We start from the raw sequence: 72089 nt of genomic DNA on the forward strand, positions 1-72089 counted from the left end.
AATGTTTCTACAGTATCCAAGTACAATATGATTAGAGTACAATTAACATTAGAGAAAGAGAGAGATTGCTTTTTTATTAAGCCAAAATTGACTGCTCCACAGCGTATCTGACACCTCATTTCATATCAGACATAATATTTCTTGTATTTGCACTGAGCACTGAGCATAAATCGAGCAGTGCAGCATCGTCTGCAGGGATATGGGTCAGTTTGAAGGTAATTTACACGAAGGGCCAACTTCATCTTCATCACTATGTTTGATTTAATCTGCCAGGAGCAGCAGAAAGGTGGGGTTTACTGCAGCAGGTAGTGTCAGGTAAGATGTAAGATATCTCATTCATTTGCAAATCTTGAATAGCTCACTGTGTTACACCCTTCAGGCCTTTCAAACAGGACCACCTTTTTCTAACATTTGGTGTTTTTGGGTATGTGCTGGGATAAGGGCGTACATCACAAGAGCCTAATACTTTCTCCCTCACTAACACTGTATGCCAACACGTCCCACAAAAATCATTTTATAACTCATTTGCTGTTTGCTTGGTTGATCCAGACTCCCTGTTTGGTTGAACCTGCTGCTGACACCAACACGACCCCTCCACTGAAACCAAACCGTCCTGTCAGCCCCGAGGAAAGGGATGACTTAACCTGTCCCACTGCATCCTTTAAATGACTTCTGTCTTCTTTTGTCCAAGCACACACACACACACACACACACACACACACACACACACACACACACACACTCATGTCTATGCACAAATGCACACACATGTTTGGATTTAAGGACCAAGAAGAGTCAGTATTGTAAGCACAGGGAGAAAAATCAAACAGAAATATTGTTGTTATTATTATTATATGTTGTTTATATGACATGAACAAAATAACGTTAGAAAATGCTTCAAACAAAATAATAGTCCAACAAATAATATAATTTAATAATAACAATATCAAACAACACATCAAATAACACAAAAAGTTGGAATGAAATTTCTCTAAATAAATACCACATGGAAAATCTGTGTTTAGATTTGTGTGCTTACACACAACAACAGTAACTTACACAGCTCAAGCCACGTGCAGCGGAATACATGACACAGTGACACACAGTCAGGATAATGTCACAACAACAACAACAACAACAACAACAACAACGATAAAGCACAAACATGCATGTTGCAGTGTGTCAGTAGCATCCCTCCGTCTGTACAGAGACTGTGCTAATCAGATTAGCCGGGTTAGAGGGTCTAGAAGGTGGAGGAGGGGTGTGTGTGTGTGTGTGTGTGTGTGTGTGTGTGTGTGTGTGTGTGTGCTTGCCCAACAAGAGAGCAGATGCAGTGGACCAACAGCAAGGCTCAGACCGTCTGTTTCTCTGATTTCTGTCTCTCTGTCTGAGGGCCTGTCTGTCTGTTTGAGACTGCTGGGCTTTAGGACAACACAGAGGTACAAGAAACTGTGGCAACTTAAAGGGTAACTCCACCCAAATTACAAAATGACATATTTTTCATTTACTTCTTGTGATATCTGAGCCTTGGCCATAGTTTTGGTTTTATCCACAGAGGATCTGCCTCTGAGATTTCTGCCTCCACCTCAACACAATGACGAGAAATTCATTTGTTTTGCTCTCAGCATTGATGCCATTAAACAAACAGTCCCAGTGAAAACAGCTGACTGTGAGGTTTGTGGACACATAAGATCTAATAACAGTGAATCAACATAATCAGATACCACTTAGTGTTTTTTGGAGTCTGTGTTGAATGGCACTTTGACAGGTATTCACGCAGGTTGTTTCAGTTTCAGTTCTGGACATTCAACCACTCTGATATGTCATCCTTCATTTCTTCTCATTATTCTTAGAACAATGAACTCCAGGGTCATCAAAAAATTGACGTTTTCTGAACTGAATGAAAACCAGAGTCTTTCTCTAACCTGTACCAAGTGTTTTAGTAGACTGGTGCACCCAGAACACAAACCTCTGACTCTGATGCCAAAGTCCTGTACTTCTCCTCGTTTTATTGTAAAACATTGACAGTGAAAGCAATCCTGGGAGCAGTTACGCTTCCTCCAAAGCGATTTTAATAGAATATCTTTTTTTTCCTTGAACAACAGGCACAGATTCAGCTTTTTGTTGAAAGAACATCTCTGAGAAAAAAGACAAATACGTCAGATAATTTCCAGAAACTGGAAATAACTTTCTAAGTTGACAGGATGACAGATTACGTAAACTGTCCAATAAGCTCGCTGCTTTTAAGTCACAGGACTGTAATTAACAAACCCTGGTTGTAATTTTTGTAGTTACAACCTAAATTGGCCAAATGAATCCCAACTTGGCTCAAAACAAAGAAAACAAACTGAAGGGTGGCATACATCTTACAGCTCTCTGGACATGATCAGCTTTCAAAGTGGCCTTGATGTCATGGGTACTTTGAATGGCTTAAAAAAACCCTGAAAACGTCATATTACTTGAGCTGGTCTGGTAGAGGCAGCGGCCAGCTAACCCACAATTTCCATCTCCAGCACAGTGTTGTTTAGATGTCATCCCTCCCTCTCCTCCACCTGAGTCACTCCCTCTCACCACAGGCTTTGTCTCAGTCTGGTTTGCCCGCTCTGCCTCTGTCTGTCTCCTCCACACGTCTCCACGGCCTGATCCGCCTCGGCCTCTCCGCACCACAATGTTTAGACAAACCGAAAGAGACAGAGACACAGTGACTGTGGAGGAGAGCGGCGCTGAAATTTCCGCCTCCTCTTTCTGTGTAACTTACCCTGATGTTTGTCTTAGGGGCTTTAAAGGCTGGATCCATAAATCCCTGAGGAGTAAACAGACCATGGACGCAGCGTATGAAGAAGAAAATCATGAAAATAAAGACATCTTCACTTTCACTTTTTTTCCCACTCATTAGTGCAACATTAAGCTGTAAATGCCAGCAATTCAAAATTCCTTACATGTTGTATGGAAGCACGTCAAGTTGCCTTGAAGTTGAAAGGTGCATTATAAATAAACTGGCTCAGCCTTTCCTAAACAAGAGAAGAGATTTGTGCAGCATTTTTTTTTAATGTAACTACAAATAAAGAAGAATTTCTGAACCACATAAATCCCTCAACTAGGGTTAGAGTTTTAATGTAGCGCTTTCAGGCTGTCCTCATCAGAGAAACGACAGCTTTGGTCTATAGTTCAAACCCTTTTCTCCATCAACACTCCACAACACTTTGTGGCTGCGTGAATAATGACTGTTGTCCCTGGGTGAGGTAGCAAGACGTTGTAGCACAGTGAAACATTTCAAGGAATATGTTGTGGGTGCGAAGCCTCTAGCTTTACCACAGTTTATGTCCAGTCTCCTACCAGCAGTCAGTGTTAGATCCTCTTAATCAAGACCCAAAGTTTTCCTAACCTCACTGACCCTCGTTAAAATATCATTCATTTACAGGCCGAATTTCTGATAATGTTATTTTTAAGCTGAAAGACATGCTGCTTTGGCATTTTGCCTTTTTTGGATATGCAGATAGAGCAGAGACACAGAGCAGGTAAAATGCAACAGTTATGCAGCGTGCACTGGTAGTTTTTCAAGTATTCTAAGGCCCTACAGTATGTTTCTTTTTTAGACAACCAGGACCTGCAGTCTTACACGGCAATAGGGTTAGAAAAATGCCCCCAAAAAGATTTCCCACCCGCTTGTCATTTTTTCCAGAATTTGTAGAGCCATACCTCAAACATTTGTTGCCCGGAAACCTCTGGATTATGCTGCTCAGGAAAAAAAAGGAAACAGAGGGCCTTTATTTTTGGCAGGCAACGTGGAAGTCTGGCTTCTTAAAGTAGAAGCAGCGGTGGTGGTGGCAGTGGAGGCGTCCGTCCTGGGGTGGTGGATACTGTTTTAGGTCACAGCAACTCCCTGTCTGTCTGAAGCATCTCCATCATCCATCCATCCATCCATCCATCCATCCATCCATCCATCCATCCATCCATCCATCCATCCATCCATCCATCCATCCATCCATCCACTACAGCCTCTAAAACTGCTCATTATGCACTTGTGGCCCCTCCTCTAACTCCCTGTACATCAATATGGGTGTTTGTTTTTTTGGGGGGGGGATAGAGTGCTCTTTAAATAGATATTCAGCTATGAATAGTGTGTGTGTGTGTGTGTGTGTGTGTGTGTGTGTGTGTGTGTGTGTGTGTGTGTGTGTGTGTGTGTGTGTGTGTGTGTGTGTGTGTGTGTGAAGGTGCATTTGTGCATGTGTTTACAGTGCAAAGTGCAACCCCACCACCCCACCTCTGCACAGACAAGAATAAAACCTCCACGTGCAGCTCCTATCACAGCTCTGGACTCTCTCCAGCTCATTTTCTCTCTCTGGAATCGACTGTTTGACGTCCAAGTTCGTACTCTCCTCGGCTTCAGGTTTTCAATAGCCTGACTCTCCGGGCGTGACAGAGACATTCCCTCTCAGACACACTTCAAAGGAAATGTCAGGTGATATTCACGATGACACATATTGATTCTCTGTCTTTCATTTGAGGGGAAAATCACTCGCGTGGATTAGACTTCCCGTTTGTCCCTGACCTGAGGACACTTGGCCAGTGTCTCAGTCGAGGCATGAGGAGAATCTTTGAGCGTTTGGCTGCCGTCTGATGGTGTGGGGGGGTGACCCACTTTGGGGTTTTGGGGTCAAATAAAACGTGTGTTTTTCACTTATCACAGGGAGATGTGTAGCTTTTGCCATGGATACCGAGAAAAAAAACACTCCAAGACATGTTTTTTATTGTTGCGACCCAGCGTCTTCCAGTGACAGAGTGGAACAATGAGGAGATAGAAACAAAACAGTGCAGCGCAGTGCAGTCGTGGTCAACCAGTGGCGTTTCCAACCACATTTCTGACACACCCTCAATTTAGTCTCGCTTTTTGCTGTGGGTCCCTCCAGACAGACTACTCTTGACAAACAGCAGGAAACAAAAGCAGTCATTTAACCCCTAAAACTAGGGAACATGAAGAACAGTTTAAGTTCAAGAACAAATAGGACTGGGCCACACTGGGCCCTTGACGAAAGGATGATTTAGTGGCAGAGAGAAGGGATGTAGCTGTCAGTGCATCAAGAGATTCTCCAGACAGGAGCCAACAGTGTGCCCTGGCTGGTGCTCCATGCAGCTCGTGATATGATCAAAGGGGATGGCCGAACACTATCAATGTTCTTATCATCATGCATGCCACTTTTCAAGGGACAGATAAGATGGAACAATTGTTGCATGCTGTTGTGTTTGTGCAGAGGAGACAATAGCCAACAACAGGCTGCTGTGGAAAATAATCCCGTCAGGTAGACACTTTTTAAGATTTGGAACATTTTTGCAGTGGCAGACAAACGGTCAGATGCAACCTTATGTATCTGCTTGTTTGTTTAAAGAAAATTCCAAAACTTTTCCAAGAACTGCTGATTTTTTATGGTTTTCCACTCCCAAGTATGTCTATAATATTTAAATCTAAAATGTGAAACAAATTGACACAGAGATTTAATCCCAAATGCTGAAACCCTGTTGGCATGGGCAGCAAATCAGTTTAACTTCAGCTTTGATGGAGGGGTGTGCTTTGCTTGCCGTCAGACTCTTTAAAGTAAACACTGCCACCCACTCAGGAAGTTATCCTACAGTGAGGTGTACTGTAGCTGTAGCTGTAAAGCAAATGTGTCATGCGCCATGCCTGTGTAAAAAAAAAGAAAATACTGTGGGCATTCCTCCTCATCAGTCATGTTATTCTTGGCCCTGGGAGTGCATTCTAACACCTGGCGAGGACCCTCTGCAAACCGCTTTCTGTCGTACCAGAACAGTCACCTTCTATATGGCACTAACTGCCAGACAAGGAAAACATGTGATGGTCCTTCATATAAAAACACACACTTGTAGCTACACAGACAACTTAAGAGTTAAATCAAAACATGCTTTCAGCTATGTGAGCTGGTCAAGACACGCAGATTAGGTCAGGATATGACCAGAAGTTACTTACTGCCTTCAAAATAAAAGAGGCAAAACTTGTTGAAGTGACTGGAGAGTACAGATCACCCAATATATCATACTCACTGTAAATCTTACATAGAATGGAGTGAAGCTAAAAGTATGAAATAGATTAACACAGATACCTGAGCAAATTTCACAGGAACGGCAACACACACAAACAAAATCACGATTAAAAAAAAGAAATACAAACTCTAGGTGTGTTTGGAAATGCAAAAAAGAACTTACATACTTACATAAGAAATGTTATGCTGTATATACTGTACTGCACTGCTACATTATACATTACATTAACAAAACAAGCAGAAGAACTTGAATTTTTGTCATTGTCAGCTACTTAAGTGTTCTCATCATTTTTATTGGTATACATTTTCAGCACAAATGTAAAGGAATAATTCATATACCATATTTTTCTTTTTTCCTTTTTTTTTTTTTTTTTTTTTTTAGCTTTTTAGTTTAGTGTTTTAGCTCTTCATACAATCATAAGGAGATTGCTTCCCTTCATAGTCACAGTGTTATTTGATCAGTGTCATTAAGATCAGAGTAACCAGAACTGGAATAGCGCTTGATTGAGGTGAGAAGTGCACAATATAAACTAAGACAATAAACCTCTTAAAACTTGTGACAAAGTGCAGGATTCACTTTAGTTGACTGCACTTAAGTCATGAAAATTTCCTCTGCTAGGCAACTCAAATGACTAAAAACAAATATCAAACAGTGAACGAGGGACTTTTAAGTTCACTTGCAGTCTGGGGCTCTAGTTGTTTACTTGCTTTGCTCAGTTGTCCGGCTTTGGTCATATTTAGTATAAATGCAATATTGAAAATTCACATTACAAGTATGCAGTTTCATCAAACGTTATTAACATTTGACTGATAATCTTTTCCTTTAACTCGACTTCATATTTTATCTTGCTTAATGTCACACAAAAGTACCACTTCGTAAACATGGCTTTATTTTGAAAAATAAGATCGGAAGTTATGCGTTTCACCTCTGCTAACTTGATAACATTAGAGTCGGCTGAGGCGGACCCGAGTCGCAGCGCTCAGATCAAACAGCGTTCAGACGCAGAGACACACAGAGGAGAGCACACAACACACAGCACACAGCTTCCTCCTCCTCTTCCTCCGGATCGCCTCCTCATCATTATGGATTTTCCTAGGGCTCGTGCCCTGCTCTCCGCCGGATAAACTTTGGACTTACTCGTATCATGGGAATATACCGTCTGTGCGCTCGGCCCCGTGGATCCATACAGTCTTGATGGAAACCATGTCACCGCAGCAGGGGACCATGGGACAGAACAGGTCCGACTCTCTGACGGGAGAGAGCAAGACGCCCCCCGACAACAAGAAGGTACCAGTGACGCTTCTCTGTAGGACTTTTTGGTGCTGATGTGGTGGTGATGGTTGTGGATACGCTTTGCGTTTTTGCGCGCTGAGCTGCCGATGCGCTCATTGAGCATAAATGAGCAGTTTATATTCTAATTACCCTGTCAGGAAATGTGAAACACACATCACAGTCCTGTACCATCCCTGCACTATCTGTCACTGTGGTGCGTCTGTTTTCAAGAGTGACTCTAAAGTAAAGACCGATTGTGTTTTCCAGTATGACTTTCTGCTTTGACTGCATTTCTTTCTTATTTATTCATTTTTGTTCTTAGGCTGTTGAATCATTTTTCTCATTGTTCGTGTAAGTCTGCAGTTGTGTTTCAGGTGGAGGTCAGTTTTGGACTGATTAGTGGTTAAACTGATAATGGTGTGAGCTCCGGTTGTCACTAAGCGCGTGGTTCTATTTTAAATAACAGTTATTGACACATTTCTTCTTTGTTTTCGCTGTCTGAAAAATCTCACAAAGGCTCATCAAGGAGGGCAGTTTTCAAGAATTTCAGGAAAAAGTTGACCGTCCTGGGTTTTGATATTTTGGAAAAATGTAATCAAATGCTGACTAAATTAAACAACCCTTTAACTAAGAAAAACGCCCCGAATCCCTAAATTACTTCTATATTTTACTGGTCTCCAGTTCGTCTGTGTTGTCCTGAATAAAGCAGTGTATGAATAAGCCCAGGAACCAAATAACAGAGCAGGATAATGTGCTGATAGAGTATTTTAATCAGACAGACAGGAGTCACCACGCAAACACAGAAGAATGATTCCTTCACTGCGGAGCCATCAGTTCTGGCTACTCTGAACTCCTCATTAGTGGAAACAGTAAAAACACACAAAACACATCATTCGAAGTTTGATTCCTTATCTCCGACTTTCCCGTAAATACAGTGCACATTGTTACAGTTGTTTATTGCAGTTTTCTCATCCCAAGTTTGGTTTTTCTGATTTGTAAGTGGTGAATCTCCAGCAGCTCAGTTAAATTGTAGTAAACAGCGCCCCCATCCAGCACGTGTTAAAAAGGTGTAACTGCATCTTTCAGCAGGCGGGATGTGAGTGGTCGTCTTGGATCTGCCAAAACGCTGCTAAAAGCAAGAGTTTGGTGAAAGAAGTCTAAAGTTTGAAATTAAGGGTAGCTTATAACCTTCAATATTACCCGCTATCGTCTTGCCGTTATCTGTAAAAAGAAGGCTGGTGTTGGAGTTTTCAGATTCAGTCTGTAAACTCAGCTACAGATGAATCAAAATCAAAATCATGCCTTATGGTCTGCAGTTACTGTACAATAAGCACAGTAGTTCCAAGCTCTCTTATGATGTTATCCTCCAATTTCTTCAACCCAGTGCAGTACTTTTTGGCACCAGAATACACTTACTTAATGTTTTTCTAAGTATGTCACCACCTCTGCAGCCCCAGCTTGATGTTCATGAAATTTTGCCTCATGAATCTACAGATATTGTTGCTGTAGCCCTTTTTTAATGAGCAGTTGCGGCTCTTTGGCCTGGTTTGGGAGGCATTGTGCTGTGTTTAGCTTTGGTAAGTTCAGCTGTGAGAAACGAGCTGTCATACAGAGAAACTGGAGCTTTGCTTTACCGTCACTGACTGAGAAAGTCTGCATGAATGCAGTTTCTGCATGCCTCCAGTCACTCAGGAGTTATTTGCGTTGAGATGTTTGCATCAAAATGTTGAGAGTTCATCCTGAGCTGTACTTGACATACATATCAGGTACATGCTTATTGTGTACTGTAATTTACTGTGTTTATACTGCTGTTCGCTGAAATAATAACACTGCTGTTTAGTTAGTGCCTACAGTCCATGCTTCCTGTTTCTTTTCTGTGGCCCGTCAGCATAGTTTGAAATATCAGGGCTTGTCATTGTTGTTTCATCATGCCAAGTGGAGTGTTTTCATGTCAGTACTTCATGTGTCAGCCAATCACTTCATGCCTGCAGGAAGAAGATGCATGTAAACTTACAAATGTTACTGTTACTGTCAAGCCTGATTTCACTGAAAATGTGTGTTAATGTGTCAGAAAAACAAAAGTGCATGTCTTATGGAATTTGCATGAAAGATGGCAGCAAACTCAACTGGGTCAGTTTCTTACATGAAAGTAATGGAAACCTTACCCCAATCCAAACCGTCATATTTTACACAAACCATAAACGCAGTTAAACAGACCAAAAATGTAATGAAAATGTCGAGACATTTTCAGTGCTATGTGGCAACTCTGAAAAAATCAGGACAAGGTTGCAACGAGGGAAATGTCTTTTTGTGAGCCAGGACAGCAGCTCATTTCAGGCGTCTGACGTCTGAAATGTAAAGTGGATACAGCTTTCTTTTCTCCACGCACTCAGTCGAGTGTCTTATGATGCACTTCCTGTCACATTCTTTGCTGCACTGTAGTAACTTTGGCCTGGATGACTAACATAAGTCTAATTCTTCCTTCTATAGATCTAGAGCAGAGGAATCTTACCCATAAGTCCCTGCAAATGACTTTAGGAAGCAAAGACTTTTTTCAAGCCTGACCCTGGTTGAATGAGTGTTGTGTGTGTTTAGGGGCAGCTGCAGCATGCTTACAGCTCACATGGTTTGGGTATGTTTTAAATAAATTAAGTTTCATTGAAATAGCTGTGTTAGCCACAGGCATGCCTGTCATACTTCTGGGAGGGAGCTTACAATTTATCACGGTACCATGAAAATATATGAGGGATCATCAACATTGTGCAACTGCTAGACAACATTTCTCTACTTCAGTCCTGTTTTGACTTACTCTTCAGTTAGTGGCCATCTTCAGCTGTTTAGCTGGCTTCCTCTCTTCCCTCTTTACTGTGGTTACTTCTCCTTTTTCTTAAATTCTCTCTCTGTCTTTCTCTCTCTTGTGTCTGTTTCCCTGTCTGCCTGTATTTCCTGCTACAGCCAAATACCAGCCTGAAGCAGTGCTGACTCGAAGCTTTGCAACCATTTTGTCTCCCCCTCCATTAATATTACGTTTTTCACAAACCAAAAAGAATGGTGCCAACCATCACACCCAGTCACTGCTTGAACTGACCCCTCTCTCCTCTCTCCTCTCTCCTCTCTCCTCTCTCCTCTCTCCTCTCCTCTCTCCTCTCTCCTCTCTCCTCTCTCCTCTCTCCTCTCCTCTCTCCTCTCTCCTCTCTCCTCTCTCCTCTGACTGTGCAGAAGATGAAGACCTTGGCCCAGAGACGACAGTCAGCTCCCTCACTGGTCATCAGCAAAGCACTTACCAGATCCAGAAGCACATCCAGGTATGAGCAAACACACACACACACACACACACACACACACACACACACACACACACACACACACACACACACACACACACACACACACACACACACACACACCGGGGTTGGGGTGCTGACATCATTGTTGGCCTGTCTCTCAGTGGAACCACGATTTCTCTCAGTAGATGGTGTAACGGATGTAGCTGCTCCACTGGAACACAGCATAGTCCTTCTGTCCTGTGTGAGTTATGCTGCACGGTTTCTGAGCAAGTGCAGTTGTAAAATTTCTTCCTGTTTCTTCTTACTTCTGTATAAACGTTTGGTACTTTATTCATAGTTTTATGAATGTTAGTGAATCTTTTCTATCGTTTTATAGGCTGTGAAAAGTCTCTCCTGCTGGTCTGTATCCTCCTCCAGTATGGCAGACTTTTTGGAAGCACTTCTAATTAATAGCCATTAAAATAACAGCTTATTAATGATGACCGTTTTGGTTTATGCATACATTTACTCATTGATTAATTGTCTGAAGTCTCTCAGCCAGTCAGCCCCAGAAACACACAACTAGAAATTTAAGTGGATTAGGAATGAAAAAAGTGAAGCTGTGAGGCTGCAGGTTAACATCTCCACTCTGGACACACACAGAATGTGGATGAGGACAGTGAAAGTGCTCTCACTGGACTAACACACATGACAAAATATGAAAAGTTTCAAAGTGACTTTACAGAGCTGAGAGGTTGGCCCCCCAGACTCATTCATGGCTTACACAGGGTTTAAATGCTTAGTTCTCCCAGAGCTATCAGACATTTCATCACCCTCGTATCACACAAATCCCTTCCTCTTCCTTTAACAGGGTCGGAAATAAGCCATTACAAACCCCTTGGGGAGGGTATTTATTTACTAGAACCTTTGTCTCATATATCCTTGCCAATGCCAGATTTGGTAGGATTTTAGAAAAAAAAAAAAAACACTGAGGGAATTTCACGGCCCTTTCAGTCTTTGAAGAAAAGTGACTTGTCACAGAGAAACAGTTTGAAGTTTGAAGTTATAAAAAGGAAGAGCGTGAGGATTGCCTAATGAACGCTGTGGACTTCCATAAGGATACAGGCTGGAGAGCCTCAAAAGGCCTCAGAGCACTTTTAGGCTTAAAAAAATGTTTTGCCATCGGAATTTCTCCAATGAGCAAATGCCCTGGGATGAAACTTGACATGGTGCGACTGTCTATGTTTATAATGTGTGTGTGAGCTAGTGGCAGTTTATTAGTGTGAGCAGGGGGAGATCAGGCTGGGCGGCAGCACGCTGAAGTGTGAGACTGCACCATTTAGACCAGTGCTGAGGGAAACACTCCACACTGTTAAATGGGTCAGCGCTCTCGGGCAGTGTGCGTGTGTGTGCGTATGTGTGTGCTGGAGAAAGTGAGAAAGTCAACTCACATATTCAGCTCCTAGGCATACAGAAAGGGCAAGACCAATCTCTGTAAACAGATTCTGCATATGAATGCAGAATCTGCTGGCAAGGCACAAGGTTTTGGGATCGGAAGTGTTCTGGTTTCCATTTGTTGTCCCTTTATAGTCCAAATAGGATTGACCAATCATGTTTGAGTAGGCTTTAGTCCATGTGGAGTGCCAAAGAGGCAGAACACATTGTCCGAAATGCAAACCTGGAAACCATCAGCTATTGTCTGATCATGATTTAGTTTTTTAAAAATGTGTCTGCATTTATATGCAGATATCTGTTTATAGAGAGTGACCGAAATGTTGAGTAGTCGTCGAGTTTTCAAGTCAAGTCGCTGTTCAGGCTGTAAATAACGTCTGGCATACGGAAAAGGAACCCTTGACCCAGATATCCGTTGTCCATTTTCCAAAATCTGCTGGCTACACCAAAAGCCCCAAAACATTGGCCGTTGACCCCAGAAGCTAAATTGTCAGACGATAGCCAGTGGGCTGCGAGACTGGAGCAAGACAGACAAACTATTGAGTGAAAGTCGCTTCGTCTGACCAGTGTGAGAGTGTGTCTGCGTGAGTGTCTCAGGAGGTATGGAGCCAGGGCTTGACACTGTCAGCTGTCACCCTTAACCTCTGACCTCACATCAGGAGGTGTAGAGGCCAGTGGGGGTCACCTGGGGTCAACACCTCCCATGTCAGTGAGTGTGAGGTATTCATTAAGGTCTGGATGTGGATATGTGTGCGCAGGGGGTCTCACCAGGGGGGAGATGTGAAATTAAAGCGCTCAGGTGACTCACAGTAGGTCACTGTGTATTTCTTTCGACAGGTACTGTCACTGATTTTTATGTTTTGAAGAAAGATGACTGTAGTAATTGATCTTTTTCTGTTATGAATTCAGACTGTAAAAGCTTTTCAGACCATCTGCTTTGGGAACTGTATGAAAACTGTAACACCCTAAAGTCCTGTTAATACAGTTTTAATGTGTTCTGTGTATCAGTGCTGCCAACAATACTTGGCAGTGGTTTACTCACTCTTGCATCACCAATGTGGTCTTTATCCAAGTAAATCACTGGCTCAGGTGTTATTACAAAGGGAGGGAAGTAACGAACATTATATGAATCAATCAGTGTATCTGGGGGCAGGTTTACAAACCACAAACTGTCTCCAGCTCTGCTCTCCTTTTCAAGCCACTAGAGTTTTCCCTTTCAGCCCACTTCTGGTCATTTTCAGCGCAAATCTCTTTAAGGCAAACTGAGATAAAGCTTCATAATAAAGATCCCTTCTCATGAGAATAACACTCATGCGGTCAACCTGGTGAATCCTTTGTGACCAATACAAGGTAGCAATCAATTTTTCATCAGATTCAAAGCTCTGATTCTGATGATGTGCCTCTTTAAGCTCTGATTTGAGCTCTACTTTTTCCTTTCCATTATCTTTGATATGCCTCCTTCTGTCCCTCTGTCCTGCCTTTCCCATCAGGCCAAGAGGCGCTGAAAGGCTCTCTTGCCTTCAGCTCAGCCACTTACATCACCTCCACACACACACTCATCAGCTCATACACACACACACACACACACACCTCATCCAGAAGTATAACCTCATCCTTCAGCCTCCAGGCTTACAGTTCAGGGTATTATGGTTTCAGACTGGAGTATACGCCCCCTCCCCCTCAGGCAATGAAATCTAGACTACAGGGAGGAAGGTGGCTGTACCATAAAGCATAAAAACACATGATTGGCTGACACCCTGACCTCACACTCTCGCTCACCACAATGGGACACGCACACTTAAATCCAAAAACCACCTGAGTGTAAACACACACAGACACGTGCATGCAGACAGAGACACAAGGTACATACATACATTTCACTCATATTTTAATGCACACACACACACACACACACACACACACACACACACACACACACACACACACACACACACACACACACACACACACACACACACCACAATAACCTGTCTGTCCATTCTTCTTGCAGCCAGCAGACACACGTTCAGGATCAGGATAATACTCTGTTTACTTACTTAATTCTAATCTCAGTCTTAAACTCTGAGTCCTAACCTGCATTAAGCTATTAGAAAAAGAGGAAATGCTCCCAGTTTGGATGACTGTTGTTTGATTTTTCTGATTGTTTGAGGACATTTGCTGATCAAACTGACAGATAAAAGAACACACATGCAATCACACATAATGCAAAAGACATTTCCTGGTTTTAATAACGAGCCCTGCTAAAGATATCACGGCTAACAGCCCCCGGTCACTTCTCTTTCACTGACGGGGAAGAGTTTCAGTATTCTGACCTCATCCTGCGTGTGTGTGTCCCTGCATTTGTGTGTGTGCTTCCTCTGGCTATATAGAGAGTATTGTGTGTCAGCCAGAGATGACATTATATTTTGCCTATGAAAATGATCTGTTGCAGAAGGAGTCAGGTCAGGGTGAGGTATGTCAGGTGGAAACAGGAAAGAGACAGAGGGTGAAAAAGATGTGGTTTTAAAAGTCTGGCGGCCTGCTTGGTGTTTCTTTCCTCAGTGTTTCTGCGCTTCCATTGGTCTCCTGTCAACCACACAGCGTGGGCAGGACGATGGTTTCTTCTTTGGATTGTCCGTGAAAGAAGTTTGAGTTTCAGGAGGTGAAACTCTTCTTCCTAATTAGGCTGAGTGGGTAGTAGTCGTCTATGCTTGCTATCCACAAATCAATCGCCTACCTCAATTCTCAGTGATAATGAATCAAATTGTGCGTCATGCAAAATGCAGCGCTCACTTTGGTTTCCCACTTTGCAAACTTCACTCTTATTTAACCTAATTTCCAGTAGCTTGCTGCTGCTGGAAATTAGGTTAACCTTCTCAATGAACATGAAAGAGTGTGCTATTCTAAAAAAAATGGACCCACCCTCTGCAAAAAAGTCAGTCAGGTTAGTTCCCCGTGCATGAAGAATGAGGCATGGTTCATTCAAACATATAAATACAGAAAGATTGACTCAGTTGTAATTCAAGTGCGATTCAGAAATGCATCCCCTTTGTAACGTCTTTATTGTCATGTTTATGGTATTGTTTGTTGCAGCAGTGAACAAAAGCTGCCACTGTGCACTGGAGGTAGAGATGGAACAGACTGATGTAACACACACTGACTCTCTTTCTGTCACTCTCATGCATGCACTGAATCATCAATTGCTGCTTGTCTGGACAGGCTTTATCCTGGAGAAAGAGGTCACACTACTGGAGATGCCATCCTCCTTATGCAGAAACACAAACGTACAGCTCAGCATTCACATCTCTGACTCTCCTCTTTCAATCCTGGTCCCAGCTCGCATGTTCTGTTAGGAAAAAAGGAGAGAGGTGGAGGTTTCTTCCTGGTTCATATTAGATACTATAAGAACTTGTGTTGGTGTGTTGGTGCCCTGGAGTCAGGTTTATTACCAGACGCAAATCAGCTGCAGACAAACTGATGATAGAGATACAAAAAACACACATAAACACACAGAGTCCTTCTCAGGGTTAAAGCTGAGCAGATGGACAGAGTTATATAAGTGTGTGTCATTGCTGCCCTGAGGGAGTGAGTCTGCTCGGCCTGAATAGACCAACTGACAGCTGAGGTGACATTGCGTTAAGCTGCTGGGTGCATTAAGGTCTTGATATTTCTAGAAAAAAAAAACGATAAAGCTGAGGTTGAGAAAAAGAGAAAAAATAGTTGAATGAGTGATGCAGAACAGATAGAAATGGAATTGGGGAGAAAAGTGACATCATGGCCACCTCAGCAAGAGAAAGAAGTGAAGAAGAAAATTAGAGAGCGAGAGAAAGGAGAAAGAGAAAGCTGCAGCTGTTTGTCCAGCTGTTGTCCTCGGGGTGTGCACTTACAGGTGTGTGTGTGTGTGTGTGTGTGTGTGTGTGTGTGTGTGCGTGCGCGCGCGTGCGTGCGTGCATGTGTGTGTGTGTGTGTGTGTGTGTGTGTGTGTGATGTCAATCATGTTTCTGTCCATGTCCAGATGTGTGAACAACACCAGGTCTGTCAATCCACATGAATGATGCAGCTCCATCCAATCCAGTCCACTGATTCTGGATCATTGGTTGCATTTTAGTATTCTTGTAGCTCTGTAACTTTGCAGTTTTTGGTTTTAGATTGTAATTCTGTTTGTCTATATTATGATTTTACTCCTAATTGAGTTGTCTAAGGATGGACTCATTTGTGATTTTGGACTCTGTAAACCAAATAGACTTGTCAAAGGCCTACCGGTTTGATTCATGCTGATAAAATGGATCAACCTTTATATACAAATCATGCCCGATGCCTCTTAATTATTCATGCTGGGACATTAGTATGCTGTGTTGTGTGGCTCATTGTACACTGGCCCCTTATTGTGTTCCAAAAAGTCAACAGTTCTCCCCACAGTGCCGTGCCTCGACAAAGGTGGCCATGTATGTGCGGGCAGGCAGAGCACTCAATTTATCAACATCACATGATGCACAATGGAGCCGTTAGTTGCTCATCCATCAGATTCAAAGGACGGCCGGCTCAGTTGTCAATCTTACATTCAGGAGGGAGGGATGTGTGGTGAATACAGAAGATGTTGTCTTTTTGGGGGGCAGCGGGATGTGAAAGGGGCTTTACAGGAAGGTTTGTCCGTTTCTGTCGGTGTGTGTGTGCGTGTGTGTGGGCTGCTGACAGGAGCATTTCCCGGTTCTGCATAGACCATAAGAACAGAGGAGGATGTGTTGATAGACTCAATGGGAAGTTTTGGACTTTTGCTCTGTAACTGTGAACCTGAGAATCCTGCCAACGTCCCTCTGCAGTGGTCTTTTGCCCCTCTGCTGTCCTCCTGAGGTGGCATGCTGCATGACATTAAGAGAGCCATGTTGAGAGATCCAGTAGATGCTCAGCTTTAATCTCATTTTCAACTTTATGAAGTTCTTTTGATTAATTGGGCCCTATGCTAAGATTTGGCACCAAAAATGAAGATTTACCTGTTGTTGCCACTGTCTCCTTGACAAAGAAATAAAGGAGTGCTTAATTTCTAGCAGTGGAGTGGTGCATGAGTGACATACAGTGTAACAACAATAGCAGATTGTTGTGCAACTGTTGATTCTGTAATCGTTACAGCAACATGGTGTCATGGCCTTTATACAGTGAAGTGTCACCTACCAAAAAAAGTGATATAATCCTCTCACCCTGTCCCTCACTCATTTTTCACTCTTAGACAGTTCAGTGAGTTTTTGACTCTTCAAGGGCGACGTGTCCCACTGAGCATCAGCCCTTAATTGGCTACATTCATGGCTTTTAATTGAATTCATGCAGCTCCCTCTGGGTTTATTTCTGGATGACACACAAAGTCAGACAAAAGGGAAAGCTCTCCAGCATAGTTGTCTGTTCTTTGCTAATTAATTATGTAACCAATCACTTATGCAACATAGCTGGAAGGATTTTGGTGTATGAGAATCGAAGCATCTCTGTCTTCCCAGCGGGGCTTTCAACACTGCTGGGTGCTTTGTTGAAGGGGTTACCAACAGAGTTGTGTGTGTGCCCTGGTGGGTATCAAGGCTGTGCATGTGTAAGAGAAGGAAAAGTGTAGAAACTGCATTAAAAGAAGTGGGTGTGTACCTGCGTGAGAGAGCAGACCGCATGTGTGTATGTTTGTCTACAAAAAGGCAGAGACAGAGATAGAAAATGTGTATATGTGTGTGTAAGTGGAGATTTAGGTCTTTTATCTGCTGGTGAAAGGTAAACAGGAAAGGATGGAGCTCTCAAACTATTTCCTCTTCCTCCAAAAATTCCCCTCTGTTTTCATCTGTCCATCAGTAGCACAGATGGACAGCAGGGGAACAGATATAAGAGACCATTTGAATTAAATCAAAAGCAAGAAAGTGTCTTTATAGAAGCTTTCAAAACAGTTCAAAACAAAGTGCTTTAGTGAAAGGAGAAAAGAGGAAGAGGAAGCAAAAGCAACAGACAAGACAATGTAAAAAAACAAGACAAACAAAGTTTTTGGATGACTGGTTCATCATTTAACCACATGTGCGAGTAGGAACTCGCTGACAGGAGCTCCTCGTTCCATGTCAGCCTTTTGTGACCTTAAGTTAACAGAGCAATCTTTGTGCAGCTCCAAACATGCAAATAATCATACATGAATTACAAGACCATTGCACTGCAGGTCCACAAGTCCAATATTTATTTTACTGATGCTTGATTATGTGTGCGGTTGCCACTGTTAGGAATCAGTAACGGAAATGCAGGAAATAATGATGGAAATGTTCCACTTCAGGACGTTAATCACGCTACAAAAGCTGTTTGGACATTTAAGTCTTTTCACAGCGTTTTCCAAGTTCGGTTCACCATAACATGGGCCTCATGTTTTTAAGTTACATGCTTGCTGTTGCATCGTTGTTCCAACACTCTGGAGGGGTTTGGAAAATCCCTGGGTGCTAATAGAGCAGAGTAAAAACAGGGATAAATACAGAGTGTTCAAGGTGACGTGCATTCAGCTTTAGCTCATAACTCTACCTCGGCAGATTTAGCTTCTGAGTCTTGACCTGCAGACAATCTAAATCCTACCATTCGTTAATTTTTACTGCTGTTTTGCTAGTTTGCACTAGCTAGCTATTGAGCGAACTTCACTGATGCTTGTTGCATTTTCACACACAAGCTTTTTGACAAACTTGATTTGGGCTATTGGCTTGTATAGATGAGACTGACTTGAGCCCAACCACATCCAATGCTGGGCTTCGAAACTACCTCCAAACACATCCGGACCACAGCTTCTTCCTTTGAGAGTCAGTGGTGTATTTCATTCTTTGTCTCTGTGTTTGTCCCCCAGGGAAAGCTGCCTGACACCGGTCAGCCCAGAAACTTGTCCCCTCGTCCAGGCCTTCCTGGCTGAGTGTCCAGGCCGTGTGTTCCTGGGTCACGCCCAAACACAACTGAAGACGGGCCTGCAGACGCAGGACAGACACCTCTTCCTCTTCACCGACACGCTGCTCGTCGCCAAGGCCAAGTAAGTTTCCTGCTGTGTGTCTTATGAAATGACAGAGAGAATGAAGGAGTGTGTGTTTATGTGGTTGTGTGAGTGAGAGGGAGACGGAAAATGGAGACAGGGAGACATAAACAGGAAAAAATAGGCTGAAACAAATTTGAGAAAGCTTCTTTTGCAACAACAGTTATCTCTGGTTTGATTTATTTTCTGACTCATGTTTTTTAATTGTACACTCCAGGAAATATCAATCAAACTGGTGCTGGGTTGTTTTTTTCACTTTTCCTAAATTGTGTTGTTTTTGTTTTTGCTGTCAAAGGAATCTCAATCAAACTGCTGTTGGTTTCTTCATTTTAAGAAAGGCCCTTTTCTGTTACAAGTGAACGCTGCATGTTGTTTCTCTAAAGCTGATAGCAAAAAACAGTTTTTAGGCTACAGGATAGAGTTACATCCTTCTGCTATTTTCCCTCAATTCTCCCTCCTTCACCCCCTTCTTTCACTTCTCCCTCCCTCATTTTCTCCCTACTATATAATTATTTCCCAGCCAATTAAATCCATATGAAGCCTGGCTCAGATCAAAGCCACACTGGCCTGCCTTGGGCCTACAGTGTGGCTCCCTACCCACAAGCTGCACAAACTGCAACACACACACATTCAAAAATAGAAACTTAAAAGAGCACATTTCTGTTTTTGAAGTCCACACACAAACGCACATGCACTAACACACACATACAGCACAAACACATGCACAGATGGAAACAAGAGTTCAGCTCTGTGTACTTATATCTACTTACTGTACACACACACACACACACACACACACACACACACACACACACCCCTCAGTGCAGATGCAGCAGGACCTCTGTGGTCATGTGCCAGGGGGCGGAGCTGACCCTTCCAGCACTGAGAGTACACACTCTAATTGGCTATTACATCGTGGCTGAACACAGGGTGAGCTAGAGGAATGTGTTGGTATGTGTGTTCGGTGTGTGTGTGTGTGTGTGTGTGTGTGTGTGTGTGTGTGTGTGTGTGTGTGTGTGTGTGTGTCCTTCGTATCTGTGTAATGGCAGGGACAGTATATGTGCATGCCACATGCGTGCACTTGGAGTCTCTCCCTCTGTAATCACAGATGCAGTGGTGGATAAATACACTTCTACTGAGCGTGTCTGTCTTAAAATGCTGAAAATAGCTTGATCCTTTTAGAATTCTAATCTGTGTAAAGCATTTCTTGAGGGACTGCCATATGTCAGGCGTTTGTGGAAAAATGTTCTATGAAGAAAATTAAAAGTTAGTTTTCAGCAGTGGGCGATGTCAGTTCATTCCTCATGGAAGCCCTTGATATGAGACTTCCATGTTGTCATGCATTCTTTTACAAAGGAAACTTCTTGAGTTTCTCTCATGCAAAGGTTTCCCCCAATTTTAAGATTATCTGACTGACAAATTACAGCTTTGGAACGTCGGTCCGACAAAACAAACAATTTGGAAACATCATGTCAGGCAATGGGAAATTGTGAAGGCATTTTTCAGTGTTTTCTTTACAGACTAAGACAGATCGACAGTGAAAATAATTGTAAGTTGGAGCCCTAGTTTGGTTTCATGTATCTCACTATGTCTTCTGTAGGTCTCCTACTCATTTCAAGGTGAAATCCCAAGTCCGAGTGTGTGAGATGTGGATGGCCAGCTGCATAGAGGAGGTGTGTGAGGGAAGCACCAACTCCGAGAGGAGCTTCGTCATGGGCTGGCCCACCTGCAACTATGTGGCCACCTTCAGGTACATGCACTCACATCCACACATGCAGCACATAAGCAGGTTGTTCATGTCCGAGCAGAAGCTGAATTGTAGTTTTGTTTTTCAAAGACAACAGGAGCAAAGTCAATTCAGTGTCCCTTAATTTCTTCATATATAACTTCACTCTCAGTTTGCTTGCATTGTATGGCACTTATTCATACCAAGGACACTAAACATATTCCTAGAATGACTCACTTCAGTGTACTTCTCGAAGAGTACGCTATGTTCTGAGGTGCTAATGCAGGAGAGAAGGGAACTAAAAGCTGAACACGCAACCACAAAATCTCTAAACCCTTAAGCACGAAGGCAGTTCCCGGTCATAAAGCTGCTCAATCCAACCACAGTAGGGCCTGAACAGATACCCACACATGCACAGCGGGCACAAGCATGCAACACACATTCAGATACATTCACACGATGTGCTGAATATTCATTTTGTCAATGGCGTACACACATTGGTGCTCATTCATACACACACTCATTACATTTTCCATCATCAGGAATCCAGTCATAGCTTGGGGTGAAGTCTGCACTTTTAGCCAGCAGTTACATAACAGAGCAAAACAGACAGTTGCTTTGAACATGATTTCCGCTGATTATGTTTTATGACTCTCTTTACTCCTCTGCAGCTCCGAGGAGCACAAGGACAAGTGGTTGGCACTCATCAAAAGGTAAATGCTTTGTTGTACCCTGCAATGTTTTTTTAATTTTTTTTTTTTTTTTCATTATTTGGGTATTTTAGCTCATTGTTCGTCTTGTAATTCAATTTTCCTTATGTTGCAGCAAAGATTTGAATTGGATAGGACAGAGGTGATAGAAGCCAGCTCAACATGAGTAAACACAGTGTGAATAAATAGGAATTAACTGGCCTGATTGAAGTTATGAGATGAATTTATGTGATCTGAGCCACTATGACTGCACAGTCCAGCTAAAGCTTTAGTTATAGGAACTTAACTTATATTGAAATGCTGTTTTTATTTAATCACCGACCTCTTTCCTCTGTCCCAATACACAGTCGGATAATTGAGGGAAAAGAGAAGGATGATCCCAAGACTATCCCTCTGAAGATATTTGCAAAGGACATTGGAAACTGTGCATATGTAAGATTCATCTCTTTGCTCTGTGATTTTTGTTGCTTCTATCAGCACAAAGATGAATATTGTTTGATTGCACCCTTGTCTGTCTTTAAGTGGATAAATAATGACATCACTAGCCATGCCACCATTTATGTAACATACAAACAACCAGATATTTCCATGATGTTTCCAAAATGTTTCCACCAGGCCAAGACACTTGCGGTCAGCAACACTGACAGCACCACTGATGTCATCCGCATGGCTCTGCTGCAGTTTGGCATATCAGTGAGTAACCAGAGATCAGTGCTGATACTCAGCTCTATGTCCAGTGGTTATACTGTGATGTGATGTTACAAAGAGTCTCAGCCAATTCTGTGATGTTCGAAGTTGCCTCTGCTGTACCTGTCCAGGCCTGATGTTAGAAATAAGGTTTGTTAATCTGACGGCTGAGAGTATCAATGTTAGTCTGTCTAAACTAAGTATTGCTAGTGTGGAGCATGTAGGCAACATGATGGGATTTAAACCTTTTCCCAAAATATGTAATGTTTCAAGAAAGTTTCAAAAAACATTTTTAAAGAAAGATCAAGATCCAGCTAAAATAAATTTCTTTATTCTCATCTTGTCTTTCTAGGGCTGCGTTAAAGACCACCGGTTGTGGGTGAACTCCAGTAAGGACGATCCGCCTTACCCTCTCATTGGTGAGCCCACCTGTCATACACATCATTATGAACAGCCCTTTGCTTAAAACACTATCAGAACAGCTACTCTTTTCCCTTGAAGCTTTCCTTTTTTCAGTTTCGAGATGCTCTTGACTTCATCTCTAATGGTGTGGGATAAGATTCATGATAAGACTTTAGACCTACTGTGGAGTACCAGTGTGTCTGTGTATGTGCTACATACTAGGTACTGGTGATTCTTAAAAATCTGCATGTATGCTTACAAGGACATCTTGTCTCCATTCATTAAAGTTAAACAAAAACCTCCCACAATGAATATTTTGGAAAACCAGCATTACTAATGCAGAGAATAACCACAGCAGGGATAACTACTGTACCAGCATCAGCAGCACACCAAAAACCCAACATCTGGGAACATTTCAGAGCACTTCATCTTTTGTCACAGTGGCATTTCCGTGACATTCTCTCACCAAAATCTTTTGTTCTGTAGTTCATGCTGAATTCCTAACATCCCTACTCAATACTGCTGATTCATGGCTGCACAGCACAAGTTCTGCCCTAATTTTTATCAGATTTTTGATTTGTCTCCAAGTCACACGGAAAGACTGCACATGCACAGACCCATGACCTCTAACCTCTGGGCCTTGACCTCTCATTCAGGCCACGAGTTTCCCTTCAGCATTAAGATGAGCCACATTCGGGATGGTGGGAGCAGTGGGGGAGGCCTGGGAGGAGGAGCAGGGAGGGATTCAGCGAGTCCCACAGACTGTCCAGGGGTGCTGCTGTTGGACCAGTGTCTCCCACCAGACACCCAGTGTCAGTTTATCCTCAAACCCAGCAAGGTTGCACCAGGACCGCTTATAGGTAAGACAGCTGGTCAGGACTGGATTCTCATTCTGGGGGTCTGACCCATTTTATGACATTTTGGGAGTCATGACATTTTTCAAAACAAAAGTAAAGACATGCTTGTATGTGGGCTGCTTCACATACGTGTGAGGTTAAAGTTGAAAGCACTTTGAACTTCAAAATGAAGAAATTCTTCGGCATGCTGAAGTTATGTATCAGCTGACTGTCACTGAGATGAAACACTGATGAATACTGATGTGACTGACAGAAGGCAGCAGCGACATCTTGCTTTTTCCATTCTTCTAACACAAACATCTGGTCTAGTGAAGCCATCATGCTGGTATTTCATTTGGTCTGCTGTGAATGAAAAATGTCTTCCTGTGGTAATGTTGCATCCTCAAGGTGTACTTCAAAAAGTCTGTCTAATTCCTCTCAAACCAAAAATCTCAGTCAGTTAAATGTTTAAAAACCATCAACAGTGGCCATCTGCTCATAGACCCTTATGCATTGAGAAGGATGAAGCAAGAACAGTGAAAGTATGTGCTGTGACAGCGAGCTGTGAAAAATAGATAAATCAACATGACAGCTGAGGTTTTCAAGTAGATGGTTGGTCAGTGTCAAGAATCCATCCATAAATCTAATTCTCTTTGAAACCACAAGCAGAAATATGAGGATACAGATGGATGAATGCAGAACAGAGAGTACTTCCCCAGAATTTGTTTCACTTTGGGCTCATTCTTGACAATCAAACATGTAGTTGAGCTGTTCGTTCCGAGGATGAATCAGGACGTGAACAAGTGAGAAAAAGGGAGTCAACAAGAATGGTGGGAAAGGAGATTTTGGTGGCCAAGGGGCTACGGCAGGGGTCAGGAGAGATGCAGTGTCAAAATAAGAAAAACATCAGATAGACAAAGAGGAAGAAACCCCAGAAGGAACGGATCAGTGCAGGAATAGGAAGATGGAAAGTGAAAAGAGATGACACAGCTATTGAGTAAGTCTGAAGGTCAGTGTAGGTGAAGGAAAAAGAAACAATAGACTGTAGCAGATAGAGACGGAAGAAATTACAGAGGGACGGATCAGGGGACATCAAAAGTGAGAGGGACAGAAAAATGAGGAGGAGGAGAAAGGAAAAACAACAGGATGGTGGACAGGAACACACAGAAACCGAGATGGAAAAAGGAGGAGACGAGGTTTAGAGGAAAACAAATTTTGGATAAAAAGTGTGTGTTTGCCAGTCAAGGAGACTTCAGTCTGCCAACCACAAGCTTCGCCTCAGATTCCTTTACCTCAAGCATTACAGCGTCTTACATAAGCGCTCCATGCCAGCCCCGCCGCCGTCGAGGCTTAATCGCTCACACCCAACCCGAAAGCTGCATTGTGTGTTTATTGAGTGGTAGCCATGGCGAAAGCCCCTTTTGAGGCATTTACTCTCAAACAATCCTGCAGGCAATTCTGCCTTGAAAATAATTGGTACGTGTTTAATAAAGCATTTTTCAAATTCCTCCAAGACTTGCCCGTTGCAACATACTGCATCCATTTGAATTAACAGCACCGCTGTGATAGCATCACTGTTTATCATGAGGCAAAACGCCATGTTTTTGTGACATGCCATAAAGACTGAATGTCCCTTTCTGGCAGGATGTCCGGCTCATAAATATCTTGTGGCTTCTCAGACATTCAAACTGTGACTGAAATTGGACTGAAGACGTTCATGGACATTGTGGTGTTCTGCTGCTTTGAGGAGCCGCTGCACACATGGACACTAATTTAACATTGTTCTAGAGTTCTTCTAACCTCCATGTCAGTCCCTTTCTAAACAAAATTTGATTGGCATCTCTATCATCAGGACGTTGTTTATCAGTTTCTTCCAAAAGGAAAAAGAAACAAACGTCGACTTGACGCTATGAAGCTTCTACCTGTGAATCACTGATCAGGCTAAACGAGTCTGCCTGGTCTTGTGTTGTATCTCTCATGAGAGCATGGGTAATAAATATGCATCTAGCACCTGTTTTGTAACACGCTAGCAGAAGATTATAGTAGGATGACAGACATTGCCCACCCAGCCGACATATAGTCTGTCTCTGTGTCCTCGTTCCCTCTCTCTAAACCTGTCCCCTGACTAGAAAGCTGCGATGATGTAACACCTGATTTACAGCGAGGTCATGTTTTTTCTATGATGGCAAGGCCTGCTGAGCAGTGCCAGAGCAGGCCAGTAATTCTGTTACTGCTGAACTTTCTTCCAGAATGTATTTGGGCATGACGCCACAGCAGATCGTTAAATAATGAATTCTATGTGAGGTATGCCACATATTTTGGCCTTTCGGGCTGCTGGGTCCTCCACCCACTGAAAGAATCTTTTGTTTGTTAGGAGAGTCCCACCCTTGGATACAAATCACAATCACTTAATAACGTTAATGTTATCATTTCACGATTGTTGGCAAATCAAAGTTGCTACAGTTACATTTCACTACAATGGTCCTTTAAAAGATTTACTGCAGTGTATGCAGACAGGCCTTTTGGAGTAGTTGCAATCCTGAATGATGCTGCAATTACTGATTATTTCCATTGTTAGTTGATCTATTGAGTATTTTCTGATATTAATATTGTTTATTGATGAAACGTTCACGCCCATTACAAGTTCCCAGATTCCAAGCTGCTGTTTTCCAAATGATATAAACAAAGAAAAGCAACAAATCATCACATTTCAGTCAGTGAAACCAGCAGTCTCTTTGCATAAGATTAGAATAAACAGTAAATGTTTCCTGTACATTTTCATTCATATCTACTTCAGTGCACACACAGTATGCAGGTTCATGACTGCAGAAGCACACTGAGCTGTTATGTCATAGAGAACATGTAGACGACGGACCTGCAGACAGACATTCACACACAAACAACACAGGTAGACAGGTGACTTGGCACGACTGAGCAAACACTCAACAAGGAACTCACAGTCACACACCTAAAGAGACACACAGAGCCCCATACATGCATGCGTCGCACACAAAAGTACACATATGGATGAACAGACACCTACACACACACACACGCTCACACACACATGCACACAAACCTGAAATGTTTGTGCTGTCAAGCATGGGGGCATGTCTACCTCTTTCTCTCTGAATCAGTGGTTCTTTTTTCTTCTGTCGCTCTGAAATTCACTGCACCATCTCAGACTTTCAGGCGAACTACTGAACAATTCACAACCTCCCAGAACAGAGAAACTGAATGTTATAAAACTATTGCATAGGCTTCAGTCTTGCTGTTGCATTCCAGTGAAACCACAGCTCACCTCTTCCTCTTCTCTCTGCCCACAGAGCCTGGTCAGCAGAAGTCTTTTAAGAGGAAGAGGTCTCTGATCAACTGGCCTTTCTGGAAAGGCTCCAACACACAGCTGGATGGCCTGCCGCTGTCCCCGACCTCCCCCACTCAGGGACGGCTGTTCGGACGACCCCTGAGCTCCGTCTGCTCTCCGGACCACGGCCTGCCTAAGCCTGTCATGGTGAGCCGAGCGCAGGTCACGCAGGCCAGCAGGAGGGGTCTGGGCCTCGTCCGGAGGGGTCACTGGATGATTTGGGGTTCATGGTGTTTGGGGAAGGGGAGAAGTATAGATGTGGGGAAGTAGGTTCATTTTTACACTGCAGGTTTGTCTGATATGGCACTATGTATACTATAAACTGTATGTCACAGATAAATGGGTTAAGATGTAAATTATAAATGGACATACTGGAATTACCAGAGAAGTGAAACCCCAGTCTGTTGAATAAACAATCCAGAGTCTGCACTCAACAAAAGTGTTTCCTCTCTGATTATACAGTGCTCTGAAGAACCGTTTTAGAAAGGCCAGACTGGTCCTTCATCAAGCGCTCATTGGGTTTGAAAGAATAAATGAAATGATAAGACTTGTCCAGATTTAAATTTCCATCCAATCCACATTTTTGACCGTTTACAATTTTATTAACTCAGATCCATGTTGAAAAATTATTGAAAAATCACTGAAGAGTCTTTCTCCGCTTGGTAAATCATAAAAACCCATTCAAGGCTGCAGAAAATAATCCAAACAGATTCACAGTATTCGCCCAATTGAAGTTTTTCAGGGGAATGTTGAATCAAAAGCAAACCAAACAATCAGTAGAGCCAGAGAGAGCGTCATTCACTTAATCGCTGTCTGTTTGATTTCCTTTGTTTTAAACATCACTGGATTTCTAGCAGGATTTCTGAGCAATGAAGCCCTTTGGTGTCAAACATGAAATGCTTTCTGCTCACATGCAGAGGTGCTCACTGCAGCTTCTTGGTCGTGTCAGCGATAGAAACTTACTGACTTCTCTGTGCTGTTTAGAGATTTTATGTCGGTAACCTTCCCTCTCCCCGTTCCCTCCAGGACATGTTGGTGTTCCTTTACCTGGAGGGGCCGTACACCCGAGGCGTCTTCAGGCGGTCAGCTGGGGCCAAAGCCTGCCGGGAGCTTCGGGACAGACTGGACAGTGGGGCTGAGGACCCTGAGATCACACACCAGTCTGTGTTCGTCATTGCTGCTGTCCTCAAGGTAACACACACACACACACACACACACACACACACACACACACACACACACACACACACACACACACACACACACACACACACACACACACACACACACACACACACACTCACTCACTCAACCACACACAGCTCTGCCCACTGGTTTGAAACCAGACAACAGAAAGCAGGAGCGACTGATGTGAGTCCAAAGTCACATAAGTCCAGACAGGATAATCTGTCTCTGCACAGCCAGGCAGCCTGCCAGTCACACACACACAAGGTGCTCATTGTTCCACATCCAGGCCAAACAGCCACCACAACGTCGGGCCTCCAGGGAGCAGCTGAGGTGGTTTGGGGTTTTACACAGAACCGATTCATCCATCTTTTTTGTTCTCTTCTTCTGCACAATGGACATGGATTGCGCCTCAACGTTGATGTTGATCAATTAGTCCACTGACAGAGAATGAATTGATGATAATTGTAATAGCACTTGCGCCTGAAGTGTTATTTCTCCAGTGGAAATACAGGAACATGGATGCATTCGTTAAATGATGAATGATGGTCTTTATCACTATTTCTTCTAATTGTTTTACACATTGTCAGTCTGCTATAAGAATGTTATGGAAGGGATCCTTTTATGTATCATGGAAAACAAATTCCCACTCAGGATGTATTGTATTTTGGTATCTTTGCCCTTATTTCCATTGTGCTCTTGACAATGTGATATTTTACTTTTTGACCTTATTACCTTGATGGCTATTTCTGTTAATTCCTCACGGTGTTTCATGCACAAGATAACCTAATTTCTGTGACACTGTGGAATATTTTTTTTATTTAATCTATGAAAATACATTAGAACATTTGTAAGGCTTGTTGTTCATACACCTGATGAAGGTCGACATGCTGCATGAATTAAGGATGAAATAAACCAGCAGTGACATAATGGCCAATATTTTTTCATTTTTATTAAAGCAAAAATACAAAACATTTGTTCGATACAACTTCTCAAGATGTGTGTTTTTTGCACACAGGATTTCCTGCGAAGTGTCCCGGGCAGCCTGCTGTGTGTGGACCTGTACAACCAGTGGATGGATGTGATGGAAGGGGACGGAGGCGAGGAGAGGACACAAGCTGTCCAGAGGTAAGAAATACATGGTCATACATCATATTCAATGCCAAAACCTACGGCTAATTTTATAGTCATAATATGCAGTACAATATGTTACTCTTCTCTCACACACACACACACACACACACACAAACAGACAGTTGTTACAGAGGGATGAGAGACACCTCTCTATGACATGGTTTTTCCTGTAATTTCATACTGTTTATGTCTAGAGAGAGAAAGAAAGACAGACAGAGGGCATCACTTCAATTCCAGAAGCAACAAACTAAATTCCTTTTGCTTGGGAAAGTAAAAAAACAAGTAACATGAAAGCAACAATGAAAATGTTTGTGGAGAAATTCCTGTGGAGCCTGAGATCAGCAAACAACGTGACAACACACACGCACGCACGCACGCACGCACGCACGCACGCACGCACGCACGCACGCTGTGAGAAGGCAGAATGAGTGTTTTAGGGTGTGTTTTGTGATGGCTGTGCTTTTAGTATTTACCCTCCTTCCATGCTTCCTTCCATCCTTCCTGTCCTCTCTCTCTCAGGTTGCTCCAACTTCTGCCCAGTGACAACCTGCTTCTGCTGAGACATGTGATCGCCGTGCTGCACTGTATCCAAGGCAATGCCCAGGACAACCAGATGAATGCCTTCAACCTGTCCGTCTGCATCGCTCCCAGCATGCTTTGGGCTCCAGTGCCAAGCACCCCAGAGATGGAGGGGGAAGGTACCAAAAAGGTGAGGGGGAACACATGCACACAGACGTACCATATGGAGCGTTCTGGCTAATGCATCTAATAATTAAACCTCAGATCTTGTAGCCTCATGGAATAGCTGGGGAAATATGATTATTTGCTTTCTTGCTGAGATTGATACTAGGGGTGCAACCAAAATCTAAGTTCCCAATCATATATGGCAAATAAAAGAGGCAAATTCCCTTATGAAGATTCCAGGAAACAGAGGGAGACGCCAAGAAGTTACTGCTCATGGCCAAAAAATAGTCCCGCACATGGCCCTCTTGGAAAACCACAAATTGTTGTTTATACATTTTGGTTTTTGTACAGATAGAACGTGAAAATTGTCAAAATTTAGGGATGCTGGTAGGCAGATTTAGTTACTAAACGACTGTTGGCTCCTGCTTCACGTTGAACGTACAGACATGAGAGTGCTATCAATCTTCTCATCTAAATCTTGGCAAGCAAGCAAAAAAGCGTATTTTCCAAATTGTCAAACTGAAAAACACTGAATACACTGAGCTGCTACAGATGTGTGTGTTTAAGTGTGTGTGCGTGTGTATGTCTTACTGAGAGGGTGCAAAGTCTGAGGAATTTAACGTTTCAGAAGCAAACTGCCTCAGCATGAGTGTGTACGTGCTGCTGTGATGTATGAAACACACGTGACCAGACAGACAGACAGACAAGTTAAGATATCGAGATTTCACTGACACAAGCATACTGTGTGTGCACATCCATACAGTGTGCGTTCACATGCACACACCATCTCTGTCAGACTGACAGCCATTTGTCAGCAGACTCGAGGTTGGCCTGCGGATGTGAGCGCTGGCCTCGGAGCGGGAGCTGACCCACTAACACACAGCTGTAACATACACACACATGCTCAGTCACGTTCACATGTCATCACTGACAATCCCTCATAAGCTAAAATCACAACATTCTTACACTCTGCCAAGCTCGAGACCCCCGAGCTGAGAGCAAGACTTGACAGGAAAGAGGAAAGCTTCACAGTTTCATGCTGACTTACTCACACAGGAAAATATATGTATGTGCTTTTCCACTTAGATGATTATGACACCCTCAAAGGCCTAGTTCTCCCAAATATTAAAAAACAACCAAACATACTTTCATGGTATCTAATCTCGCAGATAGATTTAATTTTATTTACTCAGCATTCAAAACTGTTTCTAGGATCACCAGGTATATATTTGAGTTCTAGTATTTGATCATAACAGGCAGCCAACAAATGATAATAATAACAGTTTTTTCATATCATTACCTTTTTGTGATATTTTTTCTGATACAGAATTTGAATTGAAGTTAGCTCTACAGTGAAGCAACGCTGCTCTCTCTTTCTCCCTCATAACTCGGCCAGCCAGGTTAACCTGAAATGACTTAATTCCTCAGCAGTGGCAGCGGCCAGAGCCCACAAAGGAAGGCCCCTCGCCCACCAGAGCCCATCTTGGAGTTACTGAGATATAAACCATACAAAGCTTTTTGATTTGCGGTCAAATTGGAAAGTCAGAGAATTGAATTACACACAATCTCTGTGGGTGGCTGGTTTGCTTATCTTAGTGTGTGTGTGTGTGTGTGTGTGTGTGTGTGTGTGTGTGTGTGTGTGTGTGTGTGTGTGTTTGTGTGTGTGTGTGTGTGAGTCTGTGTGTATGCTTAAGGTGGTTGAGGGTCATTGAGAAAACATGTGAAGAATTTCCTATAGAATCCTTTAGCAGAAAATTGTGTCGCCGAAACACCTCTTTCTTTCCCTGTTCACACACACACACGCACGCACGCACACACGCACGCACACACACGTCAGCACAAATACCCTCTGCACCCACAAATGCCTAAATATCTCTTTCACAAATACTCCCCTGATAACACTTTCCCTCTCGCACACTGCTTGTTTGTGTGTGCAACCTGAGCACAGGAGGTCTTTTTCTAGGAAAACTTGAAAAAATACAGCAAGATTTCAACATTTCCCTCCTTGCGGTCAGAGTCGGGGGCCAATTTAAACTAGTGTGGGCCCCTGGCTGTGTAATGGCCAGTTTCCAACCTTGTCTGGAGACACGTGAATGCTCAGTTTTGGCCAACATAGTTTCGTCTCTGTGCCGCTGTCTCTTTCATGCAGCATATAATTTGAATGTTTTTGGCTAAATATAGCCTTTAAGGAGTTTCTGAGGTAAATACAGCTTTAGTTTGTGTATTACTTAAGATGGAGACAGAGAGACAAATCATTCAAAAGAATGTTTTTTCTCTTGATCTTGATCAAACTTTTACTTGCTGCTTCGTTATTTTTAATTCCAGTGACCTTTCTACATTACAGTGACAGCCAGCATCCAGGGGAACAGAAAAGTGAAACTTTTGGAGTGAAACTGCTGGAAGACTGATGACCTCAGAAATACTCAGAAATGACCCTCTAACACACAGCTGTGACATCTCTCAATGCACGCACACACCCACGCACATGTGCAGATTGTATACGCTGCATGTTATCCAGCCGCAGTGTAGCGTACTGTCATTGAACAGAGTCCACTGTCAATCTGCGTTCATACCACAGATTTGCTCTGAATGAGAGAGTTTAAGATAACATTCTGCTGAGTTAGAGAAGAAGAAGCAGTCGCAGACGGGTTGTTGATGGAGGGGTGACAGTCTCCTGGATGCCCTCGGGCTCTTTCTAACAGTGCTCTGTATCACGTAGCAGCCCTCTCGGAGTGACAGTGAGGAATGCTCAATGAATGATTGAAGGAGGGCAGGAAGGCTAAATGAAAAGAGTGAATGAAGAGAGGGAAGTAGAAAACCAAAGAAAAGAGGCGAAAGAATGAAAGTGGTGATTGCAATAGAAAGAAAAAGATAAAAGGAAGAAGGAAATAGGCTTGTTTTTGATGAAATAACACTGTTGACATTTTGGTGGATATTGAATTTGGAGGTTAAAGAAGTCTAACAAATGTAACCACCATCCATCCACAGATGTAAAGAAGAGTGTAACCAACAAAACAGGAAGGAACCCTAATTATTCTAGGCCTGCTATTGGAGTGCTCTTGGCTAAAAGTTGTGGATTTTTACACTGTTTGACAATAGTGTGGCTTTAATTCAGACACACCAGCCTAGATTTAACTAAATGTATCTGTAATTCTGCATTTGGGTCCAACTGGGCTGCTTCAGCCTATTGTTGGAGACTGTCCCCAACAACAGCACTGCTGATACTCACAGGCCTGACAGTATTTTAACCTCACACACAGAGAAATGTAGTCATTTTAATGCAGTTGAACCAATATTGAGCCCAGTTCCAACTGAGACGCGTAGATGTTTGACGCACACCCTAAACCTCAAGCATTGATTTGGGAATTTGCACTATTGATTACACACTGTTCTCTTGCCAATTGGCAGTGAAAATGCCTGTCAATGACGTGCTGGACTTCAGGAATGAGACTGTGGGATGTCATTGTGCACTGATAGTAAACAGATGTCTCAGAGTAGCAATGATATCTAATGGTAAAGTTTTACCTTTAATCAGAGTTTATTATCTGAAAGGTGATTGGGTAGAGGTGTGAAAATGTTGTAAGAGGGTGTGCAGACACCACGACTAAGCAGCTGTGGGATATCTACCTGCAGACTTTAGTCCTCTCAGCCATGTTGGAGACAATGAGGAGGGATCACAGGCAGATGAGACATTTGCACACTCCTTTTGGCCTGTTGCATAAGTATTTTCTAAATGTCACTGCAGGTTGTGGGTAGCAGAGTGGAGAATTACCCATAATCCTCATAAAATGTGGCCTCATGGTTTTAGTACAGCAGTCATTAGTACATGTTGTATCTGATGAGAGGCAGTGTACACACAGAGGAGGCTAAACCAGAAGGTTAATGTTGCATTTGCTCTCTGGTAACAAATTCTGGGGGATTAACTGTCTCTGACTGCCAGAATAAAACTACCATGGAACTTGTTATGTTATGTAACTCTGAGGATGCAGCTCTCATCTGTCAGGTAAAACACGAACAATTTTTGTTATTTTTCTTTGGTTGGGTGAACACCATATCATCCAAAAGAATATCTTGTGTAAGAGATTGTGCTGCAGGCTGTTGTCACGCTGCGTTTGGGCAGCCAGTATTCTCTGAGAAAGGTGCAACTAAGTGGAAGGTCCTGCAGACGACATAAAAGGTTGCCGTTATGTCAGAGGCTTTAAAGCCAAGTTGAAAAATCTGCTCAAAGCTACTCCACTCTGTGACCACTGACTGCACTGCCTCTGTTTTGTCCTCAAATATCCCCACTGTGTGTGATTTTGTATTATATGTCCTGTTTGTCTGTTTTTTTTAGTGCTGTTCTGTTAATGTGTGTTTCAGTACACTGAAAAAAAAAACTCTTCCTCATTTTAATAATAAATTTTGGTCAGTTTTCTTAAAAAAAAATCACAGTACACTGAAGTGTTTCGACCTGTTTCTAATATAGTTCAACTTGTTTCAAGAATTTTGTTGAATTTGTCATAAGATTTTTGAACCAAGTTGATTTTAGTGGAAACAGATTAAATGATGTCATCACTCATGATATTTGTGTTTTGGGAAAATAACTTTTAGAACCTAACGATAAGCAGATACCTCACACTGCAGTCACAGTGCAGCCTGAATGTGCACTGTGGAGCCACACAGACTCTTCCTCTCAACACTGAGTCACATAATGCACATGGACACCACAGACAATGAACAGACAACATCTGGCCAACAAACAAACAAACAAACAGAGAGGCTGTAAAGTTTTCTGTCTGCTGTGTTTTTCATCGTGTCACAGAAGTGGGGCAATGGCAGGAAAAACAACTCATTTATAAACACAACAGATTTTAGTGGAAACTTTCCACAAGGCGTGGAGGATGTGTGTTAGCCGATTATTTGTGTCATAGGACGTGTGCGTTTAGTCAGTTTCGTCTGCTTAGTTTAAAAGGGGGTGTTTCCAGCCAAGTGCTGTGATTTGTTTGAGGACAGATTCCAAATGGGCTGATTATTCCCAAAAAACACAGACATGCTGTGTCGACTCTTTAAGAAAAAAACAGAGTTTATATTGGAAGCAAACTGTGAAACTCCCTTTATGGCATTATTAGCTGGTTTTGGGCGTTTGCTGCTAAATGTAGTGATGAGTACAGTGATGTGCATTATCTTCGAAGACATGAAACCCTGTGCTGTCGGAAAAGCTGCAGTCAAACACTCCTACACTGTATTTGCCCGTCTTGGTCATTCAACAAGCATTTGAGCAAGTGATAATCAAAGCCAAGGCGTGATGTCACGTGTTATTATCAGGACATTATCCAGAACTGGGTAAAAGGAGTTTGATGTTTTCTTGGTCGGTGTGGAATGCAAATATTCTTGTAGTTGGAAGGTCGACATCAGTGCAAACAAACAAATGAGAACAAACTTTTCTCAGAGTGGTAATATGGGACGGACAAAAAACACAGCTTCGAACAGCTGTTTGGAGCTGATATCATATAGATATTTAGGTCATGATTTCACAAGATGAAGCAGGCAGAAGCTGCAGTACAAGCCACTACACACTAGTCTCATGCCATCATATCCACATCTAATTAATGTGTGTGTATGTGTGCGTGTGTGTGTATGCATTCCACTTTTTTTTTTTTGCAGAGTTTTCTCAGCCTGTTGTGCTGAACTTTGGTTGGTTCCCTGAGGAACTGCCTGAGCAGCTGAAGCCCTGCATAACCAGAAACAGAATCCCACTTTCATCCAACTGTACAACAATGAGAGCAAATGGTCAGCAGCTGTGGCAAAGCAAAGAAAAGTCAAAGCGTTCATGCTGTGACCAGGTGGTGCTTCTCCCTGCAGGTGTGTGAGCTGGTTCGCTTCCTCATAGAGAACTGCTGCAGTGTCCTGGGAGAAGACGTGACCTCGCTGTTCAGGAGCTTCAGCCAGAAGAGCAGCAGCAGTGACCATGGATCAGGTAAGAACTGAGAGTAGATGGTGAATAGAATAACTCCATTTGTCTCTGACCCATGTTGGAAATGTTAGAAAGGAGAAGCAGAAATGAAGCAAAAGACAACATTGAGGATTTGTTGTAGTTCTTAATGAGGGTCACAATCAAGGTCAAAGTCTTTATCAAAGTGTGTGTGTGGCTGAACAGCAGCTCTGAAAGTGCTTCCTCACTGACAATGCCTCAGTGTTTCACCTCCAAAAATATTGTAACAAGGTGCTTTGAGACTGACTCGCTCACTGTGCGTGTGTGTGTGTGTGTGTGTGTGTGTGCATGCGCCAATGACCTAGGCTCTTTGAGGCCTGTTGATTGGGGTCAGCAGACTGACCTGCAGTCATTTCAATGATTGCCAGGGTCACAGGTGCTGATTAATGCAGCGTTGAATCTCCCCATTCATAAATACCACCAACTTTCTGCCTGATGCTATAAATAACCACTGGAGGTCAAGGAGCACGCCGCAGGACAACACTTTGTCCCCTGTTCTGCTTCGCTCCAGCAGTGAACTCTGGCTTTGTTCATTTAGTTCACGGGTCAAGATTTTTTAGTTTAATAGACTCAAACTCACTTGTTGTGGATGGAGTTTGTACGGGGAGTGAACGCAGGATGTCAGAGATGTAGCTATGGTTTTTCTTTTTGTGGGTCATTGAGTAGATAAATGAAGTTTGCTCTGTCTCAGCTTGGATTGCTAGTAGGTAGAAACATCCTAAATCTAATGTCTGCAAAAGCTGTACAATCTTAGAACTACTTTACAATTAGAGGAAAGATAATGGTGCAAAACTCTTTCTGTATTTTGTTTGCTAAATGATTGTGTTTCTGTGTATTTTTGGACTAATTTTACAGTAATTTCACAACTCCACAGTTAATCTTGTTTAGTCAAAGTCCCACAACAATATTCTTTCTCTCCTCTTCCTCTTCATCTCCTATCCCATCTTTCTTTCCTCCTCATCTTTCTCTTTCCAGATGTGTCGTCTTTCCAGATGAACGACTCGTCCTATGACAGTCTGGAGAACGAGCTGAACGACGACCCTGAGTCTCCCTACCAGGAACAGCTGCCCCTTCGTGACAAAGACAAGCCGGACAGCCGCAGCCGTGACTCCGTCATCACCCTCAGTGACTGCGACCCTGACCCCGACCCTGAGAGCGACCTTCAACTGCAGCTCCCCCCGCTGGCCAGACCCAGGAGGTTCAGCCCTGCAGTTCGACAGCCTCGCACCCGACAGGCTAACGGCCAGTCACAGGGCCCCAGGAGGCTGAGAAGGAGTTCAGAGCCCGCCCTGGCCCTGGCAAGCACAACACCTTCAGCCACAGTGACTGTTCACACCGATAACCATCGCCTGCCAGTAAGGAAGGCGAGCTATGATGCTGCCATGGAGGGAGAGGCCGAGGAGGACGAGGTGTTTCTGGAGCAGGGCCTGAGCGTACTGCAGCTGAAGGAGGAGGAAGAGGATGGATGTGAGAAGGGAGGAGCCAAAGTCCAGAATGGTGGGCGGAGGAAGCTGAAGCACACCCCTCCGCCTCCATTGCGACTGGATGCCAGCTGTTCCAGTCTTTCGTCACCAGCAACCTCACCCACAGGCTCCTCCCTCAGCTCTTTAGACTCCGCCTTCTCACAGTACTCTACTGACTATGCCACCAATGGGGTGATTCCATTGGCTGAGCCTGCTCCTCTCTCCCCAGTGTTTCCTGGACGGCCACAGCTGTCACCCAGGGGCTCCCCTCCTCAGAGGGAGGCCCCACCTCATTGGCCACAGTCCACCCAGCCCCCTCGGATCAACCAAACCCACTCCCACTCTCATGGCCTCCACCCTAACACATGGCTGAAGAAGGAACGCCGCCTGTCACTAAGGCAGCCTGATAATGGACACACAGAGGAGGACATGCCTGAAGTCAATGGGAAGACCCAACCAACCAGTAATGGGTACTCCACCGGTGCCCAGGAAGCCGTGGTGACAAACCGAGACTGCCAACGGAGATCCAGCAGTCCCCCGTCATACCAGCAGGCTCTGCTGCAGCTGCAGCGCAGCCGCTCCCCTTTCTACAGGGGGACAGAGAAACCTCTGACAGTCAGAGAGCTGAGGCAGCTCCATGACCACACCTGCACCTACAGACCCCCGATCCCAGCCTTCCCTAACAATGCCAAACCACACACAGGAAGTGAGGTCACTCAGAGACTGGCTAGAAATGAGTGGATGCAGCCCCCACAGGGTGTTTTCTATGGACAGAGCGCCACCACTCTAGTCCTCCAGAGGCAAAAGTCCCACTCTCTGACTCCAGCCATGGAGGGACACAAAGGGAGGAAGAACCTTGCCCTTCCCCGCAGAGCATCTGAACCTGCCAAGGTCACCGCAAACTTAAACCCTGCCTCCACCCTCTCCCTGGACAGACCACACACTTCAAAAGGTCAGCCCCACGATGGCGGTCTGAGAGTGTCAGAGGTGGAGCCTAACCACACTGAGCCACGCTTCTGCCTGTCTCCCTCCGCCACCCGGGCTGTAAGGGACTATTTTTCCTCCCAGGGTCAGGAAGATGGAGATTCCTGCCTGAGGAGGAGTCAGGAGGTGGCACTAGCTATTGTGCAGGGGAAAAGGGAGTGGCAGAGCAGGCGGTGCAGTGACCCACGAGTGGACGAGTTTGACCAGCTTTTTTTTGCAGAAGAGTCATATGTGTAAATAAGAACTTTGTACAGGCAAACTGTGTATAAGAGACTGTTTTTTTATCACACACTTGTGTACAACTGTCTTCATTGTTGATGCAGTGATATTCCTCCATATTATTTTACCCCTTTGTCCTTCTGGCAGTAGTAGTAGCCAGGTTACTGTAATGGTACATCCAAATTTTAAGATTTTAAAGGTACAGATACACTTAAAATCCACAATATTCTACAAAAGAAGTTTAAAAGCACCTCATGTGTTTGAAGTGACATTGCTTTGTAGCACTGCAGTTAGGACCTGCAAAACAGTATATATTGATGCCTGATTCAGTGAATTCACTAAAAGTTTGGACACATGGATTCACACACAATCATTAAAGCTGCCGTCAAAAGGGGTTAACATTCTCACTCTTGCAGCAAAATCTGGTTCCTGAAAAATCTCCAGCGGTGTGACCTTATTTTGCCTTTGGAATGCATCACTGCGTTTTTAGCCCTTAAAGAAAAAATGAAGGAGAGTCCTTCAGAAATGAAAACAAAAGGACAAGGGACCCTTTTTTCATTCTCTGAAAGCTTTTAAAATGAAAGTCTATTTTATCACTTCCAAAGCCAGCAGAAAATCCATAAAGTCTGATGGAAAATTTTATTATATATTTTGTTTTTCCAGCAAAACATAACCTTTATGAAAATAATGACTAAATGAGCATGAAAATTCAGATTTCCCTCTTTATTGTCATACTCATTGCAGTTTTTGTGCAGAGAGAAATACATTAAGCTCACCATTTTTTAGGATTTTTTTGTTGGCAATAAACATTAGTGCTGCTCTCTGCAGCAGTAATGACAATAATACGACTGCTCTGTCTTCATGCAAATACTATGAACATGCTTTTAGCTTTATCCACAACACCTGTGATGTTTGCTAGAGTGCCAGAGGAGGAGTGTATTAAGGCAGATGACCCTGCTGTACATACTTATTCCTTCAGAAAACAGAACATCTTTGACTATTTTAATGGTGTTTGTACCTTTATGACCAATTACATCTGTAAAGTGAAACAGTTTTCACCCAGAGGGTGAAACGTTTGTCAGTGTGAATCAGTAGGGTCGGTATTTATTCATGTGAGCTGAGTTTCCAGACACGCAGCACAAAACGTTGTGCTCTGTAGCTCTGGTTTATATCGCTGTGACCTGGGAGGGAGCAGAAGATGAAGATGGAAAAACTGTTGATGTGTGTTTGTGTGAAAGAAATTCAGATCCTCCTGAAGATGATGTGATCAGTGTGTGTGTGTGTGTGTGTGTGTGTGTGTGTGTGTGTGTGTGTGTGTTTACGTGTGTGTGTGTGTGTGTGTGTGTGTGTGTGTGTTTACGTGTGTGTGTGTGTGTGTGTGTGTGTCGAGTTGAATGTGCCATTGAAAAAGTGATGTTTTATCCATAATATGATCTTTTTGTTGCAGCACTGCCACCACTGCAGTGCTGATTTCTTAGGTGACACTTAACAATAAATGACCTTCTTTCACTGTGCATTAATTAATTTGAAATTTAAAGAAAACGTATCAGCAGTATATTCTTAGTACAATGTAACAGCAGTTTTCATGAGTAGTAACACAGTGTTATTATGAACTTAACATAGCTTTTCCACAGGATCACACACTGGAACAAGGGCATTGTCATGTTAAGTGTTGCCATTTTAAATGGTCTCAAAAAGTAGTTTATCCTGTATTATTAATATTATAATTGTTATCTCCATTACAGTGAAATGTGTTCAACGTGTATAGCTCTGCATATTTATGATACAGAAATATATGATTATATATAAATATATTATCTTGTTACTTTGGTATGTTGTGTTGTGTGAGAAAATCAAATGTGTATTTTTGTACATGCCAATTCTGCTGCTGCTGTCTCTATAGAAAGTATATTTGCTACAAAACGCACCATTTGTATATTGTGTACATGATGTCCAATGCTCACGAGAACAAAATATCTTTGATTTTAATAAATGTTGCTCATGTGAAACTACTTTTGCGATCAAAGTGAATTTGTTCTTCAGCATGGCTACTTGAATAATGAAAGAAGTATTTCACCCGGAACACGGGGGGAAAGATCAAGACAAATAGTTCAGGCTGAGACACGATGAACATTTATAGCAAATAGTTATACAGTTGGGTTTGGTGGGAAAGGCTCTGCTCATCAAGGGAATTCTTAAAAAATCAGAGATGCAGCAGAAAGCAGCGTTTGCATTAGTATACCGTTTAAGCAGATTAATAGTGATGACAGTCAGCTTACAACGGCCTCAATGCATGCATTTATAAATATGTTTGGATGTTACTTGCCAGCTCCATTAGTAGCCTAACAGCTGATTAATGAGCCAGTGATGCAGAGGTATGAATGATGCAGCTGATGCCAATCAGCTAGTGCATCTGTGACTTCAGTGCTCTGCTGGTGGCAATGTTATGCTCAATGGAAACTTTGCATGAAGCACCATGAGAGAGGCAAATGCAGTCGCTTGAAGCTGCAAAATGTAAAGGATTTCGCACTTTTGGGGGTGGGGGCACCAGCGGGGAATACTGGCAGGGAGTGGCACTAGAATGGGCAATAGAAGGGAGGCCCGGTGAGCAGGCAAGAGAACTGGGCTCAGCAGAGGTCCAGTGAACACGGCCGGTTCAAGACCGAACACCGCATCCATTGGAGTTTGTGTCACTGCTTGCCCTCTTTTTGGTCCTGAGGAAACTATCTGGGTCTTCAGCTTCTAGATGCTCTGCTGTGTTCACCATCTTTTTCGCTAACTTTGTCTGTCTGACATTTAATGATGAGCAGGTGTACAGTGGGTTTTTAGAGCTTTATCCCTGAAAACACTGTAGAATGAAAGCGGTAAGAATGAGACAGTAAAGTTGCAAACAGTAAGCATAAACTCACTGTACAGTTCTGCAATGCCAACAGGAGCTTCAGTTTAAATTGATAGTTTAGCTGTAAGCTCTTTGCTATGAGCGACTACATTAGGTTCACGTTCAAATAATTTGATGCACATTTCTGTGGTTTCAGCCTGTGTTAAGTTTTAGATATCTACTAGAAATAAAAGCAAGACTCTTTGTTCGAACAATGCTTGGTTATATGACAGGAGTCGGTGAGGCTGAAGAAGTTAAAGAATTACACGGCCCTTGAAAAGATTTATGAAGGAATTCTTGAAGGAACCCTGTGCGGTTCCCCTCAGACTGCAGCCTTAAGCATCCCAGAAACGTTTGTTTAAGCACTTTGAGTTATGAGTGTGAACCTGATATGCATATTTACTGCAAGGAAACTTTGAGAGCGAAATTTACTAACACAAGAATCAACTGTGGCTTTGTAATCTTAATTTATAATCTTTTCTGAAAGCCCTTAGCACACAGTTCAACGAGAAACAGAACATCAGCAGTCGTGGTTGACTCATATATTTTGAAAACACATTCTGGGCTGTCAAAACCAGCAGAAATATGGACGGAATCATCCAAAGCCTTGAGATTTGTACATTGGTATATCTTACTCTCCTCATAGTTTCCACCAGTACATGACGTTAAGATGTACATAGTGTTTACTGATGTGGCTTCTTTGGCCTGATGTTCCTCAGGGAGGCAGCTCAGCAGTTTAGGTGATGTAAACCAAACACAGCTTTGTTGTATAATGGGAATTTCTCCCATAAAAACCTAAACTCACAGTTAACAAGTTTCTCTACAAGGATTCAGTGGAGAATGACAAGTAGTGTGAGTGTTAGAGCTGCTACAGGCAGGAGTTTTATTTTCTCTCAACTTTTCTTGTATATGTGCTTAAAGAATTGTGAAATACTGTAGCTGGCAAGTAGCCTGTCTCTTGCTGCAATACCTGTATCTTCCTGAGCAACTCAGAGATGCACCAACACCTCCTATCTGCCTCGACTTACATGGACCTGTAAGTGACACAACCACGCCACAAACATGTGATTTAACTTAATGTCTGAAGTGTTATTTTGGAGAAGGATGTGAAATATCTTGGAACACGTCGCTGCTTTACAAGTCACATCTGTTACAGAGTGTAAGTCACATGGAAATGTCCTGAAAAATGTGTGAGGCAGGAACAAAAGAAAGGTGCGAAATCAGCCACCACAGCAGAAAAGAAGCTGCTGGTGTTGTCTGCAGCTACAGGAAGCAGAGCTCCATGTGCAGAGAGGTGACACATACATGTTACATGTGTGCATTCACTGGTCCAGAGTCAGGGGGTGAGCGTGGGTGACACCTTGACAGGGGATAGCAGTTAGTGATCAACACAAAAACTACAGAACAATGCTATGAAATTAAGGATGCTTAATGATTAGGATTAACATTTTTTTAAAATCTCAGGACAGGTGAAAAAAAGAGGGTGGCATCTATTTTAATCTCTATTTTAATGCACCATCTTGAGAGTATGCTAAATGCCCCAAAGTCACACACACCCACAGTGTTGCGTGACCAACAGGTGCATGATGGGTCTGGCTAAATGCTCAGCGCTAAAGTCCTCAAGGTGGATCCACCGGCAATGACCTCTGAATTTGCGTAGGAACTTCTGAGCAGAGAAGTCGAGCGCAGGACCGATTGCAGAGGGCTTCACAGTGCACAAGAATGAAGTTCAGGCAGGTGAGGTTGTACCTCACCTCACAGAGGAGGATGTCAACACCCTGTGTTGCCTACAATTGTAGCATTGCATGTGTTGCACTGTGCTGTGCAGAGACTGTGCAGGCTCTCTTGTAGCTTCAGTAATTGTTGTTTGTGGACTGCTGTAGCTGCTGTAGAGTTTATAACGTCACATCTCTGTTGTTTGCTGTGGTGATGCTTAATTCTGTTGTTGAAATTGCAGGTTGATTAAAGCACAGAGCCAAATAATGCGTGCTATACTCAACACAGTGTCCACAGCTGTTTATTGTAGGTTATTTTTGCTCAATTGTTGGACATTTATTTTCTTTCCTCTTCTTTTGCATCCTGATGATGCAGGTTGAATATTCAGAATTGAAAATCAGTTGTGTGTGCAGGCTTCAAAGTGCTCGTATTGTTACTGTCATCATGTACATGTACATTAAAATGTGACTTGTTCACAAACGTTCACTCCGAGTAAATTTTAACTGACCTACGATTTCATTTCTGACCTACGAGTGCATTTTTCCACAAGTAAATGTATTTTTACCTACTCTTTCCCTGCTTGCACATAGGTCTCCTCAGCTTTACATAAACTAGAGGTTTGGTTGTGAATAGTCCAAGAACAAATCCATCATTTGTTTCAAGTTAACATGGTCTGAAGGCTCAAGTTTACCACCTGAAACAAACCATGAAAAACATTTTCATGTACTGATGTATGTGCCTCAGATCTAAAGTAAGAGTTCATGACATAACAACTAGCTGTTAAACAGGATTGATGCAGCTGTCAAAAGATAACAAGATAACTACTTTGAAAGGGATAAACTGAGCCATAAATGTCATCAAGACATCTTCTGAAATATTTTCTGTGGCAGTCAGTTATGTTGACTCTCGCCGTGTCTGCTGGGACCTGGAAGATGATGTAAGCAGGGAGTGGAACTGTCTTGCTGGTATTTATATGTCAACATACCTGGCTGGTGGTTTACCTGCTGCAAGGGCCTGCAGGAAACACATGCTGATACATACAAGAACATTGTCAGGAATGGTGCTGATTTGCTCTGCATGGAAAACACTCAGACAAGCAGTCAGAGAGGTATGAAGGAGCTAAATCAATCTGGGCATCATGAACAAGTAAAGGAATTTCAGGATTGATCCTCAGTGTCACAGGTACACAGTGTAAGGCTGATGAATGATGGAAAACAACATGTTAATAAAGTCTGGCTTGAAAATTATATCCTTTAAAATCACATACCAAGCCATCTGTGCTGGTTTGGAAAACCCTTGTGCTTTCTAGTGTACTGTGGAGAGGTGTGGGGCTTTGTTTCCTGTGTTTCCTTTTTTGGCAGAAGCTGGGTGTGGACTCCAGGTGCCTTGGGAGCCGACTCCAACACAGCTGGGACTCATGACAATCAAGCACAGCATTAAGACTGAGGCCTGCAGAGGACTCATCACCTGATCTTTTCTGCTGCTAAGTGGTATAGTTGACCATTCATCAGTGCTACCTGTGAGTATAAGTGAATATTTATTTTTTGTTCTCTCGTGTTAATCACCAGTGCCTGGCCTCCTGTGTCGTTTTCCTTTTTGCTCAGTGAGATCCAGTGTCTCTGCCGCCATGCCGCCCAGCCTCTTGCCTCCACCTGCCTTCAGCCTCAAGCCCTCAACCATCATGACCTTGTTTCACACGTACCTCCACCACCACGTGCCCTCAATGAAAGTACTCACAAAAGACAAGTAGTTTAGAAATATCCTACAATCTCCCTATGAGCAAAGGTGTTGGTGTTGCTGTGATATGAGAAGTTTTATAACTGGGTTCAGAAACAAAGACCAGCCTTCAACACATCCTGTTTCCATAGAAAGGCATTAAAGATCACCTGATTTCTTTCCTTCCCCTTTGACCCAGTGTTCACATCCACACCCCCTAAAAACCCTTTTCTTTTCTCTCTCCCTTCTCTCTTCAGGAACCACTGGGGGCACTCCCCAGAAATCCTAAGCAACTGAAGAGATGACCCCACCATTCAGAGCTCTCTCCTAACAATTGGTGCATCATTGCAGTCCTCCATCTATCCCTCATCCCCCATCCTTTCATCCCCCAACTCCATCCCATGATCCTCATCCCTTCATCCCACTTTTGTTTGTTTAGTATGCATTAAGCTGCTCTAAATCCATATCTCATTGGCATGGTTTTTGTAAGAAAGATTTAATATGCAGAAAGCCACAAAAAGATGTCTCGTAATAGATATTGCCCAGCAGCCTAACTCAGTGTTGTTAGTTGTAGTGTTATATATGTCATTATCATTATCAACCTATTTTTTTATTTTCCTTGGCTTCTTTCATACTTGGAAGAATTAATAGTAATAATGTAAGTCAAGATCCAGTTAACATTACTGTACTGTAACACTGTAAAATGTGAGTTCTCATCAATCAACTTGATTTGTAGAACCAACAGAAACACTGTGGTCATATATTAAACTCAAAGATCTGTACTCTAGAAAGAGGTTCATATCTAATTTATGACTTTGATTAAGAGAAACTACAACATAAAAGTAAGTCTGTAGTAAAAATCAATTAAAATGTGAGGACAACCAAATAGCAGGCATGCACAGCCTGTCCAGATCCAGCACTGAGCTGTGTGTCGAGTTCACCCGCTTCTCAGTCTTTCAACTTCACACTGATCCACAGAGACAATACACATCTGCAGCAGCTGTGGCATCACATACAGCTGCATCAGCCTGGTGTCCACTCTGGTTCCCATTCTGTGCTGGTCCAGCAGAAAGTAGATAAATCTTTTCAATTTCTCTATGTTTGTCTTCTTTTCTGTCTGAAGGCTTGTTTCTGGCTTTACAGGTGCAGTTCACACTCTCAGACCCTCAGCTGCCCTCCTGGCAACAGATGAGTTTGCTTTTGTTTTCAGAAGGATTTTAAGGGAGTTATAGGGCCGCTTGGCTTCTCGGCGAGATTCCATTGCCAGCTCGTAGCTCTTTGTGCAATGAGGTCACGCCTGATATGATCTATCTCACTTGTGGATTTCAGTCAAAACAGCAATTAGTCGTGTTTTCCTCCCTATGCTATATTGTTGACCCACTCTGAAAAGCATGTAACTCCTGCAGGAACCCGAGTGATATTCCCACATGTTGTTTTTCTGACACACATCTTTAATGAAACAGTTATGTTGCAATGAAAAGTAGGCAACAAAAACAGACCCCCCCAACCCCCACAGGACCCTGCATCTGATGTCGATTAAGCTTCTATGTGCAAAATATCACAAAAAATGCCACTGTCAGAGGAATATCTGGTGCCAACTTGCATCCTATTTTACAATCCTATCCCACATGATGGAAGTAGCTGCTGTAAAAGAACCAAGTGTATTATAGCATTTTGTTTTCCAAGCTGAGTCCTGCAAAATATGATTGTGTGGTGGTTTATGGGACTCCGTAAAAGCACAGAGCCATTTGAAGAAAAACACGTCAGTTTTTTGTTTGACACTTTTACATCTAAATACCACAAATTGCAGGCACAGCAAGGAAGAATTTAAGACCTCCAACAAAGTTCAGTTACATAACAATAGAGAAGATTTATGTGTTAGGACACAAAGGTCTGAAGGAAGTGCGACATAAAAAGACAAAGACACCTGTTAGAGAAACAGTGAAGAAGAATGGCCAAGTAGACGTGTGTGTGAGCATACCAGTGTGCGTATGCTTACAGTGTGTATACATGTGCTTTCATGTTTTGGTTTTTGCATTTTTGTGTTTGTGATTGTCCATATATGTACATTTCTGTGTGTGATTGTGTGTCTGTGTGTGGACTCTATGTTCCCTCCAATGAGTGCATAGTTGTGTTTGGACTCCACAAAAAATGGAAAGCAAAGTTAAACTGGAAAAAGATGTGCAATCACAGTGTGGTTACAGGGGTGCTGAGGATGGTGGCGTCATGTAAAAAGTGATGTCAATGCATACCCTCCATAGGTGACTTTGAATGTGACTGGTGATTATCAAAGTCGGCCGATGCTGATTAGCTGACGGTTCGCATGACTTCACTGCTCTGCCAGAGCGAATGTCATTCAGAGTGAGTCCAGAAAACCAGAGGCAAAGGACAATTAATGCAAATTCAAATAAGAGAACCAGTGGAAAGTCTCCAAAACAGTGACAGAGGAAATACTGCAGATGTGCTGGAGTAGCTGCAGCTTCATATTTCATGATGTAGCAAAGAGCACGCTACACACTGCTAGTCTAGTCTTTCTTCATTCTGTTTCTGCATGCTGCACTACTGCTCATAGCAAGTGGGTCAAAGTGCATCAAATTTGATTTAGAATTAAGATTAAAATTTCTACAACCATGAAACAACATCACCAAAGTTTGGTGTTTGTTCCCCCCCCGAGCTGGCTGGGCCTGTGCTTAAGCTGCACACACCCGTGCTGCTGTGAGGCACACTGGATAAAAGCTTCCAACATTAAATGGACTTTTCCTCTCATCTACAAAGGCTGGAGTCTCTACTGGATTCCTGCCTACAGCTCCCTTTTGAACAATTATCCCCCATCCTCTCTGTACAGTTTACACACCAGAACACACACCTGCTTCTCAACCACAGAAACTATGACACCCTCACAAAAACAAACACGCACACATTTAGCAGAACTCTGCCTCAAGCGACTCATTAAATCATTATATGAACAAGCAAATATCCAAACATGCTCACGCAGGAACGCACCCACATTCACACACAGTCTCTTATCTGCAACCCAGAAAACGTCAGGGTGGCTTCCCTGCTGGTTTCCACATGCTGGCATGTATGCTTTTGTATTTTCTGTCCCTTTCATGTGTGTACCAGTGAAGGTGGGTGGGAGGGCACATGACACTGACCTTTGCTGGCATCAAAAGAAATGGATTCGGCCAAACTTTCATCGAGCCCTTTGTCATCACCACCAACGCTCTCATCCATTTTCCCCATGAAATAAATGCCAAAATGCTTTGAAGATCCTTTTGTTCCCCCTCTCTGACGGGGGAACCCCAGAATATTCCTCAGGAAAACCCTTCATACGTGGATCTTGAATCCTAAGGATACCTTGAAAGTGATCTCTTTTGCAGATCCACATGTGGAGCACATGCATATCTATCTGTACTTTTTATGCCTAGAACATGAATGGAGTTTGAATAAAAGGAATGATTCATCGCAGGGGCAAAAGTGATGGGATGAGAGTCAGAGAGGAGCTGGGCAGGAGGGTGGCTGGAAACCTGGTGACTGGGCTGGTGGCTGGTAGTGTCGAGCAGGAGGAAAGCCAGGGCTGAGTTAAGCCAAGAATCCAGAGGGTGAATAGCTGGAATAGCTAGTGGTGGGGGTCCAGGATAGGAAGTTAGGAGGGCATGTCCCCCTGCCCCAGTGGAAACACTCCAGGCTGGTTGTGTGCCATAATCGTGCAGAAAGTGTACAGCGGCCCCAGTGCACCTCAAATATTCTGCAAAGGGCAAGAGATCTCTCTTTGACTGCTCACCTCGTTTTAAGTGCAGTTTTCTTAAAAAAAAAAAAAAAAAGATTAAGTGTCTTTGAGCCAGGCATCGGATCTCTACAGCTCTGCGGGTGCTGTCTCATACCTAAGCGCTGACATTTTACCTCACCAGCTTTTGATAGTGCAGAAAGTGAAAGAGGTTACTTGTGTGGATCAGTACAGACCTAGATTAAGGATGCACTTTGTTGTGGTTTGTGGCACAGAGTGAAACATGGAAGGAAACATGAGAGGGGGAGGAAATGGCGGGTGAGGTGGGGGTTCTGCCATGACCTATGAGTAAAGCTGAAGACATCAAGAACCAGAGATACCCCCCTGCCCAACATCAAGGCTTCAAAAGAACATAGTTGTCCCACAGCAACACCTACACTCCATGTTCCTCTTTGATGATGACACGTATGTGAGTCATGTTTAGTGACAGGTCAGGTTTATTCATGTTGAAGGAATAAAGTGCTCACTTTTGTTCCTATTTATAGTACATGTGTTGGCCATTTTGCTATTTTAATCCTGTGACCATTTTGCTCATTATGCAACAGACTGCAGACTATTTCTTTTAAAAGGTACTGCATGTGGCATTTTAACATCCATACACTTTATGTGCACTGTCATGGTGTGTGAATACTTAAGTGCTTAAAAGTGTGTGTAAGCCTGTTTGAGTGTGTTTATCTGACATCACATCTGCTGAGGTTATCAAGGACGTAGCAGGAGTTAGTGCTGACTGCTGCAGGCACATTTTTCTGTCACATAGATACTAAACTGTCTGGCAGGTCAGTCATAATGCCTGATGTAACTCATCCTTGGACATTCCAAAAAAAAAAAAAAAACAGAGCGGCACAACACAGACAGAGTCAGCCATTCACTGCCCTGTTCAGTCAGTGTGTAATTTACACCACAAAAACCATCCGTCTCACTTATTACCCCTTATTAAAAACGAAACCTTTTGATGTGACACAAACGTGTTCCTGCACACACACACACACACACACACACACACACACACACACACACACACACACACACACACACACACACACACACACACACACACACACGCTAGCACGCATACACACGTTACATAATGCACCATGACCCCAAAGACCCAAACTCAACCTCTTCTACAGTGAAACCACTGAGCACATGATGTCAGCACTTGACAGTGAGAAAGGGTTTGCATTAGCAGAAAACAGCATCAAAAGCAAATTAAAACCAGTGCGGGTCAGAAAATGGGGTAAAGACCTGACTAATAAAATTTGAGAAGTGAAGCTAAGTAGGACATCGATGGATAAATGGATGGACTGACACCCATGGGATGTGATTCAGCAGCATGACCTCAGAGGACGAACTTGGCAGATGTGTGTGGTATAGTTGAAACCGTGCTGGGAGTTAGTGTAGTGTGTGCGTTTTCATTCTTATTATCTGGTCATGGGTGGCCATTATATTCATGACCTCCCACCCTCTTACATAAGCTCCCCTGTTTACAACACTCAGACCTTTTTACAGTTCCCTAGCATGGGTATCCAAAACCTTTGATGTTGCCAAAATATAACTGCCGGTTTTGAAGTGCTTTTCAAGAAGTGACTCACTGTTGGCTTCCAGGTGATACAGCACAATGTTTGGAAGCATGTTGGAGGTCTACTTCTCTTGTGCAGCAGTGACTGTGTATAGCTACTTAAGTGCTAGAATGTGCAACATCTCCGATGGTCATGAGCTTTGAGTGTTGACCAAAGGAATGAGACATGCATGTATGAAATGGTACAAGAATCTAATAAGGATGACTCTGGGATGCCTCCTTCTGAAGGTATTGTAAGCAAATCCAGCTGTGAAGAGACCAGTTGGCAGACCAAGAATAAACTGGGATAATACACTCCATCCCATATGGCCTGAAAACATCTTGGGATTCCCCAGGACAACCTGAGGATGTGACATATCTGTGCCAAAAAGGATGGATGGATTGAAAAGTAAGTAGGTTTGTGTCAGCAGAGCTAAGCATAGTTAATCCCTAATCTCCTCAGCAATAATAAAAATCAGCTCTGCCTTGTACCATCACTCTGTAATTGAGGCCCGGGGTCTGGAGGATGATCTTTGACCTTCTGTGTACAGAGGGAGGAAAGAAGAGGCTGCTCAGAGTGATGTTTTCGTTTAAACATGCTTGTCTTCTTTTACAAGGACGTGGCAAAACGCATAAAAAATGGACCAGAGGAAAAGATAGCATAAATATTTAATTATTTACAAGGAACATCAGAATCAAGAAAAATACCAAATTCTATTTATGATTGGATTTTATCAGACCTGCTGTGCTGTTCTTTCCATTTTATAGCCACCCATTTTGGGATTTAGAAGCCAAATCCCACTTTTCTCCCATTTTCATTTGACCTCCTCACCCGACAGTCACTCCAACTGTCACCATGCATGTGAAAATCTCCTCTGTGCACTTTGCTTCACTTCTAACCTCTCCTCCCTTTAGAATCATACTCAGGAGAGTGAGTCACAGTTCTTGCCTGCATTTCATTGCCTGAATTTGTGACAATGATCCTGTGCCAGGATTTTCTTGACAGTCAGGCCAATCAGACATGCTGTCATAGCCTACAGGGTGTTTTGGATACAGTATAAATGCCATATGTTACATAATTAGTGATGTAACCCACATGACTGCTCCAATTCAGTAGAACATTATTTTCATAAATGAAGAACAGCACACACGTTCAGCAAGACCTTAAGGTTCCCCAGCTTGCTGATCTAGTCAACATTGTAGATGACATCATGGTTACATAACACTAGTCAGAGTTTGGTTTGATGGCACCAAAGAGGTAAGAGTGATAGGGTCAGCATCATCTATAGGTTTCTTGTGACTGCTGACATGTGCTGGTTAGTAATGGATCCACATTTTTCTATGATTCGCTATCTTTGCACCTTTATTGTACAGTGTTTCTGGATACCTTATAACTCTGGTTTTGAAAGGCACAGTAGAAATAAAGTTTATTACTCTTCCCCTTTTGTATTCTGTGTTCTTTGGAATGTCTTTCAGATTATGTGAGTTTAGCCGTAGCTGTCTAAGAGCTGTGGCTACTGATTTTATCCCTGTGCAAATGAGCAGTCATGATGATTTTCTTTCCCATTAGGGTACACTACACAGCTGCCTCTCTCAGGTCCTCGTGTACGTGTTTAACACCATCAGGACCTGAGCTCTGCTTCCAAAATCAAATATTTTCATCAACTAATGCCAGTGGAGCAGGGGGCCTAAGACTTAAGACTCACACACCACACTTACAACCCCCTGAATGCAGAGTGTAATTAGACAGGAAGGCAGTGGCTTTGCCATGGTTAACAGCAGGGGTGTTATGCAAGCTAAAATTCTGGGGCAGACACAATAAGAGCAGAGGGCATTTGGGTTGTTCTCCACAAAACATAAAAAAAGAAGAAAGAAAAGAAGCAGTTTGGGAGAATTATTTTAAAACTTCACTGAACAGTTTGTGCGGCTCAGTAATCTCCCATTTAGCAAGTTAAATGTAATATATAAATAGAGATTTTCATCTCAATTATTTCTGCTGTTATGGTTTTTGAAAATAGTACTTTCTTGTCTTGAGTGGAACTGAGTCTTTTCAAGAGCTGGTGTTGAACAGGGCTGCTCACAGTAGTAGATTGTCCCAAACAGAGATGCAAACTTCAGTGACGTCTTCCAGTTGCATTTGTCACAGCTTTAATTCCACTTCAAATGATTTCACATTCTCAGCAGAGAGCTGAGAAGCTGGCTGGAGCTGCTCTGAGATGAATGAATTCTTTGAGAACTGACACTTTGAAAGAATTTTACTTTGTCCGGTGTTGGCAGCTCAACTGCGGCAAAATGAAGTTTCAGCTTCTTAGCTACTAGCTCGCTCACCACAAAACTTGCCTGCATGACACTGTCTCTGTCAGAATGTGGTCTATGAAAGCTGCTTGTTGGGCATCCAAACTCCACCAAAGAGCGTTAGTTATTGAGTGCACATATGTTTCTAGATGGTCTGTTGACATAGTTTGCAACCAGCTCAAAGCCTTCTCCTTTCCATGTTCCGCACCGCCCATGGGAAGGGCGTTTCAAAAGGGCCGGTGCTGGCCATGGTGCTGAACAGGTATGACAGGGTCAGCGTTCAGCCCTGTTCAAACCTGAGTCTGAAACAGGTTGTGCTGAGATATCAACACTAACTTGGCCTGATGAGTGAATGATTGGTGATAATTCTTTACAGTCAGTGATATACATTTTAAGTGAGGATGTATTATCAGTGAAAATGTGAGGAAGTGGTTGGGCTGTGCCTGTTATGGCCAGAACAAGGACACCAGGACCCAGATGCAGAGAGTGGCACAAAAAGATTTATTGACAAAGTATCAACAGAAATTCAGTTATTAGGAACGACAGTACGAACAAAGTATCAACAGAAATACTCACTGGTGGAAAGTATCAACTAAAACTCTGAACAGAAAATCACCTTAGTCAGGGAGAAAAGTCAGGAACAAAGTACAACACAAAAAGGTGGCAAAGCACCAAAAGCTTACTAACTCGAGATACAAACACTGGAGGAATTAACTCGTGGCGAGGGGCAGAAGATCTCAGGCAGTGCAATATCATGCAGGAAGCAGTGAGAATAATCCGGCACTGGAGACAAAGAGAGGGTGGCTTATGAAGCCAGCTGATTAGGCGGAACAAGCTGCAGGTGTGCCAGGAGACCAGTGCTCCAGGAGATCGCCCTGCCCCTCGGCACTCACACTGCAGGAAGGGAGAGAGAGAAGTCCGTAGGAGCAAACACAACAGAAAGCAGGACCACAACAGTGCCAGCTGTACTGGGTTTTGCATGTGCAGTGGTGAATTGGACCAGGTGTATGCTGGCCACTGCTTATTGATGGGACAGTGCAGAGCCTTTTGGGCCACAGGAAGAGGGTACCAGGGTGGTGAAAGATGAGGTGATGCCACAGCAGGTACATGTTGATGCACAGCTACAGCAGCAGCTGCAGGGCGCCTCTTCCTGGAACGAGCATCTTGTCATCCTCCTGATGAGGGTGAGGTGCAGCTGTGCCCCAGGTTGTGTGGCTCTTTACCCTCTCCAACTGTCAAATGTACAGTGGTGGGAAAGATAATCTTAAGGTCTTTGTATACACACCAAGATGAAATTAATAGGGGCAGCTCACAGAGGGCAAAGCCTGTAGAATAACAACACTAAGCAGAACTATGACAAAGTAAAGTAAGCTTGTGATGCAGTAGCTAACAGACACAGTTTGTAGTTTTGTTTGCTTCATTATGTAACCCATCCCTACATCCCAGTAAACACAAATAAAATAATGTATAATGTGTAAGAAGTTTGATGAATGTCATCTGACACAACTGTACAGTGACAAAACATCACACGTCAGTGCCTTTCAAAATGAGTGGAATAAAACCTGGACATAATTTGTTAATGTTTCATTTACCTGGTGAAACAGAATACACTTCAGCTCACAAACAAAGCATAGCTGTTTGGATATAAAATATCAAAGTTTGAAAAAAGAGAATTCAAAGAACACTGTTATGTGATGTGACACTGATTTAACATATCTCTTAATTGACTTTTTACACCTTTAACCCATGTATAGGCCGATTAATCCCAACAGTAGTAGCATTATCAGATAATATCTTCAGCAGCTATTACAGTAAGAGGAACAATTTCCAGTTTTCATCAACTCAATTAATCCCTCAGAGGGATTTAATACACCAATACCCTCAAATCTGATTAATATAATCATTGTAAGTGGCCTTAAGAGGCTTTGGCCCATTTCAGTTCATATCTGACTGACTGAACAGTAAGAGAAAGGAAACAAATATGTAGGCATGCCTCCATCACTGATAACTTGAGTATATTCTGCCATGCTGACCCACTTTCTGCTTCTCTATTGGCTGACAGCCCAGAGGTTGTCAGGGGATACAGAGTTCACCAGCTGTCATTCACCAGCCTATTTTCTGGGATGAAATTCAGATTATCAGCATGCTTATCCCTGCGCGTGTGTGTGTGTGTGTGTGTGTGTGTGTGTGTGTGTGTGTGTGTGTGTGTGTGTGTGTGTGTGTGTGTGTGTGTGTGTGTGTGTGTGTGTGTGTGCGTGCACATTTTCAAATGCTAGGACCAACATGTCCACCCCAATAACACCTTGTCCAGGAACAGTGTGTATTAAACCATAAAAAAAGAAATGCTCTTTTACAAATAGCCTTATTCTTTCATTTGTGATTGAGAAAATGTATTCCTAAGACTTAAGAAAGATCTTGTATTCTTGTATAAATTATTCAGTAGAGTCTAATAGCCCTTTGTATTTGCTTCTTTTAAATTGTGTAATTGTGTTTTTTGAGTTGTGTGTAATTAATAAATAATAAGGAGACATGCTGTGGTGGACAAGTCAGCTAATAGGGTTGCTTCCTGCACAGGTAACTGAGCTAACTAGCTAATGGCAGCTAGTTGCTACAGTCAAAGACATCTACAGCAGAGAGTGTAGTGAGCAGCAGTTAGTAATGCTGCCCCCTCTTTGTTTGGAGTGACCTTTGGCAGGTGACCAAGGCGGAGGCGAGAGGATGGAGCTGGAGAATAACCTGATTCTGTAGAATGGGTGAACTATGAAATATGAATGAAACAGTTTTTGGTTTGCTGTTAGAGGTGTTGCTTTCGTAACTTTAGATGTGCAAATGTTTTGAATTCCTTCATATTCTGCAGTACAGATTGGAAACTTTGGCGGTTTGGACGTGGGCCGCTGGCTGCCAGTTGACCATTGCATACCTGATTCTCACCTGCTGACACTGAATCATGTAATGCTGGACGTCCAAACATGTAGCAGAGCTGCATCACTACACTTAGCCGCTACAGATGAGGCTGCCCCCTTTGAGCTTCAAAAACCTTCAACCACGGACAAATGCAAGTGAATCAACTGCAGCATGCTACCTCTACAACAACAACCAGTCAGGGATCTCAGCAGGTGTTGGAAGGAAATTCTGTGTTTGACAGACTTGGCATCAAAAGCACTAATTTCTTTCCGTTTGTTCCTGGACTCTGCACCAATTGGAAAGCATGAATCAAGTAGGAGAAGCATGAACGCAGAGAGGTCATCCAGAAACCAAGCCACCCACTTCCCTGACCAGAGCACTCCCTGTTTGGTCCGACAAACCCAACATTCCTCACACAACTTCCTCCCTACGGCCTACAAAATGAGACAAGTCCTCTGACGGTCAAAACAGTTTTGGAAACGGAGAAAGAGATGGATGGCAGAGTGAGAGCGACATTTCAATTTAAAACTCTCCATTCAACGTTATTTGGCCAAATCGTCATTGCAAAAAGTGTTTCGATTTAAAAATGCTGGTTTATTTTCCTATCAATTCTCAATTATTCTATCATTTTTTTTGCCAAAATATTACAATTATTCAAAATGAGTCTTCATTTTTCGTCAGAAGTGCAACCTTTTACATCACAGGAAGTCATTAGATTCAGTGTTAAAAGAAAAAATAAAATTGCTAAAGGCAGCTGGATGACAGTGACGATTCACTGGTGATTTAGCTGCTGCCTATGCCGACACTATGTCCATACGAACGCCAAACAGTAGCAGCAGGATGAGCCCCTGCAGCAGACACCTAGCTAAACATCTTAATCAGGAGGGGAGCATAGGAATGTAAATATATATCAAACCCCTAGACTCAGTTTATCACTCTCAGCTTCATTCCCAGAGATCCCTATGACACTCTCCATTGCATTCTGTATAACAAAGCTGGTTCATCCTCTCTGGCGCAGAGGCGTGATAAACAGTTGCTTTTTTTTATACATAAATCGTGTATTGCGCATTCACGACCCTATAATTGCATCAATGCTGAGCTGGATCACAGGACCCTACCAGACTCACATTAATTGTCTCATGCTTCAAGTCACGAGGGTTTATTCTGAACTTGGAAAATCTGGTTTTAGCTTTTGTGCAACAAATACATGGAAATATCTACGTTACAAAGAATGAGGGTTTAATTTTCCTTGGAAAATTCAAGACAATGATCTCAAACCACCTCACCTCAGTCTGCTGTAGTTTTCACTGAGTATTGTCCCCTTTTGATGTTTTAAACCACATCTTTCTCTGTATCTCAGCATAATTGCAAATGAGAGAAACCTCAATGATTTGGGAGGTTTAAAGAAAGGTTTTGAATGTGCACAGAAAAGGAGGATTATCAAGTTATATTTCTAGATTATTTTGGTGGTAGGGAAAGTTTTGAACGTGTGCAGTGTGACTGATTGACAGATATTTCCTCTGAGTACGATTAATGAGAGAATGTAGCAGAGACATCGCCCGGCAGAGTTAATCAGCATCAGAGGTCATTTGTGAAGTCGCTGTTCCAGTGATGTGAATCACCTTGGCCTGCAGCTAGAATCTTACTCCCCACAGCTGAGGTTTTTCCTCAGCTCACGTGTTGCCGTGAGGGGCCAAATGAGGCCCTCTGACGGCATCACTCCCAGGATAACATCTGCCATCTTGGATCTGATAAAAGCACATGTTGTATGCATCACCTCCTGCTGCTCCCATGTGACATAAAATTGGATGCTGTGCTACAAAATGGAAAAATGATGACTGAAGGAAAAAGTTTGCATTCACATGAAATAAGGCAGAGAATCTAGATATTCTGAATTAACACTGGCACCTGTTTGCTCTGACTGGGGAGCTGATGAGTTAAGGAATGTTTTTAATAAAATTGAGGGTCATTTGAAACAAGAAAAAACAAAACACAAGGAGGAGGAGGAGGAGGAGGAGGAGGAGGAGGAGGAGGAGGAGGAGAGAACTAGAAGAAAAATAGAGAAAAGCAGATGGAAAGGAAGACAGAGAGTGAAAGAGCTGCCAAGTTCAAAAGACTCTTGTCTTTGTTGAAGGCATCAAAGCACTGAGACCAAGGAGGGTTGAGAAGAGGTCGTCCTGTGAGAGCAGGCTGACGACTAGGTCAAAGGTTAAATTTTGAACTTTGGGGGAAGAAGAGAAAGAAGGAATTTAAACTTCTACTTTCATTTGAGTGGAGTGGAATTCACTGTGAACATTTAGTTTCTCATCTTTTTGAAGATTTCCACAACTGTTATACACTGTTATATTGTGTACTGTTGAGTGTTTTGGAAATTTCCTTTTCAGTTCAGTGATGAAGTGATGGAAGAAGACAAAGAAAAATGGAGACAAAAGAGTAAATGTTTTATCCAGTCGGCCTGTCTGTGCACCTGTTTGGCCTCAGTAGTTATGCAGCCAGACAGAGAACTGGTGGATCTCAGGTTAAGTGAATTTCTTGCTGTAGCAGCCAAACAAATCTAACTTTTGGCTGACAGAATGACAGTTAGAGGTTTCAAAGGCTCCAACATTAATTACTCTCATTTCAGTTTTCATCTAAGTATATACAAGCAGCTATATGCACAATATGAGCCGGAGAGCAGGTGTGTGCTCTCTGGGATCGTCAACGTGGAAAAACATGCAAACACATCACAGACAATGCAAATGCAAGGGTCTACAGGGTCTATGCACTTACCCAGACAAATACAGAAGTGACATTTAAATAACACACCCTCTTGTCTTTCCATGGACACGTAAACATATGGGAAACAGAAAATCTTAAAACTTACGTTACATTCAGAAAATGACTGTTTACCTCAACCTTTTCTATTCTAACCTCACATTTTGGTGTCATCGTATTGCTGGGCCAATGACTGAATTTTTGGAATGAAAATCTAGGTCTTTATATTGTGTCTGTGTATGAGCAGCTCGAAACCAAACATGTCAGAAATCCAACCAGACCTTTGCTAATCTCGCCTTCCCGTTACAAATATTTACACCATGATATCATTTTTAAACAACTCTAAACAAAAAACACTGTGTTTACATCTGCAGTCACATTTCTAATGCAGTTTACTGGTTGTCTGAGCTAATATCCACACTATCTTCTAATGTTTACCAGAGGGGAATATTATCTTGTAAGCTGTGTGCACCCACACTGTTTACATCCTTATGCTGTGAGCATGAGTATCCCTGTGCACGTGAATTAACAAAACATCTTCACTATCAACAAATCCAATGACCTCACCAAAATGCTGACTTGGACTTTCACGGAAAACAAGGTCCTCTCTCTCCTCTCTCATCTATCTCTCTCTCTCCTCTTTCTCTCTGCCTGAAGATTCCCAGCAAAGACGATGTTATCATCCCAATACCAAAATAGGTCAGAGCTGCAGGACAGTAATGAGTGTGGAGGGTGAGGACATGACAAGCACACGACCTTGGCAACATCAACAGTGGACATGTTTTTGGAGGCCAATACTGATATCCTAAAACTGAATTTAACTGCAGCTGAAACTATGTTCAAATCTGCAAATTTCAACTGTTCAGTGTTTTTGAAACAGACTGAGTATCTACAAGCAAGGATAATTACTCAACTTGGATCTTATTCTTGTCTTTCTTCCCTTTGATTATACTAACAGTGTACTCACCAAGGTAACTGCTGAGATCTAGAAACACGGCAGAAAACAAGTTAGAATGAGAAAGAAACACAAGCAGCCAAATGATCAAACAGGCTTTAAACAAACTCCAGGTTTGACAAACTTATGAGGAAATGAAGGAACAGTGAAATTATTACATCACATTGCAACACACGGCATACTTGCAGCAGTTATGCACACACACAGTTTCACCTCCATAAAGGTGGATTAGATAACTAACCTGTTAGTGTGACTGACTGAACATGCATCATTTCTTCCCCTTTGCATCTCAGCAATTACCTTGAGTACAATCTCATCAGTAAAGAACAGAAATGATGACAAAAATTATGAAAAATTAGACACAAGTTGTGTTAAACCAGAAGACAGATCAAATCTTTTGAAAAGCAGAGAAACTCTCAGATATATAAAAAGCCACAGGAGTCATGCTGTCGAATTGCTGCATTTCTCCTTTTTCTTGCTCTGCTCCTGCTGTTTTGTCTCCTCCTCTCCCGCTTCCCATCACTTTGAATTTCCATTTCATCCTCGTTTCACAATTCATGTTTGCTTCATCGCTTGGCCCGCCCCCCGTCTTTCCTTCACCTCTCTGTTTCTGGCATGTGCTGTTTGACGTGCTGATTCCACCATAAAAGCCATGGAAACACTGAGGGTCCCAGGCTGAAGGCAGCACATGCTACATGTCACTGTGACTGATGGGGCTGCGTCCACAGTCTCCATATAGTACCTAATATGGAGAAACAAAACACAAACAATCTCGTGATGGCTGCATGGTGCAAAATGAACATCCTCGTTTGCTGTTTATTTATTTATTGGGGCGTAGAATAGTAGGAGCATTGTAGGGTGTGTGGAACATAATTAGACAATATTATATCAGAGCAGAATTTTGAAAGTATGCACGGCATAACCTGGGCACATAAAACCAAAAATGAATCCTCAGTTCTGTCTTTATTTATTTACATATTGTAATTTATTTAATTTCCCCCTCCCTTCTAAATGCTTTCAACTAATTAACAGGGACTACTTTCATCAGGCCAATTAGGGCCATAATCAGATTGGCTTAGATCTTTCCAGGCAGCAGCACATTATTCCTGAAGAATATTTCATTTCTTGTTCTGAAGCACTGATGGCTGCCTTCCCTGTTTCTCCTCTACACTGCTGGAAACATCACGTCACCTTGCAGGCAAAGCCAAACTCTGTGTTCACTATCCAAGTCTGTTTTGGTCTGGTTGCCAGAGCTTGACACCTAAACAAAGCTCATGTAATTGACATTTACAAGATGAACTGTGTCCAGATGGTAAATGGAGCAGTGGATATCTGATGAGAGTTAAACTCCTATCTCAAAAAATATCTGCTGGCCTTTTGGCCTAGTGGCCTGTTTTCTGTGCGGTGGTGGGCAGCAGTAAAGGCTTCATGAACCAACAACTGAAATATTATAAATGCCAGAACTGAAGTTATGAGGTTGTAAGGTAACAGATACAAGGAGACAGCCCATGTAACTTTGTTACATGGGCTGTCTCAAAGTTAAATGGGCTGTCTCTGGTCTGTAATAAAAAGCAGAGAAGTCCTGTACTTTCACTTACACTAAATGTATTTTAAGCACATTGTAAAAGCACTGGTGACAAGAATACACGACAAAGTAATTAATCCCAATTTAATATGTAAGGTAACAGTGTTCCTACTTATAGTTAAAAAAGCCCCCAACCATTTGTTCCTACTGAAGACATAAATCTCTAAAATGGTTCACAAACACTATAGTTACATTTATAAAACAAAAAGTAAAATGCAAAGTAATTTTCCTAAACAGGTGGGCACTGTAATATTTAGCAAATATAACTCAAACAAGAGCAAATTATTCACTGGCCTGAGACTATTTTCAGCCCTGCATTAATGAGTATTCTGTGTTTATTTCCAGCATTACAATGGTGTCCAAATAAACAGTCACACTTTTCACCATGAAAAGTTGATCATTGTATTGGCTCTTTACTACTTATTATAAAGCACCCCTGCTTATTCTGAGGGTTAGGGGTTAGGTTAGGTTAGGTTAGGTTAGGTTAGGTTAGGTTAGGTTAGGTTAGGTTAGGTTAGGATAGGTTAGGTTAGGTTAGGTTAGGTTAAGATAAGTCTCCAGGAAATGAATGTAAGTCTATGTAATTAAACCTGGGTTTATCTTCTGTTGTTCTGTTGTACTGAGTCTCAGACTGATTATTTTTGTTTGTTTCATGGGATCCTGAACAAGAGGCTTTTTGTTGAGATAAGAACTTATTCACTGGTAGTTGAACTGTGGGTTTTGCACTGTAAATAGCATGAAATTAATAGTTGATCCATTCTACAGATACTCATGAAGAATCACAAAGCTTGTCCGTTTGATGCAAGAGATGTTTATTTTCATGGACCAACTGTTGTACTGAGTCTCAGAAGAGACTCATTGATCAGTAGTTAAACTATGGCTTTGTATTGAGCACTGACTGCCTCCTTGGCAGAGGTCTTTTCTAGTCATGCACCTAGTCATCATTATGGATTTTCCATGTTTTTTTGTTCACAGGGGCATAGACTCATAAAAGAGTTTGTGGAGAACTTCTGCCCTCTGACATCAGTCTGATTACAAATCTGAACATAGCCCCAAAGTTCTCACGGGGATCAAGCATCACCATTTGGATGCTTGCATTTTCCTTAGTTTTTTCTGGTAATTTAAAGGACCCAAAATGCCACACTCACCTACAAAGACAAATTGGCACCATGGGAAAACACAGACTTCCGTACACCAGGGAGGGAAGGCTAATAAGAGAGAGGTGAAAATCATCTACAATTGCAAAGGTGGGAAGACACACAAAGACAGGAAGTAAAGGAGAAGGATGCCAAATGAGGAGAACTCTTTCGACATAACACAGAAAATAACTAAACACCCCAAACCATGACTCATTTAGTGAAATAGAAAATGTTGTGCGGGCAGTACTGGTTACAGTCAGACACTGAATGTCACTGTAGAGTCATTGTTTGACACATCTGAACACGAAACATCTCGCATCAAAAGAATGTCTGTGTCTCTTCTGGAAGCATTTGAATGAAGACTTATGGAGATATAGATGCCGATTGATTTTACAGCCAATCAATCATTAAGGTATTCATACATTAACTGAGTCATGACTCCAGATCATGCACACTGAATCTCATACGAATCCATGCAGCTGATTACGAGATGTAAACGTTTTGCATTTGTGGTACCCCCTAGTGGCAAAATATCTCAGGACTGCAGATCAAAGCTGGGAGGACTGAGACTCCTGTTCCTACCCTCTGTACCTTTGCTTGTGTTTTTTGTCGGCTTGCCTGCAGTCCTAACTCCTGCCTGTTTTATATGTATATTCCGAACATTCATCAAATCATTGTTTAACTCTTACTTCTGCCTCCATGTCTGAGTTCCACATTTGGGTCCAGTTCCTCTTGAGCTAATCGTAGTGTTTGCCTTTATGCCCATTACACAGAGGCAGAAACAGAGGGCCATATTGCTTGATGTAGGTCAGTATGTAGAACCTAAAGCACAATCTATGACCAGATATCATTTCACACTCTGACACTCAGCCTCTGAATGCTGCAAAGTATCATTTTGACTAAGTGCATTTCAAGTCTTTGTCGAGGGCGACTACTATATTTTGATGAGGTCATTTGGATTTGTTGACAGTGAAAATCTGTTAATTCACGTGCACAGGGATACTCATGCTCACAGCAGGAGGATGTAAACAGTGTGGGTGCACACAGTTTACAAGATGATATTCCATTCTGGTAAACATAGAAGATAGTGTGGATATTAGCTCAGACTGCCAGTAAACTGCACGTGCGTTCGTGCTGTATTGTCATACTGCAGGTCAAGGCAACACAACATTGCACACAGACACATGCAGTCAGCAGTCTGCATGAGTCAGTGTGAGAAGTTATTTTGAGGCAGACATCACGTATCCCATCCACTTAACTCAAAATAATTTTAATGCTGTATTTAATATTGTCTTGAAAATATCAATCAGTCAATCAAAGGATGAATCAAATGTTGTCCTCTGTCATAAATTCAGTGTAAATAGTGAGTTGAAACAGGGTTCAAACAGTTGCTAAATATTGGCGGGTAATACGTACATACTTTAGACACTGAGGAGACGCGTCGACAGCAATGTAAATGTTGTAAATTGTGAATGTTTTTTACAGGGAATTAAACAACTTAATGCACTGTATTTAACACAGACTTTTGAAGAAGCTATAAATGATTAAGGGTTTGTCAGACAGCAGTTCACAAATATAATTATGTCTCTCATCACTCAATAACTCTCAAAACTGCATTTTTTAAGGGAGTCTGGGGATATCGTGGTTACTAGTTGGGGCAAGGGTTTTAAGATTGCAGTTCATTTACAAAAACTTGCTTACTAACTGTCAATAAGCAGTGATTAGGAGGTTATTGATGGAAAACTCTTAGTCAGTGGTCTGGTAGTTGTAGAATATTGTCATGCAGTAATCAGTCATCAGTGCTTCAGATGCATTAATAAGTTCTTTATAATGACTAATAAAGAACCAGTATGCTTCTAAAATGCATGCTAATAAGGAGGGAACATGGGTGTTTCTTCTCCAACACACCTTTTCCTTTGTGCCAAACAAGAAGACATTTGTTCAGCATTTACTGGTAATTGACAGAAAAATTAGCACGTGGTAGCTATCAGTGCTGAACAGACAACACCAAATAACAGCACTGATGCCGGGTGATCTATGGAGAGTGCAAAAAATAAAGAAAATAAACAGTGTGGATCTTGTGGATTAAAGCCTCACAGTGTGAAGTACTGGTACCAGTCGTCTGAATCCAAATGTTTAATTGCTGCAGCAGAGCAAAAAGAAAACAGTTGCTAGCATGTCCTAAAGGACACTCCATTCAGCAATCCAAGCTCTTGTTTGACAAAGTAATGTGGTAATGTGGATCTAGTCCAGTCAAGTTCCTGCTGTACAATAAATGATTCACAGTGTCTTAGTTTGCTGTATAAAAGCCAGAAAGTTAAATGGTCAGAGAGTATTCAATCCCACCAACATGCACTATCAAACCACCTCCATGTGCAAACACATTGGCTATTGTGAGCTGCACTGTACTGTAAAGTCACTCATAATGAGGACATAATGGGAATTGCGCGCTGTATTGACTCTCCTATCAAACAAGATAAACCTCTGTTTGCTTCGCACTTCAAGGAATCAATAGACAAAGAATGTCACGCACAAACATGGTTAAAGAAGATTAAACTGTTCAGCACTGCTCGTTTAATAATTTACATCACAAAGGAATCCCGAGGTGGTGCATGGGACACCCGGTGGTGATTTGCTGCTCTCGTGTGGACGTGGAGGAAACTTCAGTCAGATCTCTGTTTCATTAGTGGGCTGAGAATCAAAAGTTTTGCAGCTCATCCATGCACATAATGTTGTAAAGTCCTTAACCTCACATGCTACACTTTCTTGTGAGCTCTCTTATTTGAGTCATACAGAGTCCTCCAGACATTATTACACAGTTTTTCATGTCCTGGGAAAAAAAAAAAAAAACCATGCAAGGAATTCATGAGGGAATTGAAAAAGAACCAAAATCCAATTAAAGGGTCCAAAAGTATCATCAGTTTTACCTGCAGTAAATATGATCAACCACATTATAAAATGAATGCACTCATGAATGCATTAAACATGAGGAAACAACATTGAGTGGGCAGATAAAATGACTCAAAATGCTCCACATGCTGTGTATTTGAACTGTTTTTTAATGAATTGTTGCCTATAAAATGCTGAGAATAGTGAAAAGTGGCCATCACATTGTTTATTTTGTTTGAACAACAGTCCAAAAACCAAGGATATTCATTTTTAATGAGTATTAGATAATATTATTATATTATTTAAAATAATATAAAACAGATTTGTGGAATTGTCCAGCTTCAGCATCAGCCTTGTCAAAAATGTGATAATTATTTGAGAAATTTGAAATAATGATACTTATCTGTTTATGAAATGTGCTTTGAAAATGTAATTTCTCCTCGTAGAAAGAGTTAAATAGAGGTTGAGCTGGATGTTAACTTTGCTCTTTACTGATAGTGTTTCTGAACACAGAGGGAGGGCAGGTGAGCGAGGGCCTGCAGGTCTCGCCCTGATATATCTTCCAGGAAGACAAAGACCTGCTGGCAACAATAATCATCACATGCCACTGCAGGTCAGCGTGAAGTAACCTTCTCTTTGGACTTACTGATGCAACCTGACGGTTGGAAGATTTTATTTCATACACAACCCCTGTGTGCTTCACCTGCCTCAGATTAAACACTGTGAATAATTCAAGTGACAGATTCATTTTGTAAGTCACTGCTAATTAGAGTTAAGGACCAACTCTTACCTGTAATATAGTGAAGAGATGCCTGGTATCATACGTGCTGTCAGTAGATACTCTGCATGGCGACGCATGGTTTGTCGTTGATCTGTTTTATTTATCTTTGCATCATTAGCTGCTCAAATGACTTTATTCTTCTCAGATTTATTCATCTGTATTTTAAATGAAGACTGCATTTTTCATTTTACAAACATACTGAATGCTTTAAAAAAAAATGATGGTTGACGCCAAAGAGCTCACCTGATTTTCCAGTCATGGGAAGGGAAAGCATAGACATAATATACGTATATTATATATTATATATATTATGAGGGAAAGTGCCAAACTACACCCTCTAGTGGTCGCATGATTCCAATCTAAAGCCCTTACATGGGGAACTCAAATCTGTCTACTACCCATTATGAAAAAGGACCATCCATCCATCATCTATACCGCCTATCCCTTTCAGGGTTGCAGGGGGCTGGAGCCTATCCCAGCTACAATGGGCGAGAGGCGGGGTACACCCTGAGCTGGTCGCCAGCCGATTGCAGGGCCACATGCAAGGACAAACAAACATTCACACTCACACCTAGAGTCATCAATTAACCTAATGAGCATGTTTTTGGTCTGTGGGAGGAAGCCAGGGTACCTGGAGAGAACCCACGCATGCACGGGAAGAACATGCAAATTTCACACAGAAAGGCCCCGCCTGACACGGGGATCGAACCAGCAACCTTCTTGCTGTGAGGCACGCGCACTACCTGCTGCGCCACCGTGCAGCCTCCTGAAAAAGGACCATTGTGTAGAATTTAATAGCATCCAGTAATGAGGTTGGTGCTCAAAGTCAAGCATGGGATATTAGCCTACTCTTCCTGTCTCCTTTAAAGTGGGCTAATATGAACCATATGAACATCAGTCTGCAGCAGGCGTCCATGTTTTCCTGAGTAGATGCACTGGGATGCATTTGGATTAGAAGTCTGGAATACCAAATATAATTATTGACTTCCAACTTGCAGTGGACGGCAGCAAAAGCCCTGCTGGGCCAGAGGCATGATGGGATTAACTACTGCGAATATTGAGTTGGCTGTAAACCCTCTGAATTAACCCAGAAACTAGAAACATTTTTGGCATATGCATAATATTACATAGGCGAGCAATTTTTACTGGACTGAACAGGCACCATCTTTGGGTTGAGTATCCAGTTCTTATAATACATCCATGAAGAGGAGCCACTCCCTTTGTATATATGAAGGCCTCATTCTGAGGTCATTTTCTGACAGTTCATCCAGTTCACATGGATGTCAGGTTCAGACAAAGAATATAAGCTTGTGCTCAGCATCCTGTTCAAGGACAGCAGAACAGGTGATTGAATTGGATTCATATGTCCTTCATGGACACTACAACTGAATGATCTTTAGCTCAGTGAAGTTTGTTTATCCTTCAGTACCCCTAAATGATTTTTAGGAATAAAGATCAAGTGTCATTCCATTTTTTGTGTGACTTACTGTTCCTGAAAACAAATGACTGATGGTCTTAAAAGCCTAAGATAGCTCTGTTTCTACAATCTCATCCTGTTTAAGAGCAAGGTTTTTACCGGGCTGTCTTTGGATCTTGTTCCCTTCGATATCAAACTGCTGTCATGTCCATAAAGGGCCACGCGGTGTCAGTGTTGCACAACAAAAAAAACGTGCAACCAGCAACCACGAAACCTTGAAATTTCATAGGCACTTTTACAATCTGTCAGACAGGCTATGATCATTCAGTCAAGCAAATAGCAATTATATTCTAAATTATTTGTGTAGAACATATTATACATACAGTGCAGGGTGCTTTAAATAAAATTTCAAAATAAAAGAAAACTAATAAAACAGATTAACAAAGAAAAAACATAAACAAACAAATGAATACTGAATAAAATACAGACAGTTATCTAAAATGTGATGAAGTTAAACAGTCTATCAACAAACTAACACAAGTTGAAAAAGGTGAGTCTTCAACTGTTTCTGAATGGGATTCAGTTTCATGTTAAATATTCATGGGCAGTCTATTCCACAGCTTTGGACTACAATAACATAAATGCACTTCAAGTTAAATAATTAGTTACATTTGCAAAAGGCTTCAATGACTTCACTTCACCTGGATAACCAGAAGAGAATTACACTATCAGATGTGTCATTGCAGTGCACCCATGAGATTACTGTAATCCCATTTTAATGTACTACATTACTTCCTAAAACTGCCAAGTGAAAACACGCTGGTGAGTGAAACTGAGAGGATGCGGCCTTGAAGATGTGAGAAAGAGAAGAGGAACCAAATGTGGGAGGAATGTGAAAAAATACGAAGGTGTAAGGCACTAAGCTGACTGACAGAAGTGTACGTGAAGATGAAAACACGCTCAGTGTTGAACGCAGAGACAGCTGCTGCCAGGCTGAACTTGGACCTGATCTCCTCTCAAACCACCAGCCTGCTTCACAGACTGAGATTAATTAACAAGGATTTTAATATGACAAAATATGAATCCCAACCAATCAGTGTGCAGCTCTGTCCTTGGGTATTTTCACCTGCTGCATAATGCATGTCTTAGAGTCACAGTAGCAATAACAGCGAACGAGGACAGACAGACATTTTTATCTAATCAGTGAGTCTATCTGTCTCACATGTTGGCCATGCTGCATTGTTCATTCGCCTCACAATGTTTCACATTTATGTCAGTGATATTAAAATAGGCCTCGGATGCAAACTGATGAATCAGCCTCCCAAGAGATCTGTTATTATAATCTGGCCTCTATTTTCAACGGACTCCTTTGTCTTTCTCCTTTTGAGAAAGCGGCTGGCATCAAGTGTAGCACCACATACTCCTGTCGATTGCTGTAGCTTGTATTCAGAACTAACATTTGGCACACTCTCCAGACAGTCTCTCATCTGGAAATATGTGACGTGTCCTATATGTTTAGAGGATTGTCCCAAATACTGTGTGAGCAGAATGAGAGAGGGATAAATGATTCATTCACTTGTGGGGCTCCATACCATGAGACTGCATACTGTGGACTGTAGATGTATTTTATTTAATTCTTCAGTAAATCTAATCAGCCCTGAATGAGACAAATGGTAAATATAATTCTGTGACACTAATACAATGAAAGGAATATCTTCATTCTTATTAGAGAATCAATATTATGAAATAGAGCCAGGGGAGAAAGGATATGTGCTAACAGATTATTAAATACTGACATCAGCATTGGCTCCAAAATGGGATCAGTCAGACTCTAATTGAGTGCACACAGCAGATCACAGATCAGTGATGGTAGTGTCCTGGTGTGGTTTTCTCATTACGACTTCAGGTTGAGGCAAGCTGCATGCCAGTGACTCACAGCCCAAAGATGACACATCTCTCCTCCTCACAACCACATGGGCTCTGTTTCACAACACAGCTATTTTCATAAAGCCTTCATTTACAGGCAGCGATGAATGGAGAGCTTTTCCATACAGTATTTGTTTACTGAACAAACCCTTTCACAGAATGCATTCATCAGTACAATAAAACATCACAGGACTTTCTGTGCAGTTCTAGAGTCAGTTCTGTTTGTCGTCAGCATGGCTAAACATTCATGGATTTTTATTTCTTGTCCTGTCACAACATGGGGAGGTATGCTGTACCTGTGGTCTGCCCAGCTATTATGTAACACTCAAGATGTGCCTGGTTTGGCGTTTAAGTGTGAGAATTATTCCTCTGAAGTAAGTTCTGTCAAATGAAAACAGGAGTAATTATCAGGATAGACTCTCAGTTTTAGTCAGTGTTGTGTTCACACCGTTGTGTAAGATACAGAGTGCCTCTGTTGGCATATTGATGCATTAAAGTCATTGTTCTAAAACCACCCGTCACAACATACATATTAGTGTCACCGTCACGTTATCAAGTTCACCACCTCTTCATTTATTCACTGTGTGTGTCCTGTCAGATTGATTTTCCCACATAACAAGTTCCAATACTGGCCATCAGCTGATTATCATCTCTTTAATTATAGTCCACTGGAGGCACCACAAAAAAAAACTAAAGGCCCCCCAAAAACGTCTGAGCAATAACATAAATATTGTGCTTCTTTGAGGACATTATGTGAGGTTTTTCAGGCTGGTTCTGCAGAAAGCTGGACCTCCACCTCTATTTTCTTCTTTGTGGTCACAGTTTCATAACCTCATTTCACAACGCCTTGGCCGTGAAGCTGATTTTTACTTGTTTGTTTTGACTGGCTGTGCGACTGATCAGTGAATGGATGATATGTGCACAGGCCGGCAGAGATATTCTCTGTGGAGGTAAGAAGAAAACTTGGGGGTCGCAGGCCCTGTTTACCCCCACTGCCCTGCAACATGAGGCAGAACTTTAACTTGCACAAGTCACCACAGGGTGTTCCTGTGGTGAGGGACTTCACTGTCGAAATAACACACTGTTTGGATAGAAGCAAGTGAAAGAAGGAAATCCAAGTTCAGGAAAGTGTTGCCTGCCTTCTGTCATTCGCTGCATCGCTTCAAACCCTGCAAACTCTAAATCAAACCAAAAGATGAGCCCTACCTGGACCCGAATATCTATTCACTTGCTCCTGACGGGTTGTATGTAGGAGGGTTAGTGTTGGCAGAGAACTGTCTGAAATAAGGTGTGACCTAAGACGTTTACCAGAAGCGCCTCTGGGGTATAAACCGTCTCCTTGATGCTCATGATAAAGTTTTGGAGCGCTGGTCCGCACCCCGCAGCAAGCTGCTCTGCAGAGTTTCAGTCACGGGGTGAGGGAGGGGGGTGAATCTGCAGGACTCAGCTCACCACGCCTCGGTACGGTAAGTTCGTCAGCCATATTGACTGTCTGTACCTCTTCTCCAGCCGTGGGAGCCTGACGGAGGAGTCTCCACCGCTGCAGCCTGTGTCACTGTACGCTCTCGGTGCGCACCGCGTCCGGTAAACAGCGCAGAGGACGGCGGGGTGAAACGCTCTATTTTTACTCTCTGTGGATATATAAAGTAGCGCAGCCAGCTGGAGGGGGTGACAGTTGGACACATCCTCAGCGCAGCCAAGCGTTAGAGGTGAGTTTGATCGCCTTCATCTCTGCCCTGCTTGACTTCCTTTAAGCCGTTCAAAAGAGGGAGGATTTATTTTCTTCTCTGGGCTGCAGAGCGGGTAGCGGTGTTTACGCAGGCCCGGAGCGCTTAAAACTTCTTCGGTAACGCGTACCTATCTGACAGGCAGGTCGAAGGCAGCGTGGTGCGACGTGTGGCTCTGTATTTTGTGCTTCGCCTCCGTATCTAACCGGCTTCTTGCACGTTTCAGGACGCAAGGACGGGTGAGTGGACCGGTGTCACTTTGCGCTGAGGTGCTGTGTGTCAGTTTAAATGTTATGCAACAGATCAGGGCTTACATTAGGAGTCAGGGTAATTAGATGCTTGTCTTTTCTTTCCAGAATGACCTAAAGGCGGCTCACAGGCCACCTCTCATTCGTACTAGGCGCGTCCATCCAGATTCAAACCAACTATTTACATCCCGACAGCCACTTTCGGAAATGTGCTATCATTGCTTCTTAGATAATTACTTCACCAGCCACCAGACGAGCGTGCTCATGCCCAGCTGGTGTTGGAATTCCGCGGTTTAGTGTTGCTGTTTTTTCACGTTGGACCGCTCTCTGCTGCTTTTGTAAAGCTCGGAGCGGAAACAATGTTTCTTGCGCCGTTTGCAACTTTGGAGGCGAGTCCCGCTGCTGCTGCTGCTGCTGCTGCTGCTGACGACGCGCCTTTCTCTCTGCAACAATGTCGCCGACAGCAGCTGCTGCTAACACAGAATGAGCACGTTGTTACAGTGAAGCTGTCATGGCCATGCCTGTTGATATTTATGGGCTGGCTTGTCGTGGTCAGGGTGCTCTCAAATACCAGTGGTCGATCCTGAAATGCGCTACTCTGTGCGCCTGCCTCTGCAGGAGTCACAAAGGCTGCAGTGAGTTGGAGCCAAACAGCCAGTGCGCTTTCATCATGGGGATAACTAATTGTTACCATGATAACAAGCACAAATGCACATGAGAGAGACTGATGCTGGTTCTTAGACGGTATGTAAACTTTGTTCCCAACGTAACCACGTTAGTTTGAGTGAGTTCATGCAAGTTTGCCCTGGAAACCACGCCGAGTGACACCGGGCTGACTTCGCTTTTGCACGCAAACAACGGTCCTGAATACAGTAACGTTAGCGCGCCCACACATGATGTTAGCGGTCCATCTGGCACAAACAGACGCTCCTCAGCTTCAAGGAAGCTCATGAGTCTCTGATTGGCCTCATTACGGCAGGGGGTGGAGTGTATTGGCTCTTATCCCTGTCGCTCAGATCGTCCTGTTGCTCATGGTTCCGCCTCTCCTGAGGACCAAATTACAACTCATTTGAGAAAGAGGCTACCTGCATCATGACACGAGATACCTTTGACGGCTGGTTTTAGATTTCTCTCAGCAGCACTATTTTTCTGTGACCTGTTGAATAATCCGATGGCTCTGGATCAGAGGAGGAGTTACTCTGACCAGACCTGCACATGCATGGGCATGATTGGAGAAAATAGGTTGTTAATGTTGTTTTTGTGTTGTCATGCAACTTCAGTGCAGGCTTAAATTCAGTTAAAGTCACTGTTGCTGGCTGCTCAGGGGATAGCTCCAGAGTTGGTCTTTAAAATTATTCAGATCCATTTTGAATGAGATGTTGAACTG

At 42.7% G+C, this 72089-nt stretch overlaps 2 protein-coding genes across 3 annotated transcripts in view; both read left to right on the top strand.

Moving 5' to 3' along the window:
* The first annotated feature begins 7092 nt into the window (after nt 1-7092).
* On the top strand, nt 7093-38485 carry arhgap20 (Rho GTPase activating protein 20). The gene is made up of 15 exons (XM_070976391.1): nt 7093-7344; nt 10549-10634; nt 18886-19062; nt 20663-20812; nt 21460-21501; nt 21846-21930; nt 22114-22191; nt 22538-22604; nt 23244-23447; nt 26750-26934; nt 27814-27978; nt 28991-29100; nt 29626-29815; nt 35632-35746; nt 36737-38485. Exons 1-15 carry the CDS (start codon nt 7252-7254, stop codon nt 38443-38445), a joined length of 3456 nt encoding a protein of 1151 aa, XP_070832492.1. The 5' UTR covers nt 7093-7251; the 3' UTR covers nt 38446-38485.
* A 31597-nt stretch (nt 38486-70082) lies between these two features.
* The window catches only part of LOC139339987 (radixin), a 39832-nt gene continuing 37825 nt past the window's right edge, over nt 70083-72089 (top strand). The window contains exon 1 of one of the 2 annotated variants that reach the window (XM_070975511.1): nt 70083-70436. The gene's annotated coding sequence lies outside the window, so the exon portion shown is untranslated. Of the gene's footprint in view, nt 70437-70573; nt 70694-72089 lie in introns of those variants that run through there. The other variant, XM_070975512.1, reaches the window with a different exon arrangement.

This window comes from Chaetodon trifascialis, chromosome 12 (assembly GCF_039877785.1).
Source record: "Chaetodon trifascialis isolate fChaTrf1 chromosome 12, fChaTrf1.hap1, whole genome shotgun sequence".
Taxonomy (NCBI): Eukaryota; Metazoa; Chordata; class Actinopteri; order Chaetodontiformes; family Chaetodontidae; genus Chaetodon; species Chaetodon trifascialis.

What these genes read in the sequence shown, in the direction of transcription:
- arhgap20 (XM_070976391.1), top strand. Translation starts at nt 7,252, where the DNA reads ATGGAAACCATGTCACCGCAGCAGGGGACCATGGGACAGAACAGGTCC. An exon ending in TGCACCAGGACCGCTTATAG is followed by an intron (nt 23,448 to 26,749) that starts GTAAGACAGCTG and finishes CTCTGCCCACAG; the next exon opens with AGCCTGGTCAGCAGAAGTCT. An exon ending in AGGACACAAGCTGTCCAGAG is followed by an intron (nt 29,101 to 29,625) that starts GTAAGAAATACA and finishes TCTCTCTCTCAG; the next exon opens with GTTGCTCCAACTTCTGCCCA.